General features: G+C 48.8%; 1 protein-coding gene across 4 annotated transcripts; it reads left to right on the top strand.

Moving 5' to 3' along the window:
- The first annotated feature begins 20,411 nt into the window (after positions 1 to 20,411).
- Positions 20,412 to 70,819, top strand: SCNN1B (sodium channel epithelial 1 subunit beta). 4 transcript variants are annotated; one of them, XM_069486820.1, is made up of 14 exons: positions 20,412 to 20,499; positions 35,766 to 35,912; positions 50,238 to 50,556; positions 53,110 to 53,365; positions 55,296 to 55,486; positions 62,484 to 62,587; positions 63,635 to 63,798; positions 64,093 to 64,200; positions 66,502 to 66,619; positions 67,583 to 67,658; positions 67,743 to 67,800; positions 68,510 to 68,571; positions 69,668 to 69,743; positions 69,960 to 70,819. In XM_069486820.1, the coding sequence occupies exons 3-14, from the start codon at positions 50,246 to 50,248 to the stop codon at positions 70,338 to 70,340; spliced, it is 1,905 nt and encodes a 634-aa protein (XP_069342921.1). In that variant the 5' UTR covers positions 20,412 to 20,499; positions 35,766 to 35,912; positions 50,238 to 50,245; the 3' UTR covers positions 70,341 to 70,819. The 4 variants fall into 4 exon arrangements, with proteins under 4 accessions (XP_069342921.1, XP_069342922.1, XP_069342923.1 ...); XM_069486819.1 differs by lacking the exon at positions 20,412 to 20,499 and adding an exon at positions 21,090 to 21,155; XM_069486821.1 differs by lacking the exon at positions 35,766 to 35,912.
- The last annotated feature ends 402 nt before the right edge of the window (positions 70,820 to 71,221 follow it).

Raw genomic sequence — 71,221 nt, 5'->3', positions numbered from 1 at the left:
GATCTCACCCACATGTCATTTCCTCCAGGAAGCCTTCCCTGGCCTCCCACACCAAGGTGAAATCTCCCTGTTCAAATGCTCTGTGCACTGTGAGCCCCATCCTCATAGAATTCCCACGTGGTTATAATTTTACATTTACCGGCATGATAGTTTATCAATGTCTATCTCATGCACTCATGTGGGCACTCCTGTAAAGGAGGCTTATTTTGTCTTCTTTTATGTGCTAGTCAGGTGTGGCCACAAGAAGGGGACCGAGTGAGGCTCAGGAGGCCAAAGTGTATTGTACTCACAGGTTCTAGAAACAGGTGGCAAGGTTCACCATGCAAGGCCACATGGGGGAACCTCAGGGTGATCCGGGGACAGAAAGCTAGAACTTTCATTGGGGTTTCCCCAGGGCAGGCAAGGCAGGGCCGGGTAAACAGTTCAGGACTGGCCAGTGTGAATACCTTCAGTGGGCTCTGAGTTAGAGGTGTGGTCCCTTGTTTCCTGGGGCCTGGCCCTGGGAATATTTCCTTTGGGGCCAGATAAAAGAGAAGGGCTCTGGATTGCCTTGTTTGCATATCAAAGGCATGCTCCCCACCCAGCCCTCTGCCCTCTCTAAAAAGTAGTTAGACCCTGGGAGGGGCAGTCCCTCCAGAGCCGAGAGGTTTTTAAGAGGTCAAAACATCATAATATTCAAAAAATAAAATACACAAACCATACAAAGGTGCATTTGGGTTTCCCTCCACTGATTTCCTGACACATAGGAGGTGCAATAAATATGTGTTGAATTCATGCATTTCTAAGACAGTAAAGGACTGTTTCACGTACCTTCCTTCCAATGCCTGTCCTGCAGAGAGGGTGTTTATATTATAACCCGGGTGGAGGAATGAAGCCAGAAATAAAAATATAGGAAAGACCTCAGAAGGCAGAGGGAAGAGAGTTTACAAATATTAAATGCCACTAAAGGAAGAATTGACTTTTTTCGAAATGCTTTGTTGTTATACAGGTGATAAGTTCAGATAACCCAAAGAGAGAAAATAAAAATTGTCTGTGATGTAAAAACTGGTGAAATCTGAATAATGCCTGTACCTGTGTAATAATAGTAATAGCGTGTAAGATATCACCATTGGGAGAAGCTGGAGAAGGTGTACGTGGGGTCTTCCTGTCCTCTTTCTGCAATTTCTCTTGAGTCAAAGTATTTCAAAACAAAAAGTCACAATAAAAATTTGCTTATAATCCTACCCTCTAAAGACAACTATTGTTCACATTTTGTCGTTTTTCCTTCCAGACTCTTTCTATGCATATATATTTGTGTTTTATAAATTATATTGTATACGTTGCTTTGAAATCAGTTTTTTTCCCTGATGTAGCACAATGATTCTTAACTCTAGCTATCATTTGGAATTACCTAGTTAGCCTTAAAAAAAGAAAAAAAAAATACTGTTGACTTCCACTTCCGAAAAGATGGAATAGAAATCCTTCTTCCTACTCTTCCTACTAAGTATAATTAAAAGCCCTGAATATTGTATATACTACCAACATTAGAAGACTGCCAGGTAGAGAGCAGAAAGTAGACAGGCTGGGGACATCAGAACCCAGGAAATGACACAGTGTTGAGTTTCCCGGGTTTTGTTTTGCCTCGTGTATCCCAGAACTGGACTGAAGAACCTGGAACCTCAAAATGTGAACAGACTCGGAATCCCCAACCCCCCAACCCCCCCCTCCCCCCGCCTAAAAAAAAAACCCAACAGATGCTTGCTCTCTCTAGCCAGAGGGGAAAAAAGTAGCAGCCTAGCAAGACATAAAACTTTTAGATATTTGATTTTCTCCAGCCAAACGCCACAGAAAACGCTGCAGACCCACCCATGCCCACTCCAGCAGAGGCCCAGTAGGAAGCCAGGACTTCCACTCTCACCTGGCAACACGAGGCATCCCTCTGACTTCCTACTGGGGTGGCATCAGAGGAGTTCAGTGGAAAGTCAGGACTTTTGCCATCACCCAGTGGTATCAAGGCCACCCCCTTGTGGTGTCAGTGAAGATCATGTGGAGAGCTGGAACTCATACTTCCACCACCCCTGAGCAGTGACAAGGAGCCCCCTTCCCTCAGGTATCACAGGCTGGGTGGGAACTTATGCCTGGACTTCTACCCTCACCTGGCAATAACAAAGTGGTCCCTACCCTTCCCCATCAGATCACTGTCAGAGAATTTCAGCTAGAACAAAAAATTTACATAAATCCTGAATCTTATAACGTATGAAAATGTCTAGGTTTCTATTGAAAGTCACCCTTCACACCAAAACCCAGAAAGATCTCAAACTGAATCTGAGAAAAAGACAATAAAAGAAGAAATCTTGGAACGTCAGGAAGCAAGAAAAAAACACTAAATAAAAATGAGTGAATAGAATTAGCTTTCCCTCTCCTGTTAAGTTTTCTGAGTTATGTTTGACAGTGGAAGCAAAAATTCTAACACTTTCTGATGTGTTCTAAATTTGGTTCTAAATATTTAAGATAAATACATTAAACAAGAGGAGGATAAAGAGAAGTAAAGGGAGGCAAGGTTTCTATATTTCACTCAAACTGGTAAAAATTTTATACACGTAGACTATGTTATGTATACATAAAGTAGTACCTAGAACAACTACTAAAAAAGCAGTACATAGGGATACATTCAAATATACTATAGATAAATCAAAATGGAATTCCAAAAAATGTTCAAGTAATTCACAGGAAAATAGGAAAAAGAAAACAGAGAAATGAAAATTGGAAAGAAGAAATAGAAAACAAAAATAAATAAATAAAATAAAATGGCAGTTTTAGGCCCTGATATATTAATAATTATAATATTAAATATAAATGGGTCTAGAGACATCAATTAAAAGCAAAACATGACCCAGGTATATGCTGTCTATCAAAAACTCTCTTTAAACATAATCATATAGGTAGGTTGCAAGTAAAAAGATAGAAAAAAATATCATTCAAACACTAATCAAAAGAAACGAAGAGTGGCTAGACTAATATCAGATAAAGTAGATCACAGAGCATAGAAAATTATCAGAGACAGAGCAGGACATTTCATAATGATGATGAGGTCAATCCACCAAAGGGACATAGCAATCCTAAATGTATATGCCTGAAACAATAGAATTGCAAAATATGTGGAGCAAAATCTGTTAGAAATGAAAGAAGAAATAGACACATCCACAATGGTAGTTGGAGACTTCAACATCCCTCTCTCAATTTATTCTATCTAATTCTACCAACTAGACAGACATTCAGAAAGCATATAGAAGAGCTCAACAACACAACCACCGAACAGGTTCTAACTGACATTTACAAAATACTGCACCCAACAACAGCAGAACACATCCTTTTTAAGTGCCCATGGAACATAGTCCAAAACAGATCATATCCTGAGCCACAAAACAAACCTCAACAAATTAAAATAATTGAAATAAGGCAGAGTGTGTTATCTGACCACAGTGGACTCAAACTAGAAATCAATAACAGAAAGACAACAGGGAAATATCCAAATACTGTAAATTAAACAACACATTTCTAAATAATCCATGGTTCAAAGAGGAGGTCTCAAGGAAAATTTTAAAGCACATTGAACTGAGCGAAGATAAAAATATATCAAAATTTGCAGAACTGCTAAAGCATTACTGAGAGGGGAATTTATACCACTCAATGTTTAATTAGAAAAGAAGAAAAGTTCCAAGTTAATAATCGAAGTTCCCACCTCAAAATAAAAAAAAAAAAAGGAGTGCATAATAAACTCAAAGCAAGCAGAAAGAAGTAATAAAGATAAGAGCAGAAATCAGTGACATTGAAAACAGAAAAATAATAGAGAAAATAAATGAAACAAAGAGCTTTGAAAATTGACAAACCTATAGCAAAACTGACACAAAAAAGGAGAGAAGACATAAATTACTAATATCACGAATGAAATAGAAGATATCAGTCCAGATCCTGTAGACATCAAAAGCATGATAGGGAATGCCGCAAAAAACTCTACACACATAAATTTAACCAATTCCTTGAAAAAGTACAAACTACGACAACCGAATATGAAACAGATAATTTGAATGACCCTACAACCATTAAGGAACTAGAATTCATAATTTGAAAACATCAAACAAATGAATCTCCAGGCCCAGGCGGTTTCACTGGAGAGTTCTATCAAATGTTTAAAGGAGAAAACTGCATAACATTGATGAAAGAAATCAAAGCTACAGACTGGGAGAAAACATTTGCAAACCATATATCCAAAAAAGAACTCATATCTAGACTACTTAGAAGAAAGTAAGTTAGAATCTTACCTTGTACCTTCTTCTAAAATAAATTCCAGATAGAATAAATATAACAAATAAGACCAAAAAATAGCTTTTTTTAAAAGTATAGGAAAATATATATCTGATATCAAGTTGGGGAAAGCCTTTCTAAGTACTTCAGCAATGGAAACAAATAAACTCATATACACATGTGCTAATTATAGTATTTCCATAAAAAATAACTGGAAATAATCTAAATAAAAAGAAATTATTAAAATACTTTATTATATATCATTTCCATAGGATAATTGGAAACCATTAAAAATTATGTATTAGAACATTTCACAACATGAAGAATGCTCTGACTGTTGAGATTTTGGATGACAAAAAATCAATACAGATTTGTAAAGAAAAGTATGTATACAGAAAAAAAGAAAGATTGGAATATATACCAAAATGTTAATAACAATTTTCTCTGGAAACTGGGATGACACATGGTTTTCATATTCCTCTTTGAGGTTTTCCATGTTTGTAATTGTCTACAATAAAGGTGTTTATGATCATAAAATACATCTTTTTTAAGGCTGAATATGCATAGCAATAAAGACTAGAAATATATTTGTCAACGGATGATGTGATTTTTTTTTATAATTACTTCTTTTTATATGTTTCCAAATATTCTGATTTTGTAACAATGTATCATTACTATATACAGAAAATGCGAGTGTTATTTAAAAATAAAAGAACCTCTCTCCCAAATACAGATGAATTTCTGGGCTGGTTTCAGTGTTTCCCTGACTTGGGTGTGGGTTTCAGCTGATCCAGGCTCAGTTGGGAAATCCATTTCCCAGTTTGGGAAATCTGAAGAGTCATAAAGCAGCTTGTGTGAGAGTTGACGTCTAAGCATGAGGCATCTTGGAACCAGCATCTTGGAACTGCTCAGGCCCTGGACCTATAACTGGGGGTTGACTCAACTATAGAATAGTGACAAGTGGTGCCTGTCATAATACTGCATAGTAGCAGTTAATAGTTAATAAACACTGCTACGTGCCAGCTCTGTGCTAAGCACCTTATATGCAGTTGATCCTTATAGCAGCTATAGGAGGTAGTGGCTACGATTATCCCTTTTTATAGGTGAGGAATCTGAGACTCAAAGTCTGGCACCTGTCCAATTTCCCATGGATTGGTGGAGCAATTTTGTCCCAGAGTCTACATCTCATACTGCAGGAGATCTTGCTGAGGCTGTCAGGTTCCTCTTCATTGGGACAAGTCTGGGCCACTGCTCCTGTCCAGGCTATGAAGCCTGGAAGAACTAAGACCAACAGAGATTAAGATGGAAATCCATTTGCACGGATCAAGCCAACACAGGATGGGGATGACAGAAATCTGGCTGAAGGTGGGAGACGGGGTAGCTTCACACCCAGAGACCCTGACCATGGCTGTCCCACGCTTCTGGTTTTACAAGGTCATGATCATGTCACTCTGTCTCAAGTCTTGAAGTTAGTATAAAAATACAGTTGGCATAGTTGAGTGGCTATGCGTATGAGCCATAGAGCCAAACTCTCTAGATTCAAATTCTGGCTCCACACTTATCCTGTGAACATTCTTTCATGCCGTTAACTCCTCTGACCCTCAGTTTTCTCACCTATAAAATGGCAGTAGTAATAGTACCTAATTTATGGGGTCATTTTAGGAATGAATGCAAAGTATCATGGAAAGTAAATGTAAAATGCCTGGTGAATAATAAGCTCTTAATAAATCTTAGTTTGAAAAATCTGTTATAAGTGTAAGGTTGGCTGGGCATGGTGGCTCACACCCGTAAAATTTAAAAAAGAAGTTCTGTTTCTCTAGAGGTCAAATGGTGGTGGCAGATCAACTGCAGGGGCTGGATCAGGCAGAGTAGTATAAGCTGGGTGAAGGAATGTACCCCAAGAGTAATCAAAGTCATGGAAGGTTTTGAAATTCAGGATCAAATTTGTATTCTAGAAAAATTTCTCTGGCTTTTGTGTGGAGAGTAGATTGGAAAGGAATCAGAGAAGATGCCAAAAGACTAGCTGCTAAGGTGAAAAAAGATGACAGTCTGTACTACAGGAGTGGCTACAGAGAGGAGAGTGTTGTAGACATCAAGATATGGGATTTATAGGATTTGTGATGGATTAGATATGCAACTAAGCAAAAGATGAGGACTGGGTTTCCGATTCCATTTGTCAAGGAGGACGGCACGCCGGCTGTTTGGTGGTGGGGTGAGTCTCACTTTGGACTTGTAGAGTTTGTGGTGCCTGTGGAACATTTAGAGAGAGAAGCTCTGTAGTCGATTAGACAAAGATTTAGGGTGAGAGTTAATGAGCTCACTCCAGGGAGAGGAGAAAGGAGAGAAGAGAGTGTGGCCTGGAATGAACCCCTGTGGGACACCAACATTTAAGGGGTGAGCAGAGAAAGTGGAGCTCACATGGGCGTCCGATGGGAAACAGCCCAGTACGTAGGGACACAAGAGAAAGAGACCATGGCATCACTAAAAGCAAGGAAAAACACAATTTCACAAAGGCACGTGTAGTCAACAGCATAAAACTCGCAGAGAGGCAAAGTAAATTCAGGACTGAAAACCATCCATCCATTTTGGCATCAAGGAAGTTGATGATGTTGGCGGGAGTCAGACGGCCCAGGATTGACCGGAGGGAGCAGGAGAGACAGAGGCACAACAGTAGGCAGCTCAATCAGAGACTTTGGCTATCAGGGAACGAAGGAATTTGGGACGATATCGGAGGGGGAACTGGTGTGCCAGCGGAAAGTGTTCTTCATTTTAAGATAGAAGATGCCTTTCTTGGCATCTTGGCACTTTGTAAGCCCTTGGGAACTTAGACACCATCCTAGAGAAAAAATCCTAAGAATTTGGAGAACTCCCACATTCATTCATTTAACAAATGCTTATTAAGCACTTACTAGGCGACGGGCAAGCACGTGCTGTGGTTGAAGGAAGTGGGAATACCACAGGGCCCGCACATCCCCGGGCCCTGCCCCTGCTGAGCTTGCGTCCGCAAAATAATAAAACAATAAGCATGTGCCGTAGTGATGACTGCTGTTGTGCAGAAAACTAAATCAGAGAACGGGGATTGAGCGGGCTGGGAGAGGGAACATTTTAGAAGATTGTCAGGGAAACCCTCCCTGGGGGGACATGTGGACAAAGGCCCGAAGGAAATGAGGAGGAAACCACTGAGCTATATCTGGGGGAGGAACATTCCAGAAAGATCATGTGTACAAAGGGCCTGAGGTAGGAGAGAAATGGTCACGGGTACTGAGAACAAGAATGCCAGCCCGAGTGGCCAGAAAACACACAGTGAAGAGACACTGGCAGAGATGAAGTCAGAGAAGTTTGCACAGGCCAGATATGGGGCCGTGTAGGACACTGTCAGGACTTGAGCTTTGACTGTGAGTGAGAGGGAGCGGGGAGCCCTGGAGAGCTTTGAGCAGAGAAGGGACATGCCATGACTTGGGTTTTAACAGAATCACTCTGCATTCTGTGTGGAGAGAAGATTGGACCAGGAGGGATGGGGAGGAGCAGCATGAAGGATGGAAGTAAGAAAACACAATAACCCAGGTGACAGGTGATGGTGGGAGGGGACCAGATGCTAGCAGTGGAGATGGTGAGAAGTGAATCCAGTCTAGAAACATCTATTTATTTATTTGCAGAGACAGGGTCTCACTCTGCCACCCAGGCTAGAGTGCAGTGGTGTTATGATAGCTCACTGCAACCTCCAACTGCTGGGCTCAAGCGATCCTTCTGCCTCAGCCTCCTGAGTAGCTGGGACTGCAGGCATGCGCCACCACACCTGGCTAATTTTTCTTATTTTTGTACAGATGGGGTGTCACTACATTGCCCAGGCTGGAGTGCAGTGGCATGATCAGAGCTCCCTGTAACCTTTAACTCCTGGCCTTAAGTGATCCTCCCATCTCAGCCTCCCAAAAAGCTGGGATCACAGGTGTGAGCCACTGCGCCTGACCCATTCTAGAAATATTTTGAAGGTAGAGCCAGCTGGATTAGCTGACTGGTTGGTTGCACAACATTGTGAGTGCACTAAATGCCACTGAAGTGTTCGCTTCAAAGTGGTTCATTTTATGTTCTGTGAATTTCACCTCAATTTAAAAAATGGTAAAAAAAATAAAATAAAATAAAATAAAGCTTCCAATGTCTTTGCTCTGAAAACTTGAAGAATGGAGTTGCCATTTACTGAGATGCAGAAACCTATGGGAGAAGCAGGTTGGAGGAGAAATTTCCAGCGTTCAGTTCCAGACGATTCTTAATTTGGAGATGTCTATTAGACACCCAAGTGAAAGCGCCAAATATACGGATAGATGTATTTGGATTTCAGGAAAAATGCTGGAGATACTGGGAAGTCTTGAGCATATAGCTTATCTTTAGACTTGGAAATTGGCTGGTATTTAAGTTTCTGCTTTCTGTAAGAACAGAAATAGAAATGACGATGTTATAGAAAAGTAAACACTTTTATGTGTCGCACGTCTGAGTTTACGGACTGAGATTCAGACCTTCTGCATTAGAATGGGCTGCGGCTCTTTAAACCCATCCAGGCATGACTGATCTGGAGCCAGGCAGGGCTGGGCTTGCTGAGAGGGTGGAGGGAGGCTGCGGGCTTTGGGCTTTCTCCAGTGCTTGGAGTCCCTGGAAAACAATAAAGATTTATCTGTTCTGCCTATTAGCATTGTTTTGGTCCTGCTGAGACTTGTCAGTTGAAGAGCCAGAAGGAACCCATCTGGTTTGTTAGCACCACCAAAACCTTGCCAAACTCAAGGATGCAGTATTTAGAGCAACAAGCTTCCATTGCTAGTGGTCACGGGCAGTTAACAACCAACTGTCACCAACAAATGGTAGTAACAACTGATTTTTAAGCCCTTCCTGTGTGGCCCAGCACTCAGCTAAAAGCTTTGCATTCATCATTTCATTCTGCCCTTACATGAAGCCTGTGAGGTAGGTATTATTATTATGAGCCCCAGTTTTCCATTTATAAACAAGCACAGAGAGGTTAAGTGATTTGCCCAAGGTCACACAGCAAGTAAATGAAGAAGCAGGAGGCAAACTCAAATATGTCCAACTCTAAAGCCCTGTGCTCTGGAGGAATAAAAACAGGAAATGGGGCCAGACGCAGTGGCTCACGCCTATAATCCTAGCACTCTGGGAGGCCAAGGCAGGAGGATTGCTTGAGCTGAGGAGTTTGAGGTTGCAGTGAGCTATGATGTCACCACTGCACTCTACCCAGGGTGATGGAGTGAGACTGTTTCAAAAAAAAAAAAACACAGGAAATGTCCAAAGTTTCCTCTTTCATCACTATACACTCAGGGGCTAGAGAAGGTGTGGTCTGAGTCCCCCAGGTGACCATGAGCCTCCTCACCAGCCCTCACAAAGGGATTGGCAGATAATTGGTGTCCAGAGCTTCCTGGATGGATGAATGAATGAATGAACAAGCACACAAAAGAATGATTAGCATGTACCACATTGCATTTGGCGTAGTAATTAATGAGCCTGTTTCTGCAGCTAGGCTGTGAGCTGCTTGAAGGGAGAGACCCTTTCTTATGTACTGTAACAGTGAAGTCCCACATGTCAGGGAGGTTTAGAGTGCAAGATAAAATGCATGGATCCAGGAGTCAGACTGCTCGGGTTCACACTGCACCTCCTCTTCTGTATTAGCTGTGCGGCCTTGAGCAAATCATACAACCTCTCTGTGCTTTGATTTTCTCATCTGGAAAATGGGGAGAATAGTAATACTTACTTCTTAAAGATATTTATCAAGATTAAGTAACTTAAACCTTGGTATAGAGTAGGTGCTAAATAAACATTAGCTATGTGTCTATGGAGGCACAGAGAAAGAAATCCCTGGCTGTTCCCTGGTGGGGTCAGGTACAGTTTATACCCTGTAGCCTAGAGTAAGAATAGATAAGGTTTTTTTGTTTGTTTGTTTTTGTTTTTTTTTTTTTTGAGACAGCGTCTCACTTTGTTGCTCAGGCTAGAGTGAGTGCCGTGGCGTTAGCCTAGCTCACAGCAACCTCAAACTCCTGGGCTTAAGCGATCCTATCACCTCAGCCTCCCGAGTAGCTGGGACTACAGGCATGTGCCACCATGCCTGGCTATTTTTTTCTATATATATTTTAGTTGGCCAGATAATTTCTTTCTATATTTAGTAGAGACGAGGTCTCGCTCTTGCTCAGGCTGGTCTCGAACTCCTGACCTTGAGCAATCCACCCGCCTCGGCCTCCCAGAGTGCTAGGATTACAGGCGTGAGCCACCGCGCCCAGCCTTAGATAAGGTTTTTGAACATTTATTAGGTGCCAAGAACTGACCTAAGCACCTAATATGCATCATTGCATTTAATCTTCCCAACAATAACATGAGATGGATACCATTATTATCCTATTTTCCTGATGGGAAGACTGAGGCTAAGAGAGATTAAGTAATTTGCCAAGAGTCACAAAGCAAATAAGTACAGATAGAGAAAAGGAATCAATACAGATGCTCCTCCTTGACCTACAATGGGGTTATGTCCTGGTAAACCCATCATAAGTTGAAAATATTCTAAGTCGAAATGCATTTAATACACTTAACCTATTGAACATCATAGCTCAGCCTAGCCTACCTTAAATGTGCCCAGAACACTTACATTAGCCTACAGTTGGGTAAAATCATCTAACACAAAGCCTATTTTATAAGAAAGTGTTGAATATCTCTTGTCATTTATTAACAATTATACTGAAAGTGAAAAATAGAATGGTTGTATAGGTACTCCAAGTATGGTTTCTACTGAATAAATGATTACTTTTGCACCATCGTAAAGTCAAAAATCTCGAGTCAAACCACTGTAAGGTGGGGACCATCTGTGTATGTTCTATGAGGTCAGGGGCCAAGTCTGTTCTATCAGAAAAATGAAACCATTCCAGGCAATTCAAACAGAGGGAACTGGGTATAAGAAATGGATTATGCAAATGATTCAACAGCTGGGCTTACAACTGCAGGAAGCTGCTCTCACAGCTAGGACTGGAGGGTCACAGGGAGGAGGTAGTGTTACTGAGCCCAGAGCTGAGGCCACCCAGGAGGAGCTAGAACCACAGCAGGGACTGCCCAGTGAGAACCTAACTATGGAGGAGACGCCACCTCTGTTGCAAATTGTTCAATGAAGTTGGGTCATGGGGACTGCCCTGACTCCTCCCTCTGTCCCACCATCCAATCTGCTGCCAGGGCCTCTTTTTGCCTCAGTGTAGCTAGAAGCCAATTGGCCAGTGGGCAATAGAGCCTGGGAAATGCAGTTTGCAGAAAAATGGCAGGGAATGGATCTAAGATCAATAACCCACATGTTGGTCTTGTTTGAACCCCAGCACCTCACATGGTGTGTGGCACACAGAAGGCATCTCATAAATAGAAAGGAAAGACGGCAGGAGGTAGGGTGGGCAGACACCCGAGTCTGTGTTCTTAACCCGGAGGGAGCCTACAGCAGCCAGGAAGATTGTACAAAGACATGAGGTAAACTGGTTATAGGGAGTGGTGAGGACTGTGTCAAACTAGGGAGTATACACGGCCCTACTAAGCCGCAGCCAGTTTCTGCCAAGCAGGAACATGGGTTCAGTGTTGCCAGATCTGCTGAATTAACACGAGAAATGGAAACTTCTGATATTTAAGTTAATTCTACCGATTTTTAAATGTTAGCAAAGAAATCAAATCCAGATGAGCCTGGGACATCTTGTTGGGCCAGAAAGCAGAGAAGCTTATCAAAGACTACTTAGGGTCATTGTCACATCAAGAGAACATGGATGGCCAAGCACAGTGGCTCATGCCTATAATTTCAGCACTTTGGGAGGCCAAGATGAGAGAATCACTTGAGGCCAGGAGTTTAAGACCAGCCTAGGCAACATAGCGAAACCCAGTCTCTAGAAAAGAATTTAAAAATGAGCCAAGCACGTTGGTTTGAGACTGTAGTCCTGGCTACTTGGAAGGCTGAGGCAGGAGGATTGCTTGAGGCCAGGAGTTCAAGGCTGCAGTGAGCTATGATTGTGCCACTGCACTCCAGCCTGTGCAACAGAACAAGACTCCGTCTTTAAAAAAAGAAAGAGAGAAAAAAAAAAAAAACAGAAGACATGGAGGCAGCCTGGCAGGACTCCCACATGCTCAAGTTGGGCCATTTTTGAGTATTAAAAAGAAGGAATGAATGAATGATCCTGGAACAGCAACGGAACACTCAGGGAGAAACTGGTAAAATTTAAATAACTTCTGGAGTTTGGTTAATAGTAATGTATCGATGTTGGCCTTCTCAGTTTTATCAAAGGTACCGTGGTGATGAAAGAAGTTAACATTGGGGCAACTGGATAAAGGCATCCAGGAACTCTCTGGACCATCTTTGCAAATCTTTTTTGTAAATCTAAAATTATTCCAAAATAAAAAGTTTATTTAAAAGAATAATAAATGCCATCGAATGAAACACCTTAAATCTATTTTTAAAGACCAATGAGTTCATGATGATATTTTTAAAAAAGAGGAAGAGGAAACGAAAAAGAAAGAACACATTTGTCACCATTGGAGGAAGCTATTGCATCAAATACTCTAAAACTAGTAGTAATAATTTATTACTGCCTGAATAAAGGGAAATAATTTATTCTGCCTGAGTCAATGAGGGGAAGAAGTTCTTCTTTATTGAGGAATGCCAGCTCATAAATATTGAGGAATGAGAACCTTAGAATTCTGCAACTCTGAAAAAAATAGTTGACTCAGGCAATGCTCATCAATGGGTGCTGAAACCACAAGATGAAAGGTTCCAGGGAAGCCGGATATTCACAAGAAGCCAAGTCATCAATGCACAGAGAACTTACTGGTTATAGGAGAAAAAACAACTTTACAATGGAGGAATCATGATGTCACCACCCGAACCCACGGATCAATCTGCGCTTCACTAACATGACAACCTGTCATTCTGAGATTTCTGGTGTGGTGTAATAGTATGCTTACGACACCACCTGGAAAGAATTCTTAAAAATAACATTTAGCCAAAATCTGATCAAACCATAGATCTGGCTTCCAGTTTACAGGAAATACAGGAGGTAGCAGGAAACACCACAAGAAAGCAATCAGACAAAGCCAAGAAGGTAGGTCATTCTGCCATCTAGACAATGGATCTAGTTGCTTCAACAAATCAATAACTTGGAGAAAAGGGAGGAGGAGTGAGAGGAGAGGCTACTCTAGACTTTAAAAGACTTAAGAGATAAGATCAAACGCAGTTTGCAACCCTTGATTGGGTTCTGGTTTGAACCGATGACAAAAGACATTTTGGGGGCAATTGGGGACATGGGAATATGGAGGAATTAGATCTTAATAAAGATTTGGGGTGCGTTTTCTTAGGTGTTATAATGATATTGTGACTAAGTAAAGAAGTGTCTCCTTTTTTTGAGGATGCATACTGAAGTATTTAGGGATGAAATGTCATGCTGACTATAAATACTTTAAAATACTTCAGGAAAAAAAAATGAAGCTAATTTGGCAAAATGTTCATAATTGTTGTATCTAAGTGATGTATGCATATCTGGGTGTTCATCATATAATTCTCTCTACTTTTTGGTATGTTTGAAATTATTCATAATAAAGAATAAAAAACCAGTATAGACTAAACATATTCATCTATTATACAAATATTTACTGAGTATCTACTATGTGCCAGGCACTGATCTAGGCATTGGGGTTTTAGCAATTAAATTTTTTTTTTCTGAGACAGGGCTTCCTCTGCCACCCAGGCTAGAGTGCAGTGGTGTCATCATAGCTCACTGCAACCTCAAACTCCTGGGCTCAAGTGATCCTCCCACCGTGGCCTCCAAAAGTGCTAGGATTACAGGCGTGAGCCATCACGCCCAGCCTCATTCAGTTTTTCTATTGCAGAAACTGGGTCATTTGGGTTTTGCGGGTTACATCCCATGGTGTCATTTAACATGTTCCTCTGCCTCTGGATTTCTTGTAAATTGGCAGTTGTATCTAGAGACCTGATCAGATTCAGTTTCACTTTTTTTCTTTTTGCCAAGAATACTTCATAGATGATGCTATTCACTTCCACCAAGAAATGCATAGTATCTGGTTGTCCCTCATCTCATGATATTAGCAGCCACAAATAATCATTGTCTGTATCCATTAAGTCATTAGAAGCTGCAAAGTGATGATAATTTTTCCTTTTTTATTAGCTGGGATATAGCTATAAAACTTCTCCCACATCAGCTACATGATTACCCTGAGATTCCATTGACTCGCTCCCTTCATCTACAAGTTTTCAAAATAATGAATCGATTCCCTAGTATATTAGCTGACTATTGCCACATAGCAATTGTCACACTTAGTGGCTTAAAACAATTACACATCTATTATATCACAGTTTCTATGGGGCAGGATCCCAGCAAAGCTTAGCTGTGTCCTTTGTGTTTGTCATGAGGCTGTGGTCAAGGTGTTAGCCAGGAGTTGGGTCTCAATTAAAAGGCTCAACCAGCCAGGCACGCCTGTAATCCCAGCACTTTGGGAGGCCGAGGCTGGAGGATTGCTCAAGGCCAAGAGTTCAAGACCAGCCCAGCAACATAGCAAGAGACTGTCTCTACAAAAAAAATTTTAAATTAGCCAGCTGTGGTGGTACATGCCTGTAGTCCTAGCTACTTGGGAGGCTTAGGTGGGAGGGTAGCTAGAGCCCAGGAGTTCAAGGTTGCAGCAAGCTATGATGGCACCATTGTACTGCAGCCTGGGTGACAGAGTGAGACCCTGTCTCTAAAAAAATAAATACATAAAGGCTTGACCAGGGAAAGATGGTTGTTGGCAGAATTCAGTTCCTCAAGGGTTATTGGACTAAGGGGCTCAGTTCCTCCCTAGTTGTCACCTAGAAACCACTCTCAGTTGTGAGCCTCCCAACAAGGCAACTTGCTTCATCAAAGCCAGCAAGGGAGAGAGTGTTGGCAAGACAGCAATCATAGTCTCACATAGCCCAATTACAGGAATGACATCCTTCACCTTTGCTGACTTGGATGATTGGGAGCGAGCCCCTAGGTCAGCCTAGCCCAAAGGGAGTGGACCACACAGCGTGTTAACACTAGCAGGTGCAATTGCTACAGTCTGCCTGCCACACCTAGCATCCTTCAGAGATGACTGCAGAGTGTCATTTCTTGTTTAATAGGACTCGGGTCATAAAAGGATTATTCTGGCTCCTGTGTGGAGACCCTAAGCCCAAGGAGCCAGGATGAAAGCAAACAGACCTGCTGTAAGAAAGCACTCCCACGCCTTTGCTATTTGTTGCTTCTATAGTAAACATTTCAGTACGACCAAAACCTCACAAATAAAGTCAAAAAGCAAGAAACAGGCTGGGAGAAAACCACAGGCAATGGATTTGACCTCTGGAACATGCAACCAGTAGAAATCTCTGTGTCTCCATTTCCACCCCTATAAAATGAAGATAATAGTACCTATCTCACTGGGATAAGGTGAGAATTAAATGAGGTAGTATATATAAAATGTTTAGAACAGTGGCCAGCAAGGTAAGTGGTATATAAGTGTGAGCAGTTGCCGCTACTATTGTTGTTGAAATTATTATTAGCAATATTTATGTTTTGATTTAACTCTAGTTTTTAAGGCTCCATAATTGTTGACTTCTTTAAGACTGCCTGGCCCGTTGTCGGTTGTGTGCCCACACTGGCTAGAGAGGTTTTATCTTTCAGAAGACCAAGCCCAAATGAAGTCTCCTATTTTCCTTTCCAGCACGAACCAGTGATTTCAGGCCATTTAAGTAGCAATTAAATAGCTTCAAAAGTGAATCTGACTCATTAAACACCCAATTGTCTGGGAGGACTTGGTCCTAAATGCAAGCAAGCCCTTCCTATTCTTTTTAAAAGCATAAACGCTGTTTATTAGGGTTTTAATTTTTTTAATTGCATTTTTTAATTTTTTAAGTGCATAAGAGATAGTGAATATACTTCTTTAAAAAAAGCCATATACCTAAAGATAAAATTCTTCTTGATTATACCCCACACCCTTGTTCGTTCCCTTTCTCTCCAGAGGTAACTGCTGTTAGCAATTCGATATGCATCTACTAGAACTTTGTGTCTGCATTTATATATCTACCTACATATATGTGCTTCTGTGTGTGTATATACCCATTAAATATTTGGTATTTAGCCTTCTAAAACTCAGTCTCTGCATTTATATAAATATATATAACCATTAAAATGTATTCTATAGTTTTATGAAGTTTTTGTGTAGATACTGTAATGTTCTATCACAGGCATTATTCTGCAACTTGTGTTTTTCTCTCACAGTCCACATCCCATTCCTCAGCAAATTATGTCAGCTCTTCCTGAAAACTATTAATATGTCCAGAATCTGACAACTTGCTTGCCAGTGTATCTCTACTGCCTAGAACACAGAACAGATACTCGGTAAAATCTGTTGAATGAATGAAATGTGTGTTTCGTGGATCTTTCTGCTTTGGTCCATTTTGGGCCTGTTTGATTCTTTTTCACTGCCTCAGACTGTTCAGTAGTTTGAAAACAACAGAATATATACTATCATTCATGTCACCCCCACCTGCTTAGGAGGTTCTCAGTGCAATACACTGTCGGAGCCTTTTAAAATCTTTAAACTTTTCTCAAGGTTTCCGGATGCAACTGGAAACCTCCAGGGCGAAGTTGCAAAGTTGGTTCCCAGATCATCCTCTTCCCTAGGTCAAGGCCCCAGAAGCTGATTAAATTTTTCGTCTGGGCCAGTAGGAAGAGAAAAATGGAAAGGTATGTGCTCTGAGTGCCCAGGTGAGTCCGTAGCGCCAGCCTGGCTGTACCTTGTGTGATCTGGGGCTCTGTGGTTGGATTTCTGGTAACAATGTCAAAATTGCCAGGCTTGGCAGGGGCCGGAGGCTTTCCCGGCCGACTGGACGGGTTGCGGGAAAAGTCATGCGGAGGTGACCCGGATGTGCTGGCCGCAGAGGACCCCTGCACTCAAATGCCCATGGGGCAGAAACAAGAGGCGCAGGCTGGGTGAGGACACGGGGGTGGGGTGGGCGGGGGGCAGTGAGGACCACGTGGACCCGGATAACCCAGGCCACCCAAGCCAAGCAGGAATAGAAGCCCCGTGTTGCCAGATCTCCAGACTGCTTATTTTCCAGAGAATCAGGAAATTGACTTTTCTGTGATATTTCCTAATTTTTAAATATTGCTCCAAAAATTTAAAGAAATACCAGGTGATCGGACAAAACATGTTTGAAAACAGGATCTCGCCCATCTCCTACACCCCCCCCCCCCCCACACACACACACACTCACTCCTGGGCTACCGATTTACAACGCTGCGGTTTTAGCAAAATGTTTCAGAACATGGACTTTGGTCCTGTTCTTTGGCCTTTGCTGCCGTTTGGGCGAGTTCCTTGACATCTCCAGGTCTGTTTATCTATAAAATGGGAACAAAAATTAAAACTATCTCATATGTTTGGTATGCTAAAAGAGACTTAGCAAATAGTACTGCAATTTGATAGTAGTAGTATTGCGGGGGAATGGGCAAAGGGCTGGAGAATATTGTGGAAAGAAAGAGGGATAATAAAAAGGACGTGCATAGTGACATGCATGCTGGTGTGTGTGGTAAGAGGCCGGGGAGCTCCAGGGCTTGCAGTGGCCTGGAGAATGAGACTTTGATTAAGAAGTGAGATAAGGCTTCCGCCAGCCAAGCCAGAGACCCATCGCCTGGGGCCTCCGGACCTGCAGGTGGCGGTGCATGTCTGGGCGGCTCCTTACTCTCTATCTTAGGGGGCACATGACCCTGGCCAGTGCTTCCCTTTCTGTGCCTAGGCAGGGAGTCGCCTGTCCTAGCCTAGTTGTTGGACTTTATATTTGTGCTTGTTGTAGTTTATATTCTTAGTTTGGGGCCAGACATTCCGGTCTGTCAAGATTCTGTAAATAGATGTATTAGCTGTCCCTCCTGACTTCCTTCTTTTGCAGCCTAGATAAAATTTTCACCAGAATCAGCTAGGAGTCTTTTGGTTGCAAGCAACAGAAACCCCAAGATGGCTTAGCAAAAAGGAAGTTTATAGCCTCATGCACCTGAAATGTCCAGGTATGGCCCTGGTGGGTCAAATGATGATATCAGGACCTAGGTTCCTCTTTGTTATTTTTCTGGGTAGGATCTGTTCTTATATGGCCTCTTCCCAGCTAAAGCTCCCTACCTGAACAACTCCCAAACCAGTGGCGCTTCCTGAGAGCTCAAAGAAAAAGTCCTTGTATAGAGTTTCATTGACCATGGTTAACCTGACTAGGGCCATGTTCCCTCTCGGGAACAAATCTCTATCTCAAGAGGAATACAATGTGCTGACTGCTAGGCGTGGGCCACATCCACCCTGAATGAAATCAACACCCCCAAGATCAAACTATAGACTAGTGGTGAAAAGGGGTGGTGACCCCAGAGCTAAATCACTAAATCAGATACAGTTATCTGAAGTAGAATGAATGGATGCTTGGTGTCCCCCAACACCTGAAAAAAAAAAGGATATTCACCTTCTATGCAAAATATTATTTAAATGATTGTTATAAAGGGCAATATGGCTTCATCATCTAACACTCCACTGATCACCAGAGCTTGTTAAGCTGCTCTTCGATCTCCTTTCATATCTCATACTCCCCTGGAATTGCACTAGCTTGATTAAAGAAAGCAGGAGAACTATTTTTCACAGTAGTATAAAAATATTCAGTAGAACATTTTGGGGGCACATAGAGACCTCTCAAACAAGTCATAAATCCATTCAGATCTGAATTCATCTGACTCCACCACGTTCAACATATCTTCAGCTAGAAAAAGATTTTTTTTTTTTTTTTTAACTTTGGCCAAATGATCCATAGCTCTAAACAGCCGGGTAAAGTCCATGTGGACACTCTCTGATGCCTTCAGACTGGAGTCCCTAACAAAAAAGGGGAAAGAAGCTAATTTGCTCTCCAGGAAGCCAACCCAACCATGGGAACACAACACTTTTCATTCACAATGCCTTAAAATTTGTCAGCCTAACATCAGCCAGTTTGGAGTTCCTAGACACTCCAAAACTCCAACTCCCATACACTAGAAATTACAACACAAAAGGAGGATGTCATTTGCACAAAGCTGCTCACAGCAACACAATCCTACAGGGGACTCACTCTGAACATGTTCAACAACAGGGCCTGGCCAGGAAAACACTGTGTGATCCAAAATGAAAACCCTCAAAAATAACATGTATTGGGTCGAACCATATGAAACTGCTATTTCTGTAGGCCAATAACAGTCAAATATCAACAATTGTATATGGTCAAAAGTGACTATCTTAGGGCAGCGGCAGTTTTCAAAGTGTGGTCCACAGACTCCCGGGAGGTCCCCAAGATGCTTTCAAGAGGAACAGGAGGTCAAAATAATTTTTGTAATAACACTAAAATGTTAGTTTGCCTTTTTCATCATGCCGATGTTTACACTGAAAGTGCAAAAGCAATGGGGGAACAAATTATACTAAGTTGGATTTCATTCATTTATTTCAACTAAAATAACATATTGCAACACACTGAATGCAGGAGCAGATACGAGAATCCAGCTATCTTTCATTAAGCCGGGCATTAAAGAGATTTGCAAAAATGCTAAACAGTGCCCTTCTTCTCACTGATATTTTTGTTTCGGGAAATGTTTTTCATAAAAGTATTTTATTTATGTCAACATGGCATGGGTTTATTGGTGTTACAATGTAATGAATTAAGAAATGTTTTTCAAACGTAAGTTTTAATTTCTCCTATGGAAAGTAGCAATAGCTATAATCCACATAAATAAAAACTCTGGGGTCTTCAATAATTTTTAAACGTGCAAAAGATTCCTATAACTAAAAACTTGGAGATCTCCTGTATCAGGACGATCTATGGAGAAACATACATGAAATGAAGTGTTAAGGATATTGGCAAGAAAGAGGCTGAAATGATGGTCAGTAGAACCTTGACATGAGGCGGTAGAGAAGGTTGGCATGGAAGGAAAGGAAGGAAAGGAAGATTAGAGAAAGGGGGTGGGGGAGGGGAGGACGGAGCCCAGGTTTCCTGTGGTCACCTGGGTGGAGCCAGAGGCCCAAACCTGGAGGTGGGCTGTTTGAATTTCTTTTGGGAAGGTCGGACCGATAGGAATTGACAGCGATCTGGGAGTGATCTTAGAAGTGGATGGCTGAGACCGAGGGAAGGAGAAGGTCACTCGGAAATCGGGGGTGAGCTATTCATAATTCAGGGGTTGGGATGGGGTGCAAGAACGTTCCTGGGGAAATCACCTGCACAGGTCCCCCTACAATCCCCAACGTGCCAGAGGACACGGTGCTTCCGGGGCTGTGGATGTGATCCGGGCGCGGTTACACAGGTGTGTGTGATGTGTTTCTCGGAGGAGCGGGACAGGTACGTGCGTTGGGCAGGATGGAATGGTCACATACGTGGCACGCGATGTGTAGTGGGGGGACGCGGGGGACAGTGTGTCTGTGTGAAGGACACGCGGAGAGGGGTCTATGTGGACATATTGTGGCGCTGTGGGTATTGCAGGTGTCCTGATGAGCGGAGGGAGAAGGGGAGTGTGTGCACGTGGGTGTCCGGGGACAGGGCTGCGGCGTCCCGGGGACGAATGAGGGTGCGGGCTGGCGCTTGTCCGAAGGTAAGGGAGGCGGCGGGGGAGCCCGGCAGTGCGGTGGCCGGGTTGCAAGCTCCGCCCGCGGGCGCTCCCGGGGCTTCCCCGCCCCTGCGCCTGCTCCCTCCGCCTCCCTCTGGCCGCGCTGGGTTGTCGCGGTGCCACCTCCACTCGCCGCTGCCTTCCCGGCGCGGCCGCCGCACTCGCCGCCCGCAGCGCGCATCCCAGCCGTCCCGATCGTCGCCGGAGCAGGTACCACGGGGCCCCCGGCCCGTCTTGCCCCCGTGGGCGCGCACCCGGCTGTCCCGGCCTCAGTTTCCCACCGGAGGGCGCTCGGGTGCCCAGCCCGGGGGGCTGACCCCGTGGGGAGAGCGGGCGGGGCTGGAGGGTGAAAGAAGCCCCCGATGTGCGGCGTGGGCGCGGGACTTGGGTGCCGCGAGGGTCGGGGATGGCGGAGAGGGCGGGGTGAGATGTCGTTTGAGAGGTGACAGCAGCGAAACTTGCGCGCGTGCGACGTGCCGGGTGCTGCGGAACAGAACGCTTTACTCTAATGAGTAAGTGATCAGATTTCAACCACACGGCATCCTGTGCGGTGGGCTCTCTTGGTGTCCCCATTTTACAGAGGGGAAAACTAAGGGTCAGAGAGAGGACGAAGCTTCCCTAGGTCCCAGTGACAAGTTGCTGAGTGAGCTCAGATTTGAACCCCTGCAGTCTGATCCTGGAGCCTACCTCTGTCAGCCCGCCTCCTCTGAGGAACAGGAGTTTATTCTCCAAGTGTCCCCTTTGGGGCGGTGCTGGGGAGGAGGCCGGATCCAACCCCTGCCGTCTACCCGCCTGAGGATTCTGCAGCGCTGAGTTTATGTCGGGAGAATGTCATGTCGCTTAGGTGTGCTGGGGGGAGTAGGGGACACAAAGGGTGTGGGTACAGAGTGAAGACCTTCCCCCTCCAACGTGGACGGAGAAACTGAGGCTGAGTTTAGGGAGGAAGCAGCTGAGGTTCTCCCATCCACAAGAGACACAACGGCTCCCACCCCCCCTCCACCAGGGAGTGGGGGCAGAACAACCAAGGCTGCCAATTGCCCCTGGCGGCCCCGCCCTCAGAGAGTCCCTGGAGGACCTGTCTGAACATTCCCAGAGGCCTGTAAATTCCTGTGGCCCCGACACCCCTGAGCGACCCAACTTGCCTGCCCACTGAACTGTGTAACTCCACGAGGAATACACAGATCCACTCTCCCTCCTATGTCGCCTTCCAACCCCTGCCCTCCTGCTCCCCACAGGTAATTGGGGATGTTCCTTCTAGTCCTTTCCCTACACCTGTACAGTCATATATACGTAGCCATAGAAAATACGTAAAATACTTAGCAATGTTGTGGGCAGATAGTGAATAGAAATGCTATAAGCCACTTATGTCAGTTATATATTGAGTTATCATTTCTTTGAGAGTTATTCATGTTGGTGCATATAAATCTAGCTTATTTATTTCAACTGTGGCATAGTTGTCCACCATGGGCATGCCTACTGATGAGCACTGAGGTGACAAAAATGTTTGGACTGGTTTTTATTTCAGCCTCTTCTATAAATTGATATCTCTGGGTTAAGTTCAATTTCCTGTTCTTTGTCCTAACAGACACACACACAGGTGTACACACACACCTCTATTCTGTCTGTCCGTGGCCAAGGACAAACACCACGCTTCCTCTAGCCGCAGTCTCCACTGAGCCCTGTGGGCTGTGTGCAGAGGTCCCATGGTGGGCCAGCTCCAGGGGTTCTCTCTAGATGTCCCCAATGCCACCCCATCCTCCAATAGGAGACAAAAGGACTTAGGAACCACAGGCTGACAGAGTGGAGTGTCAGGGTCCTATTTGTGTTTCACAAACTTTCCAGGCTCGAGTTGTGGCATAAAGAGAGTGTTTGCCCTGGAATTCATGACAGAACCATCACAAGTTTGGTGGAATGCCCTGATAACAGGGTGATGAAACGCCAGAATCAGAGATGCTTGCATTACAATTGCAACTTCAGCACTGCCTAACTCGGGAAGTTCCCTTCCCTTCTCTGAACCACAGTTTTCTCATCTGTAAAATGGGCATGATGATAATGGCAGCATCTCCAAACTGTTGAGTGAATCCATGGGGTGATGCAAACAAAACACTTACTGCATTGTCAGCATCAGGAAACAGAAAGTCTTGTCCTGGACAGGGGAGAACCAGAGATGGCCCTGGGGGGTGGGGATGATGCTCAGAGCCACCATTTGGGACTTCATCCACTTCCCAAATGCAAACCAGAAAGTCCTGAGCACCGAGTGGGAGTCAAAAATGAGATTTCCACTTGTTGAGAGCCAAGCCCAGCTCACCATGGAGTCCAAAAGTGTCACAGCGTTTACAAAGGGCTTAATGTGTACCTGGTCCTGAGCTGGGACACAACACCGATGTGAGCTGAGGTGCCCGCCTTTGGAATACAAGAGACAGCAGAAGTCACAAAGAGGGCCTGCAGGTAGCTTTTGTGAAGCCCATGCTCCTTTTTAACATTTTCGATTATCCTCAAGATTTTAAAAAGTGGGAGATGTCACGTAAAACGTCATATTTCTGGATCCTCTTGAGAAATCAGAAAAGTTGGCAACCAGGGGCCCAATATTCAGCTGCCCCTTTAAATGGGGCAGGCACCTCGCAGGGCACCACAGTCCCCCCCTGGCTGAGCCTCAGTCACTAAGAGCAGCATAGGGTAAAAGTTAACAACACAGACTCCACAGCCGGTCCCTGTCCCTAGCTGAGCCACGGATTAGTTGAATGGTTTCAGGCAAATCGTTTAGCATTTTTGTGACTCCATTTCCTTATGTGTAAAATGGGGATGTGTAAAACCCTCAAAGGGTTATTTTTAGGCATTAAATGAGGCAACACACATGAACCTCTTAGAATAGTGCCTGGGTCGCAGGAAACACTAGCTGAATATTGGTGATGGTGTTGCTGATAATGGTGGTGTTAACTGCCGGCCCGAGCCCTGTAACAGTGCATTTGAACTCCAAATCGTACTCCGTATAAAATGCTGTGGAAGCATGGCGGGGGGAGGAGGTAACACTTTGAGCCCCTTCTCCAAATAAGATGCTACAATCCTAGACACTTTTTCTGCCTAAGGACAGGAAGGGAACAACATTTCAAGGAAAGATACAAAGAGGAGGGGATATCTAAGATGGGTTTTAAAGGATGAATAGGAGTTCTTCTGGAGCAGTGGGGTGAGAAAGGCATTCCACACAGAGGAAACAACCTTTACAAAAGCCTGGAGGCGTGACCAAGCAAAGTATGTTTAGGAAGTGATGCAGTCTGATGTCACTTTGCAATAAGGTGAGTAGGAAGAACAGCAGGAAGATGAGTCTGGGGTGACAGAAAAGGAACATGAGGCCATGATGGGGCTCGAAGCAGAAATAAGGGTGAGCATTCCTGAGTAACTACCGTGTTCAGGTGCTCTTATAATCACTACCCCTGCAATTGCCTGGCAAGCAGGTTTTGTGATCTCCATTTCACCGTTGAGGGAGACAGAGGCTTAGGAAAGGTAAGCCACTTGTCCCCGATCTCACAGTGGATCAGTGGTAGAGCTGGGGCCAGACGCCAGATCTGTCTGGTCTAAAGCCCGTGCACCCTCTCTCAGCCTTGGTTTTCTCATTGTAAAGTGGCAAGAGTACTAATAAAACCTACTGCCCAGATGTGTTGGGTTCGATGAGTGAATGAATGCACAGGACCCGCCACATAGCAACGATTGTTATTTTCACTGGATTGAGTTCCCCCAGCCCTCTGGGCCACACTCACACCCCTACCTAGCCTCAGACGGCGGAGCTCAGGGAGTGAGTGACCCAGGCCAGTGGGTCTCAGAGTATAGTCCTCCAGCCAGCAGCATGGAGCATCGCTGCCTGGAGCATTGTCAGAAATGCAGATTCTTGGCTGGGCGCAGTGGCTCACACCTGTAATCCTAGCACTCTGGGAGGCCAAGGCAGGAGGATCACTTGAGGCCAGGAGTTCAAGACCAGCCTGAGCAAGAGTGAGACCCTTTTCTACAAAAAATCGAAAAATTAGCTGGGCATCAGTGGTGCGCACCTGTAGTCCCAGCTACTTGGGAGGCTGAGGCAGGAGGATCGCTTGAGGCCAGGAGTTTGACGTTGCAGTGAACTACGATGACGCCACTGCACTGTAGCCTGGATGACAGAGCAGGACTCTGTCTCAAATAAAAAAAAAAAATACCCTTCTAGTGATTTGGTATCGCAAGACAAGGCTCCTCCGCAAGACAAAGGCTCCTCCCTCCCTCCCAGCCCTAGCGCCATACCTTTCCAGAGAGGAAAGTTACTGAGGGCCCTAGTAGAGTTCCTGGGATAATTATTCTTTGAAACTTGCTGTCCTTCCTAGTCTTACAGCTTCCAGGGGGACTGGGGCAAAATTTGACTTTGAGAGGAGCTGTTTCCTGGCGAGGAATGCCCCAGGCGGCTGAGGACCTGCTCCTACTCCACCAGCTTATAGAAAGCCTGTTCTTAGAGACCCCTCTGTGCCTGTCAGCCTCTGCGGGGTCTCCTCTGGCCCCCAAGAGAATGTGTGTCCAGGCACAAGTCCTGAGCAGTGGGAAATGACCCCATGACCGTGCAAGAGGACCATTAAGAAGTCCCCAGGTCAAGTGACAAGGCGATAAGCCCAGGTGGGGGATGGTCACGTCCTGCTGAGGACCACCAATCGAAAAGCAGGCCCCCTCCCCCTCTGCACACCCTCTTGGAAACCTAAGTATCAGTAAAGGAGGCAGGACAGGCTAAAGTGAGGAAGCACAGGCCTTGCCTTAAAGATTACCGGGTCTTTAAGTGAATATGTTCTGAATAACCAAAAACAAAAACCAAAACAACCCCATAAACCCAGGCATTCCAAACTAGTAAAAATATTTGCCACTGTTATGACAAAGAGTTAATTTCATGGATCAAGAGCTCTTGCAAATCGAAGTAGGGGCTTTGATCACAAAAGGACAAATATTATATGATCCCACTTGTATGAAGTACCTAGAATAGGCCAGTTCACAGAGCCAGAACATAGAACAGAGGTTGCCAGGGGCTGGGGGTGGGGAAAGGGGGAGATGTTGCTTAATGGGTGCGAAGTTTCATTGTGTTTGGGAGGATGGAGAAGTTCTGGAAATGGATAGTGGTGATGATTGCTTGACATTGTGAATGTCCTTAATGCCACTGAACTGTATGCTTAAAAATGGCTAGAATGATACATTTTCTGTTGTGTATTATGCTGCAATAAAAAAAATTTAGGGATGAATCAAAAATTTAAAAATAGGGCTTTGACATCAGCTTGGTTGGGTTCTAGTGCTTGGTTCTACCATTGCTCAGCGGTATATACTCGATCAAGTGACTCTATCTTTTTAAGCCTCAGTTTTCCCATCTGCAAAATGGGGGCTGTCAAAGAGTGCTGACCTCACAGGAATCCCACAAGGGTGAAATTACTTTATCCATACAAAGTGCTCTCTCTGCATGCCTGAGACTATTGTAAAAGATCAACATTAGGAGGGTACAGAGGCCAGCATCAGCAATTGGACCAAATACTAAGACCAGCAGGTACCTAGGGAGTTTGTAAAAGCATCAAGTCTAGACTTTTATATCACTTTGTATTTGCAAAATTATAAAGAAATTATGTTTCCATAATGTAAATTGCAAAATGTAGATTCAAACCAAATCTTGCTTGATGGGGATACATAAAAGATGCAACAATTCATTACCTGGGGCCTGCTAACCTACAGATATTTGAGTCTTGGCTCAGCTACTTAATAGCTGTGTGACCTCAGGCAAGTTACCTACCCTCTCTTGTGCTTCAGTGTTCCGGTCTTTAAAGTGGAGATGATAAAAATTCTCACCTCATTAGGGATGTCATAAGGACTAAATCTGTCCAATGCTTTGAACAGTGCCCAGTACACAGAAATAAATGTGTGTTAAGTAAATAAACTTGAAATAAGCCTGAAAGTCTTAGCATTTTTGTTTTTAAAAGGAGAATTTTTTTTTTTTTTTTTTTTTTTTTTACATGAAGGAAACACTGTCCTAGCCAAAATGTAGTCGGGGGGCTAAGCTGAACTGGGAGGGGTTTGCTGGGAGGTGGCTTGGGGTGCCCAGCTGATGAAGGTGGGGTTCTAAGACACTGAGGCTCAGAGAGGTTCAGAGACCTGCCAAGGGGCCACACAGCAATAACGGAACCCAAGTTCAACCCCAGCTTTCTCCTTCCCAGTCCCTGCCTAACTACGAAGGTCGTGAGGATTGGGGGCTAGCGGTCCCTTGGCAAATTTGCATGGCCCTTTCCTTGCAGACTCCCAGGACAAATCCAGGCAGCCTTGTTTCTCCTCCATGTGCCAGGGAGCTCATTCCCAAGCCGAGCTCTGGAAGGAGGCCCAAGATCTGGGAAGTCTGGTGCACCCTCTCTCAGGAGCTACTCCTGATTTCACTCAACTGAGCACCTTAAGCAGGGACTGGATCGCAACCTTCTCAAACTAGCTTCTGCTCACCCGGCAGCTGATTCTTGAAATTCCTCTGCAGGTGTCTCACCTATGGTGCGGAGGTTGTTGACTCTCTGATTTAGCTTAAGGCTTTGAATCCTGGTTGAAAGGCACCCCTCCCCACCCTACCCCTGCTCCAGGAGGGATCACCTTTGTCCCTTCTCAGGGACAAAGTTTGCACCCCAGTGAGCAGGAGCTGGATAGAGGCTTGCCGTGGTGGGTTTGGCTAGTGGGAGAGACACAGGGAACCTTTGGGGGCTGAGGCTGTGGACTTCAAGGCAGCATTTGAAAGATGGTTTTAGAGATGAGGGGAAATGTGAAATGTTTAGAAACATGCGTGGCACGTGGTAGGCGCTCACTAATGGGGCTGGGGCTGGGACTGGAAAGGAGATAAGGAAGAGAGGGAGATTAAGGGAGAGATCAAAGCCACAAGAGACAGCCACGAGCCTGTCCAGGGCAGAGACCCCTGCTTCCTGCGTGCAACGCCCACCCTCCCTCCCTCCCCGGTTGCATGGAGGGGGGTACGGGGCGGGGGCAGAAGCGGGCCTCAGGGAGGAGAAGGACTTCATTATGCCACTGCCCTGGAGGCAGGGTCTTTGCCCACCATGAAGGGGCCAGGGGCGTCCTAGTTACCCCAGCCTGCTCGGGGGCCCGATTCCTGTCCTTAGAGCATTAATACTGAGGTTAGGGATTAAAGGCTCCCAGGCTTCTTAATGCTACGTCAGACAGGCAGTTGGTTTAATGGTTAAGAGTTTGGGAATCAGACAGGCTGGAGTTGGGATACTAGTATCCAGTGGCCGCCTGGCCCCCCCGTCGCCGGCTGCACCCTGGTTACTACTCTGATCAACTCCAGAAACGCGTTGCTCGCTGTTGGGAGAAGGGATTAGGGTGCAGCGGGAGGGAGAGGCCTGGGCTGAAAAGCCAGAAACACCTTTATCTGTAGAATTCAGGGAAAGCTGAGAGATCGGAATGGGGGCCCGCGTGTGTGTGTGGACGGAGGGCTGGTGTTCGTGGGGGCAGACTCGCTGGCTGTTGGAACGAGGCCTGCCTGGGCCTCGCCCCTCCCGGACCCCTTGGCACGGGTGACAGAGAGTGGTCAGCCCGGCCAAAGGATGATGGGCACGCCGGACAGATCCCCTCCCCGCCTGCCCCCAGAAGGCAGAACCGGGGACGGGAGAAGCGGAGAGATCTGGAGGGAGGCTGAGCATTTGGTGGAAGAGAGAAGGTGCCTTTTTTTCTAGTGCAAAGCATATTCTCTTTGCACTTCATTCATTCAATCAACAAATATTTAGAGAGCGTTTCCTGAGAGCTCTAACACTAGTTCACAGGAATCTAAACATCTAGAAAGCAAGGTTTTGCGTGTTTTGTTTGCTGTTGTCACCCAGCTCCCGGTAGGTGCTCAGTGAATGTTTGTTGAATGAATGAATGATGGTGGATGCGGTCTAGCATTGGGCTGGATGCTGAAAACACGGTGGGGGGCAAACCATATGTCTCAGCCCCCAGACTCCTCGGACCCCCATCTCACGATCCTCTCCCCAGCCTCACTCCGATCCTGAATTCCCAGTGGGGCTGTGTTCCTACTGGATCTTATGATGGAGTTGGCTAAACCCCACCCTACGATCCCTCTGGAAAGCATCTCACTCACTGGAGGAGGTGTGGCCACCTTGTCTGGGCACCCTGTTGTTTTGTTTGCCTTACACACGGGGATGAACTTGCCTCAGTGAATCTTCCAACACATGTTAAGGTTTGTCAAATAAATGCTGATGGGGCCCTACAGTCATCATAATACAAATAGGCAGCATTTTTTAAGGTTATACGACATGCCGGGCATGTGCAATATTTCACTGAAATCTTTCAGCAACCATAGGTACAATTATCATCCTTGTTTGACACATGAAGAAACTGAACTCTCTTCCTACCTGATTTCCTGGTGTCCTTACAACAGTCCAGTGAAACAGATGATGTAATGGTCTGCATTTTGCAGATAAGAAAACAGGTTCAGAGAGGTTAAGTAACTTGCTCAAGCTCACACAGAGCTAGGAAATGGTGGATTCAAGCCCAAGCAGTTTGACGGCAGAATCCACTCCGTTCACCCCACCCTGCCTCTCCTAGGCTTCCTGGTGTCATCTGAGAGGTGAGTGTGGAGGAGGAGTGGAAATTTTTTCTCTGTGACATGGCTCTCGAAGGCTTTGGTTCACCTGCAGCCAAGTAAGTGTAAGGTTTCGGCTTTTCACTCTGCCGGGAATCACCCTGGGTCACCGTGTGGGTGAAGATCCTAATCTCCCCCGACAAAGAGGGCCGGCCGGTGCCCAGCTTGCGCACGGCTGGGATTCTCAGCACCTCGCCTTGGAGTCACCGTGTTCTCAGCCTCCAAATCTCCCTGGAGGCCGGACCTGCCTCCCATGGTCTCGATTCCAAGGTTGGCTACTCTGCCAGCCCCATCCTGGCACCAGGCAGGGAACACGTGGTTGGCAGGAAATGGAGACAGAGCAGGAAACTGAGGGACAAGGGAGAAAAATATCACCCTTCTTTCTCTTTCTTGTCTCCGATTCATGCCTTTCATGCAATGTTTGGGGAGGATAGTGTTTATTTAATAAGCTCCAATGCGGTGGAAGCCACTCCGGAGGTCTAGGGCCGGGGGAGCCCAGGTGACCCGGCCGTGACAGGGCGCCTACTGCAGAACAGACCTGGACAGCAATGATTTGCCTGGGTTCCCTCATTTAACCTGCACGCAGCAACCCGATCGAGTGGGTCCATCATCACCATTGCCATCCCCATCCCCACCATCCCCACCAGCATTTTGGTCACCTACATGGCGTCCCAGACCCAAGGCCCAGCCCGCAGATAGGGAAACAGACCCTGAGGACATGAAGCACCTGTCCCCTAGAAACATGGTTAAGGGCTGGAAGAGGTGGCTCATACCTGCAATCCCAGTGCTTTGGGAGGCTGAAGCTGGAGGATCACTGGAGGCCAGGAGTTCGAGGCTACAGTGAGCTATAATTTCACCACTTCACTCCAGCCTTGGCAAGAGAATGAGACCCTGTCTCTAAAAATAAAAGAAAGAAAGATGGTTAAGAATGTGGGCCCTAAAGCCTGAAAGACCCAAATTTGATTCCTAGCCCTGTCACTTTCCAGCTGTGTGACTTCAGGCAATTGACCTAACCTCTCTGAGCCTCAGAGGCCTCATCTATAAAACAGGGGTGATCACAGTTCCTGCCTCACAGGGCTGTGGAGAGGGACACCTGCGCTATTGCCTGTGAAACACTGGCACAGGGCCGGGCTCAAATCATAAAAGCAAAACAAACACAGGAACACATTCTGGCGAGGGAACAGCAGTTAAGGGAACAGCTCGGGGCATCTGGCTGGGAGTTCCCAGCAGGCCTGGATTGCAAGAAATAGGTGTCACCCAGCGTGGGAACAGGACTGGAGAGACCACTCAAGGGCCCTTCTTTCTTTGCGAGGAGCCAGGGTGTGGAGGGGCGGGAGGGGAGCCTTTGCCTGGCGCAGAGCTGAGAGTTCAGAGCTGGAGCTGCACTCAGTCTAGTCTGAGAAAGATCAGGAAACAGGATGCTTTTCTGGGCTGGATGGACGAGGTCCCAACGTTCTGCTCCTGACCCAAAGGGAACCTCCCCAAGCACAACGGCATTTCCTTCTGGGTCCTTCTCCCTTTTGGATGATTTGCTTCTGAACAGCAATAAAGGTGGGTACCCAAAGTCAGTGCCATGCCAGGGAGCCCTGAAGGTCTTGCCTTCAGCCTCCAGGACTGCCATGAACAGCTAGGGTGGGGGGTAGGGGTTGTGTGCTTTGCAACTCCAGAGTTGTCATCGTCATTCAGACAGACTACATTATGAATCATGGCCCCTAGAGTTGTGAGTTGTATGATGTCCAACCTGCACAGCTGTACAGGGCTGGTCTGCCAGCCTCTTGCTTCCTGGAGAGGGTGCAGAACTATCTTGGGCACCCCAGCTCAAGGCAGAGAAAGGTTGAGTGGCTTCTAGATGCCAATCAAGATACAAAGAGCCCGGTTTTGCTGCCCAAAGCTTGTCCTGGAGAAGACTGTGCTGGGCATTGTGGTGACTGGTGATGGTAGTGGATTATCGACTGTCCTTTATATAGATTATCAGGAGACAATATAGCAAAGCGGTTTGAGAGCAGGCTCTGGAGCCAAACATTGTTTCAATCTTGCTCTCACTGTGTGACTTTGGGCAAATCACCTGACCTCTCTGTGCTTCTGTTTGCTCGACTAAAAAATGGATATATGCTAATACACACACATGAGTATATACATACACACACTAGCTTGCTCTGTCTTGCAGAGTTGCCATGAGAAGGAAACGAGATGATATGGGCAAAGCACTAACCACGGTGCCAGCTGCATGGTAAACAGTCACTACATGTTAAGGGTCAATGAAATCACCAGGCAGGGAGGTGAGGCTCAGGGTCACCTATTGGAAAGCAGCGCCCTGAAATCCTGCCAGGGCGATGGAGGATGTGGGACCCAACCCGAAGTCTTAGGCCCAGAGCCAGATCGAGTCAATATTTAATTGGGCCTTGTCAATAGAACCTTTTCGTAATCGAGTGCTACTAAGATTTCTGGGGTTGCGTAGGGGCAACTGCACAGGCAAATACCGGGAAAGAGAAAGCGGCCAACAATCTGGGCCCCAGTACCCTCAGCCATTTGCTAGCCCAGGAGTCTGCAAACTATGGCCTCAGGGCCAAGTTCAGGCCGCCAGGTTTTCGTGTAGCCTGTGAGCTAAGCATGGTTTTGAGACGGTTGAAAAAAATCAAGAGAAAAATAATATTTCACGACGCATGCAAATTATATGAAATTCAAAATGCACAGTTCTCAAATAAGGTGTTGTTGAAACACGGCCACGCTCAGTCACTTACGTGCTATCTGTGGCGGCTTCCCCACTACGATGGCAGCGTTGAGTCGCCGTGTCCGAGACCGTACGGTGCACAAAGCCCAAGATATGACTGTTTGGCCCTTTCCTGAAAGTCTTGCCGACGCTTGCTCTAGCTCAGTGGCTCCCAAACTCTGCTGCATGTTCGAATCACCTGGGGAACCTTTTAAATGCTTGAAGCTCAGCTCACAGCCCAGACTAAGTAAATCAGAACACCTGGGGTGGGAGCCAGGCATCCGCATTGTTTAAAGATCTGCAGGTGACTCCGTTATACAACCGAGTCTGGAAGCTTCTGCTCCAGCCCTCCTGGAGTCTCTACAATGTGCCTCGTGCCAAGCACAGCTGTGACAAATCCCTCTCATAGCTCAGAAAGCTGGCTCAGTGTTGAAAGCATCTTTCCCACCCCGAGGCCTGTGGGCAGGGCTGTAAGCAGGCGCCCCACGGGCCTTATTTTGTGTGACCCACGGGGTCATTTTTACATCGGGAAATTTCACTGTGGCATCCGGGTCTCCAGATTTCTTTTGAATAACAGGGAGCGCTAGCCGTCCTCAGCCTGTGTTTCCAAATGGCAATAATCAGCTAGCTCTGACTCGGCTTCATTTATTTGCTGTCCCAGCTGGGCCCCTGCCGTAATGGAAAGGAACAGCAGTAGACCAGCACGTCTCAAATTGGAACGTGCACACGAGTCACTTGGGGTCTTGTTAAGATGCAGATTCTAACTCAGTACGTCTAGTGGGGCCCGAATTTTGTGTCTCTAATGAGATGATGCTGCTGGCACTGCATGTCCTGGTGTCATACTTGGAGGAGGAAGGCGGTGGGCCAGTGGTCTCAAACCGTAGCATGGCCTGGAATCTCCTGGATGGCTGATTAGCCCAGACTGCTTATTAAAACCCAGAGTTTCTGATCTGGGAGGCCTGGGGTGGGGCCTTTCTGGCAAGTTCCCAGGTGATGCTGCTATAGCCAATCTGGGGACCAGACTCTGAGAACCACTGCTCTTAGCTCTGCACTGACCCTGTTGACTCTCACTTGGGACAGGGGTGCCCCGAGGTCCCCCAGATGGCGAGACTTTCATTCTCTCTGAAGACAGACTCCTTGACACCCCGTTCTCACAGAGTGAATCAGGTCTTGGTTGGCTTCTTCAGCCAACTGTCCCTTTGACCAGACCCAAGCCGTTTCCTCAAGTTCCAACTCACAATTTAAAGACATAATTGGAGCCCAGCGACCGCAGAAGTTTTTGCCTGTTCCTTGCAAACCTCTTCCCCATTCCAGGGGGTTCTGATCCTTGCTGTTTATAGCAAACGCCCCTTCCAAGGAGGTCTCACATGGGATACCACAGGGGGTCCTGCTCAAATAGATTTCAGCCCCAGATTTGGGGGCTTGCGTGGGCCCAGGCGTTCAGCTTCGGGCCTACGCCACAGGGTTGGGAAGCCACACCCCACAGATAGCTGCCGCTGCTGCGGCCTCAGAGACCTGGGCAGGGCCCTCTCCCGGGTCAGGCTGGGCCCAGAGCCATCCGCCACAGCTGCCTTGAACAAGAATGACCACCCGGGCCCTAACCGGTTCTCCGCAGTCCTTGAACTTGAGAGGGCTGGCAACCGGATCTGGGTGGGTGAGCTTAAGGAGATCGGAGATTGTGAATTACTGAAGTCTCTTCCTGCACCCTTGCGAGCAGGGACTGGCTGCCTCGCTGGGGCTCCTTGTTGGTCTGGAAGCCAGAGCCCCTTTGGCTTGTGGGGGAACAGAACCCCCGCCCGTGGGTGGGGGTGTGTGCAGGGCCGGGGTCCGCTGTCCACCCCAGGCAGGGCTGTCAGGTGCCACGTGACAGCAGGGCCATGGGAGAGGCAGGTGGGGAAGCTCGGACGGCCCCGTGCAAACCCTGGCCCTCCACTCGCCAGCGCAGTGACCTTGGGCAGCCACCCGTGCTGCGGAAGCAATGATTCCTTGCGGGACTGACTCAACGATGACATGGGATGATGTGTGTGAACCGCCGTGACAGTTCCTGGCAATGTTAGGTGCTCAACAAACGGTGGCTGCTGTTATCAGCATAATACTGGATGTTAACTATGATCATTTAGTCGCATAGAACTGCCCTGACACAGCCTCCCTCCCCACTCCCTTGGAGCCTTCCAGACACAGTAGTTTGCTTACACTCAAAAAACACCTAGTTGGCAGCAACTGTATTCATTCTTATATTCAACCCATATTTAAGTGTCTACTGTATGCCAGCCGTGGCTCTAGCTCAGCGCTGTCCAACATAAATATGTGGCACAAGCCACAAATTCAAACCATATAAGCGGTGTAAAATGTTTTAATAACCACATTTTAAAAAGTAAACACACACTGCTGAATTTGACTAGCTTAAAAAATGTAAAAATAAGCAGGTAAAATTAAATTTAATAATATGTTTCCTTAAACTCATATCTAAAATATTATCGCTCAGCATATAATCAATATTAGAAGTTACGAATGAGTTTTCTTATGTTCAATATGTCTTTTGTTATTTTTAATTGTGGAAAAATACACGTAACATAAAATTTACCACTTAACCATTTTTAAATGTACCCATCTCCAGAACTCTTGTCATCTTGAAAAATATTAAAGAGATATTTTGCATCTCTTGCTTTCACACTATTGCTCCAAAATCTGAATTGTGTTTTGCACGTACAGCACATCTCAGTTCGCCTGTGGGTGTTTCTGGCACCCAGCTGTTACCACGCGTGGCTAGTGGCTGCTGTAACAGACAGCAACTGGGTACTCTCAGACAGCGATAGCTTCTCCGGAGAACAGAAATAGGGCTGTGGGCTCTGGGTGGTGGAGCATCAGGGAGGGCCTCTCTGAGAGGTGGCATTTGAGCTGAGGTTTAAAAAACAAAGCCAGCCCTAAAAATGGGGCGATGGTCCTCAACCCTGAGGAAATGCTATGGGGCTATGGAGGAGGGAAGATGACTTCCATTCATTGAGGACTTCTTGGAGGAGGAGGCATTAGAGCTGGGCCTGGAATTGTGTAGGGGATCTGTAGGGGAAAGGCACCCCAGGACGGAGAAACAGCATGAAGGAAAGCGCGGTGGTGGGAATTCCCAGATACCCTGGGATTTGGCGTGCGGTCGGGTGGGTGAGGGAAGCGAAAGAGCAGCTGCTCGTGGGCGCTGATCTCTCTCTGTGCCAGACACTGTGGTAGGCGCTCCCTGTTCGCAGTTTAATCTTTGTACCCGACCCAATGAAGCCGGTACTAGTTCCCTCTCATTTCACAGAGGGAGAAACCAGGGCACAGAGAGGGTAAGCAAATTCCACAGGGTCACACAGTGAATTAGTGACTCACATGGGATTCGAACCCAAATGCTTAACCACCGCTCCGTGGTGAAGGGAAGTGCAGGGAATAAAAGGAGACACATAGGTTGGGGCCAGGTTGTAAGGTGTCTTGAACGCCAGCTAAGGGTTTGGCCTTTATTCTGCAGACACGAGGAAGCACTGAAAATTTCTGACAGGACCGTGACACAGTGACAGCTAAGCCCCTGGGAAGTGCAGGCCAAAAACCGAATCTCTCGTTTATCGAGCTCGTAAACTCCCCCTCCAGAACCGTCCTTTCTAAGACAGCCTTGCAAGTAAGTATTCGTACTTAGCAGCCACTTACACATTTTTATCTTTCTTTCTCCTTAATAATTATAGTAGCCAGCATTTATTCAACAGAATGTCAACTGTGTTACGTACATTATCTCATTTCAATCCTCACTGAAAACAAAACAAAATAAAATAAAAACCCAGGGAAGGAGGTACTATTGCTGGCCCCATTTACAGATGAGACAACTGAGGCTTAGAGAGGTGATGTGATTTTGCCAAGTCACCTAGCCAGGAAGAGGTGGGGTGAAGAGCCCACCCATGTCTGTCTGATTCCAAAGCTCACGTTTTTAATCATAACAGAGTCATTCCTATTTCCCAGTGGGAAACAGAGAGACTCTAGAGCTGTCCCTCAAAATGTTACCAGATTGCCCTTACTTTGCTGACTATAGTCAGGGACACTGCGTTTTATTCCCAGTGGAACAACCACCTCCCTTTTACCTCTGCCCATCCCATGAGCGCCCCGCCACGCACACAGGCATGCCTGGTATCTTCCAAGTCTTGGCAGACACTCTCCAAGTTGCCTCCAGCCTTGGCAGGGAGGGAGGGAGGGAGCAAAGGAAACTCACCACATTCTTCCTTGCTAGCTGTCAACACGCACCACCCACGCCGGGCAAGTGGCCACTTCCAACTGGGTAAAGGCAGGGCCGTGGGCTCAGGTGCTCACTATTGGCACCCCCAAGTCATCTGTCCGTTAGGACACGATGACATGGCTCCTGGCACGGGGCCTGGTGGGCGAGGTGTTTTCCCATGTAATTGTAATCGTGCAGGATAAAGCCTGGTGTCGCTGAGCAGTCGGGCAATAAGGAAAGCAAACACAGCGTTAAGACTCTGTCAACACGGGTTTGGAAGAGAGAGGCCGTCCAGGAAACACAAGTTCTGATGCAGCCACCTCCTCTGAAACCCATCTCTGGCTCACCTTGTCCCTGAGGGAACAGGAGAGGTTCTGCCCCAGAAGTCGTAGAAAGAATCGTCAGGCTGCTAGAAACCCGAGGCAGATTTTCCTAGCTGATTGAACACCTCTCCCTTCTGGTTTCTTTTTGAATTTTTTTAAAAAACTATAAAAGGAACAGAAATTTTTGGAGAACAGATACAAATGTTAGAACACAAGCTGAAGTGTGCCTCCAGTCTTAACTTCTTTTACAAACCCCCGTTCTGCCAAAGAATAGAAACTTAACTCTATCAATCCAACATTTCCCCAGCCCTGTTCCCCAGACTCACATCTAAATTCCAGGAAGCTTAACTTTTTTTTAAAGTCTATATTTGCTGCTGTTCTACAACCATTTTTCCTAACCATCAATTTTTCCGTATATTTCTCCTCTCACTTTTTTCAAGTAGCATTCTATCATAAGCTTTTTTCCATTTTGCTACAAAAAATCATCTTTTCACTTATTATTTTTTATGATACGAGCAATATATTCATTGTAAGAACATTACAAAATACAAATAAAACAGCTTTTAATAACCTGAGATCCTGCAACCCAGAAATAATCACTACAAACGTTCTGATTAATGGCATCTGAATGTTTTTCCTATGCATAGATACGTATAAATCCACAAGTTTCTTTTAAGCAAAAATAATTAACTATTCTTTCTGATGGCTCCCCCAATATTTCATTTTGTGCCTGCGTCACGGTTTGTCAAATCCTTCTGCTCTTACTGTATATTGAAGGTTTCTGCCATCCGTGTCTATGCAGAGAAGCCAGGCAGAGATGTGATCACCTCTCAAACCCACCTGTGGCTCTTGGCCAGTGGGTGAACAAAGAAATGACAAACCAGGTGCATTCTGGTCTCATGACAAGACAGGTCCCCCAAGGCTCAGCCTGCTGGCCTAAGGCCAGACGTATGTTTATTTCTCCTTTAAAAGGACATTCAAAAAGAAAAAATAAGTGAGAAGGTCTTTCTCCTGGCTATGGCCACATCTGCTGTCTTAGAGTTTGGGGTCTTCTGGCTGGGTTGGCAGGGCCTATGTCGGGCTGCTTCTGGGAGGGAGGCCCATATAATCCTAGACGCAGCAGTGGAGAAACCTACAGAACAGGTTTTGTAAGGAGGCCACCAGGCATGGCGGCTGGGGCTGAGGGGTCAGTGGGCGAGTTATCTTTGAGTCACAAGTGGTAGAGTGTTTAATCTGGTGAGTTTACAAGACAAGGGAGGATCTTTGCTGAATCTGTCTCCCTGTGCAGCGTGGCACGTGGAGATGGCTTTTAGATAGTGCACAGACAATTATTTTTCATCTCGTTAGCAATTGTTTATGTTGAGGCATATTAGAAAACATATATAATTAGTAACATCAAACCTGTGATTTTGCAGACATTCTTGCTTAGGACAAAACTAAAGCAAGTATTTAAGTAAAAACAAGAGGGAGTCAACTTAAAGAAAGATAATAAGTAAACGATAGTATCATTGGTTCCCAGATGCAGCCCAGATCAAGATAGTGGTACTCGAAGTCGGCCCTTGTACATTAAGCACTTGGTCCCCGGGAATAGAAAAACAGGGAGCAATCTTTAGCTCCAATCCTTGACTAACCTTTGCTACAAGAAGCCTCTATCTTCAGAGACAGCTTCTCTGTCTCTGTGAAGAGCTTCTTAACCCTTCCGGTGTGAGCTGGACTCAAGAACCCAGAAGGTACTAGAACCACGCAGTTAGCACGGACTCATCATCTGAGTTCCCAAACTCCGGAAGCTGGTCTGGTCAATTTTGAACATGGAAGTCCCGTCCTGCAACATTTTGGTAAATGCCTCCGAATTGTGGGCAGTGGTTTCGCTACCCATGCTGTAACTTGAGCGTTCATTTTTAAAGCGAGATACTTAAGTGGATCAGTGTATTTGAGATTTTCTTTAGACTTTCGACTATTTCGTTGGCCTAAGAAAAAGTCCAAGTGGTCTCCCAGCTATCCCTGGGCATCCTGTTTATGTATGTGTGAGTCTCTACAAAAATAATGGTTCCGGGCTTTTGACTCTAAGCCCTTGGCTGGAGCTGGTGAAAGTGACACAGGAAGCGAGTGTTGTTGAATTGTCATCAGAATGGGCGTTCCCGAGTCTGTGGCACCCTCAGGAGGTCCCAAAGTTTAAGACAAGTGCACACTGAGGTTCCTCATAATTGTGCTCATTTTCTTTTGTGACCTTTTTTATTTCCACTATTGAAAAAATGAGTTGCCATTATATTTCACACTGTTAGGTGCTGTTGTAATTATGAAAGAAAATGTTCTTTTTTAGAACTACATCTGAAAGGATCTAGGGGTGAAATAATATGGAGATTATTTAACAAGGAATTTGCTTTAAAAAAGGGACAGAAGAAGAGAGAAAGGAGGAAGAAAAAGAGAAAGAAAAGTAGGAAGAAATGGAGTAGAGCTAGATGGAGCAACCGTGGACAATGAATATATGCGGAGTTATTTTTGTATATGTTGGGAAAACCACAATGGAAGGTAGTGCATTTAAAAAAAAAAAAAAAGTTTTCAAAAATTTAGAATCAAAGCTCTGGTCCCAATCTGGTACTGGGATGAAAAATTTATGAAAGCCTGTACCTGTTTTGTAAGTCAGGAAAAAGTTATAGTTGCATTGCTTTTAAATTCCACCACCCCTCCCTTCATGATACATCTTGGTACCAACCAAATGACAGGCCACACGGGTCACGCCATGCAATTCCTTGACAAGGGCCCTGACATTTGCACCTGGAGGCCACACCTCACACCCTATCAAACATATTAAAATTCACCCTCATCGCACACTAAAAAGCATTTACGTATCACCACCCAAGAGTCACATTTGTCCAGTCAGCATGACGTTGCAGACATTTAGCTAACTGTTCTGTTCACTTGGATGCTGCAGTTCTCCTTTTATCTCTGGGAGACAATATTTTTTCACCTGCATAGACCCTTGAAAGAATAAAAGCTTATAAGAGCTGATGCACACACCATGCTGTGAACTAGGCATTGTTCTAAGTATCCGCAGAGGTAGGTTTAATATGGTCCCCGTTATGCAGATGAGGAAACAGAGGCACAGAGACAGCACACAGCGTGCCCAAGGTTGCACAGCAAACCTGGATTCACACTCAAAGCCTGGCCCCAGCACCCCATCCCTGCCCCACTCCGCCGTGAGGGGAAGAATCACCAGCGAGCCTGTCCCGTGAACTGTATCTTTATTGCATCTTTTTCCGTATTGGGGGAAATTCACCCCCACACTCCGGCCAAGCGATGGGAAACTTTCTTCTTTTGAAAATACAGCCCAGCTCAGACAAACATTATTGACGGCGGCTCCAGGCAGAAGCTGAAGTTTGGCAGGACCGCCCCTGCCACCCACGTGGCACCTTTAAGGGAGTTAAGAAAAGTTACCTCTCTGAGTGGCTGCAACCCCTGGGGGCCCACGACTAGTCAAGTGGAGCATGGGCTGGACTTCCGCTTCTGTCCCCATCTCCCCACGTGGACGGGTCCAGCCTGAACAATCGCCTTGTGCCCTTGCCGGTTAGAGAGAAAAGCAGGTCCCAGCAGCTGCTCTTGAGGCCACAGAGGCTCTGCCCATGTTACTACCAAGAGCGTTGGCACATCGTGTGGGGCTGACAGTACCAGGCTGCGAACATCAGGAGGCTGCAGGAGATGCTGAAGTGTGTTTCCCACAGGGCCCCTGCTTTGGCTCCTGCGACCTGCTTCCCCTGCGGGACCTGCGGGGCAGGGGCACACGGTGTGCTGAGCTCTGAGAAATGGGTAGTCAAGGTTTCCACGGAGCTGCTGCAGGAGAGGGCGCTAACCTGAGTTACGGCCTCGCACCTGGAGACCAGACAGGGTTTTCCGAGGACCCTGGTACATGCTCCACGAGGTGTGGCCAGTGTTCTTTTCCTGGTAGGGTGCAGTGGCATCATCGTAGCTCACTACAACCTCAAACTCCTGGGCTCAAGCGATCCTCCTGCCTCAGCCTCCCGAGTAGCTGGGACTACAGGGGTGTGCCACCACACCTGGTTGATTTTTCTAGTTTTGGTAGAGATGGGGTCTCACTTTTGCTCAGGCTGATCTCGAACTCCTGACCTCAAGTGATCCTCCTGCCTCAGCCTCCCAGAGTGCTAGGATTACACGCGTGAACCACCGCGCCCAGCCACGTGGGCAGTGTTCTTTACCACCTCCCAGCGGCTTTCCTCTGAGCTCTTATCTGATACTCACCCATTACTCATCTTTCCTTCCAGGACCAGCCGGACGGGCACAGCAGGGCTGCACTGAGCTGGCAGGAGGGTTGGGGTGAAGATAGCAGCAGGTCTCTGCCCCGTGGGGGTGGCACGTGGCCCAGCCCTCGTGCTGGCTTCTGTTAGGGTCACTACCTTCCTTCTCAGCCCTCCTGAGTCACGTTCGGCACCTGTCACTTGGACCTAACCAGCCCTCTTTTCCCCCAACACTGCACATTACAAAGTTCATGTCATAATTGGCCTCTGCAGGAAAAATGGTTTCATTTTACTTGGGGACAAAGAGAAAGTGTTGACACCTGAGTCATCTGCAGAATGTCCTGGGTTTTAAAGAGGTACAGAGAGGAGAGTACACAGGGTGGGGTCCCCTGCTCCTCAGCTTATTGCAACTGGCCTTTTTTTTTTTTTTTTGAGACAAAGTCTCACTCTGTTGCCCGGGCTAGAGTGCCGTGGCGTCAGCCTAGCTCACAGCAACCTCAAACTCCTGGGCTCAAGCAATCCTTCTGCCTCAGCCTCCTGAGTAGCTGGGACTACAGGGCACGTGCCACCATGCCAGGCTAAATTTTTTTTTCTATATATATTTTTAGTTGGCCAGATAATTTCTTTCTATTTTTAGTAGAGACGGGGTCTCGCTCTTGCTCAGGCTGGTCTCAAACTCCTGACCTCTAGCTATCCACCCGCCTCGGCCTCCCAGAGTGCTAGGATTACAGGCGTGAGCCACCGCGCCCGGCCACAACTGGCCTTTTATAGGAAACACACACCACTGTCCTCAGCCTGCCATACCAAAATACCATCAACTGGGTAGCGTATAAACACCAGACATTTATTTCATGCAGCTCTGGAGCTGAGGAAGTCCAAGATCAAGGTACTGGCAGATTTGGTGTCTGGGGAGGGTCCACTTTCTGGGTCACAGATGGCACCTTCTTGCTGTGTCCTCACCTGGTGGAAGGGCGAGGGAGCTTTTTCTGGCCACTTTTATAAGGGCATTAATCCCACCTGTGAAGCCTCTGCCGTTGTGATCTAATCACCTCCCAAAGGCCTCAGCTCCTGACAACATCACCTTGACAGTTAAGATTTTAACATATGAATTTGTGCAGGGGGGAGGGTGGGACACAAAGATTCAGACCACACCACCAACATAGCTTAGAGTCAGCACAGGAGGAAGAGCGTGTGCGTTCCAGGTATGGGTTCTGCCTCACCAGGTGCTCACCGGTAGGGCGGACACTGGCCATGCAAAGGCCAGGTGGCGGGGGGGATGAATTTACACCACCAAGAGGTATGAGTGAAGGACAGGGCTTTATAGGGAGCCCACAAGGCCAAGGTCAGCAACGCAGACAAGCTTTTGATGTCCCTGCAATCCCACAGACAGGCAATGGCCGGGCCAGGGCCTCTCCCGTGATGGTGACCTCCAGCCTCGTGGTCTTCCCGCACATGGGACAGGCGTACAAAGGGGCCTGGTCAGTGCGAGCACACACAGGCTGCACGCGCAGCTGCTGGTGCCGCACAGGCCGGGTTAGGTGCACTGTTTGCAGGAGTCGTCCGGGGAAGCCGGTTACCAGCCTTTGGGGAAGGACTCACTCCCACAGCAAGTGAAGCCTGGGGGCCCCTTTTCCGGCTGGCCATTTTCCCGTGAATGGCAGTCCCAGCAACCCAGGGCTAACACCCAGGATCATTTTGAATAATTCTGCTCTTTCCATAAAATGTTAATAACAAGAATAATTTTTCAAAAAATAATAATAGCTACCATTTACCAAGATAGACTGTGTGACAGGCACTGTGCAAAATGCTTCCCACGTAGTATATCACTGACCACAACCTAGAAGGCACAGGTAGTATTATGCCCATTTTGCAGATGAGAAAATTAAGACTCAGAGAGGCCAACCTATTTTTGTCATGAATTGAGCCCCTTCCTTAAGGAGACGGCAGAACCAGACCCTAACTGGGGTCTGACTGTCAAATCCTACACCGTCTGCCCTGGGGTGGGAACGTCAGTCACCTCCGGGTCCTTAACACCATGGGGCATGCTTGTCTGGGCTGTGGTTGAGAATAAGTCATTACCGTTTGAGGGTGCTCCCTGCCTCAGAAAATGAAAGCGTGACTCCGTGTGCCCACCATGGAGTGAAAAGGTGTGACAGCCACCGACGTGCCCCCCTGGGGTGCAAGGCAACATCCCCCAAATACCACCCCAACATGCGGAGCAGTGACCCCAAAAGACATCTCCACATGGCACGGGAGTGTGGCCACCACCTCTACAATACCAGAGAGGAGAGTGACCCGGCCGTGACCCTCCGCAGAGATCTTAGGTGACATCAGCATGACATTGCTGTAAATTCTTAGCATTTCAGGGTTGGAATGGACGTTAAAGTGCTTCCCGCCCAGTGCTTTCCAGCCTTGGTTGCGTCACGGTGGACCAGGAATGAGCACATCTGGATCATGCCCTGTGGAAAAGAGAGAGGGTGGGTGAGGCTGACGGCCGTGGGGGCGGAGGTGCTCCAGCCGCCCAGAGGCCCTGAGCGTCAACACCTTGGCTCACCTGACGCACTCGAGGCACACCTGTCAGGACTGTGTTGGTCCCGCCTTTACCTGCAGCAGCTGCCCTGCCTCGCTTTGCTGCCACGGCCCTCGTGGTGCAGCTATTTCTCCCCATTCACCCCCCGCAACCTTTTCACTCTGGGAGATCAAGCTGATTCCCGTCTGAGTGCATCACAGTGTTTCAGTCAACACCCTCAAACTGTGCACACACGCACCCATGCACGCACACGCATGTACACATGCACACAAGACGTGGAACTGTGGGATCTTGGGCTGTCCCATTTTGAACGTAATAGAGATTGCCAGATTGCTCTCCAAGCGATTGCACCAACCTAAACCCCATCAGCACGTAAAGATGTTCTCCCCAAAGCTCGGCCAATCCTTAGTGTTACGAAATGTTTTAATCTTTGCAAATCTAATGACTGCCGTACAGATGTTTCTAACCAAATTTTGATCGTCGTAAATTCAAAAATTCTTTTAATTCTTTCTTTTCTTAGTTCTTTCAGTCGATTTTATTCAGCGGCCAGTTATTGGACATAAATTTTAAAATTTAATTGCTCTTTTTAATATTTTTTTCCAGGGATTTATTTCTTTACTGTTTTGTTCACTGATGGATGCTGGTCAGCTAGAACAGTGTGGAGCACACAGTGAATGTTTGATAAATATTTGCGGACTGAATGAAGGGATAGATTAAACATTGATATGGTTCAAAATTCAAAAGGTGCAGAAGGAGTAACTAGCTGTTTTTAAAAGTCTCCTTCTCTCTCTGTCCCCCGTAGCCACCCGGCTCCCCTCTTAAAAGCAACTCATATCACCACTTTCTCGTATAATCCCTCCGAGATAGACTAAACAGTCCAAGTGAATATCTCTATAGTTCTGTATTTCTTTCTTTTTTTTTTTACACAAATGCATGCAAGCTTTATACACTACTCTGCGTTCTTTTCTCTTGCTTAACTATACACCTTGATAACATTCTCTATCTTTGATCAGCTCAAATGAGACCATTGTGTCTCCCCTGCTAGAGGACTGTGGAGGAAGCCACCTTTTCCTGTGGCTCCACCAATCACACTGAGTTTGGCTTTAGGGGAGGACCCCTAGATGTCGGCGAGCCGGAGCCTTGGCGGAAGGAGGTGCACGTGTGCACACGTAGGAGGCGGCCAGCCCCGTTGCTGCACTTCAGATTTCCCCAACGCCCACCAGAACAGGTGCAAGAGATCAGGTGTCCCATTCAGGCAAATTGGTGAGAGGTGGCTGGAAGCCAGGTGACCTGGTTTCTATTTCCAGACCTGCCTTTGACTCACCATGACCGTGGGTAAGTCCCCTGCATTCTAGTTACCTTCTCTGTGAAATGGACGTCATTTATGCCTACGCCAACTTACTTAAAACGATGGCATGAAGATCGTATGTCCTTGGCCCAGCGTGTTTCAAAAAAGACAATTAATAGGAAATTTCCTAAAGGGTGGTAAGCAATATGATTTTTTTCTTTTTTGAGACAGGGTCTTGCTCTGTTGCCTGGGCTAGAGTGCAGTAGCCTCATCATAGCCCACTGCAACCTCAAACTCCTGGGCTCAAGTGATCCTCCTGCCTCAGCCTCCCAAGTAGCTGGGACTCCAAGCCTATGCCGCCATGCCCAGCTAATTTTTTCCCTACTTTTTGTAGAGACAGGGGTCTGGCTATTGCCAAGGTTGGTCTCGAACTCCTGGCCTCAAGCAATCCTCCCGCCTTGGCCTCTGAAAGTGCTAGAATTACAGGCATGAGCCACCGTGCCTAGCCAACAAGGTGATTTTTTTTAAGTGCTCCACAGAGGAACACTTTTTTAAATAGTTAAGAAATCACTTTAATGTAATTAGGGGGGAAAATGGTTTAGCACGTCAAACCTGTTATTTCACAGATATAATATTGCTTATTATTTATAATAGTGCTTAGGATGAGGCTGAATTTAACTTAGCAAAAAAAGAGTGAGTTGATGTGATGTTATATTAATGTATTAAGTAAATAATGTTACAAGTGCTACAGGGATTTAGCAAAAATCGTGAAGGTATATACAAATGATTGCTCTTTGGGAAAACATTGGATTAGCAAATATTTGGGGGGCAATAACAAAATCAAGCCAACAAATAGTTATAAGAAAAACCCATTTTAAATACTTCTATTTATTTAATGCAAACATATAGAACACAGTAAGCCAGGGGTCAGCAAACTTTTTCTGTAAAGAGCCACATAATTAAAATGTTAGGTTTTGCAGGCCCCATGCATCTTTTTTTTTTTTTTTTTTTTTTTTTTTTTATTTTGCAGCAGGTCTGGACTGAATGCCATGCATCTTGATCATGTCTTCTTCTTCTTCTTCTTTTTTTTTTTTTAACAATCTTTTAAAAATGTAAACCACTTTTAGCCCAAGGGCAGTACAAAAACAGACCTTGAACTAGATTTTGAGCTGTAATTTTCAGACTATTGCAGAATAATTAAGGAGTTTACTAAATGTGCTAGCTGCTAGTATCCCAAAACCAGGTAATGGGGCCCATTTATTAAGGGCATTTATTTATTAATAACATTAATGTTTTACTTACTCCTCTTTTTAAGTATCATTGTGAACTCATGGGTTTTTTTTTTTAAAAGGCATTTAGTATATTTCAATTCATTGCAAGTTTTTGCCAAGATGCTCAAAGTGTCCCATCTTTGCCAATGAGAACCCTTCCAAGGAGTCCTTTTGACCGACCCCGGTAGTCTTTGATACCTTCCCTTGTTTCTGGTATGATAAGATAGCCTAGGCTTGCCTTATACATTTCCTGCATCAAAGCTGGTACCAGGTATTTTTCTAAGAGCTCTGGTTCTTTTAATCAGGAATGGTATTTAGAGACCAAAATCTGGGTGCTGGGAATGCATATAATATTTGAATTTATAAATGGAAATATGTCCAAGGTATATCCTGGCCCTTGGAGAGATCCTAACTGCCCCCGTAAAACTCTCCTTCACCTTCCTAGCCTGGTACAGTACATCCCACCTGTGGCTCTCACACCTGGCTAGGTGCCTGAGAACAAAGAGTCAGTCATGTTCTACGGCTGCCCCAGCAGAGGCAGAAACATGAAAGATTTTTCAATAACCAGAGTGAAATCCATTTTCAGGTTAACCTTCAATTAACTATAAAAATCCAGCTACCCAGAGCCCATATTCTCTGATAATCTTGGATAATTGAGGTTGTGCTGCAAAAATAAATATAGGGGGTTTTAATGAAAGCATCTGGCCTACAATTTTCAGGGGTCACAAAGTCAGAAGCCCACATAAGCCAAAGTAGCTAACAAAGAAAATGAATGTCCAGGAGCGGTGGCTCACGCCTGTAATCCTAGCACTCTGGGAGGCCAAGGCGGGAGGATTGCTTAAGGTCAGGAGTTCGAGATCAGCCCGAGCAAAAGTGAGACCCCCCATCTCTACCAAAAATAGAAACATCAACCAGGCGTGGTGGCGTGTGCCTGTAGTCCCAGCTACTCGGGAGGCTGAGGCAGTTGGATTGCTTGAGCCCAGGCGTTTGAGGTTGATCCCAGATAACACAGCGAGACTCTGTCTCAAAAAAAAGAAAAAAAAAAAAAACCCAGAATAAGATACCATTTCATACCCACTAGGATACTAGGATAACTATCATATTAATAGTTTTTTAAAAAAACAGATTAATGTTGGAGAGGATGTAGAGAAATTGAAATCCTCATACACTGGGTGAAATTGTAAAAATCATGCAGCTTTTTTTTTTTTTTTTTTTTTTTTTTCTGGGAGAAAGAGTCCCTCTCTGTTGCCCAGGCTAGAATCCAATGGCATCATCATAGCTTATTGCAACCTTGAACTCCTGGGCTCAAGCCATCCTCCTCTTGGCTCATCCTCCCAAGTAGCTGGGACTATAGGCATGTGCTACCACGCCTGACTAATTTATTTTTTGTAGAGACAGTGTCTCACTGTGTTGCCCAGGCTGATCTCGAACTCCTGGCCTCAAGTGATCCTCCCAGCTCAGCCTCCCAAAGTGGTAGGGTTACTGGTGTGAGCCGCCGCACCTGGCCAAGTGCAGCCATTTTAGAAAACAGTCTGGCAGTTCTTCAAAGGGTTAAACATAGAATTATCATATGACTCAGTGAGTATCTCCACTCCTAGATATCTATTTAGGATAGATAGAATATGTATAGAAATATGAAAACATATTTCTTCACAAACACTTGTACATAATTATTCATAGCAGTATTATCATAACAGCCAAAAAGTAAAAACAATCCAAATGTCCATAAACTGATGGATGGATAAATAAAATGTTCATAATATCCATAAATCAAAGGTCCATATTATGGAATATTATTTGGCAATAAAAATAAATGAAGTATAATACATGCTACAACATAGATGAGCCTTAAAAACATGCTAAGTGAAAGAAGCCAGTCAGAAAAAACACATACTGTATTAAATATGATTCCATTTATATGAAATCTCCAGAATAGGCAAATCTATAGAGACAAAAAATAGGTTAATGGTTTCGGGAGAAGGAGGAGGGTGGAGAGAGGAAGAAAGAGTAACAGCTAGTGGGTATGGGGTTTCCTTTGGGGGAGATAAAAACGTTTTAAAATTGATTGTGGTGATGGTTGAACAATGTGATTATACTGAAATCCACTGAATCCTATACTTTAAGTGGATGAATTATATGATATGTGAATTACATCTCATTGAAGCTGTTATTTAAAAAAGTGAATTATAAAAAACAAAAAACAATACTTTGCTAACAACAAAAAAAGACTCTTGCAAACCCGACATAGTTGATGGGTCAGACATTTGCAATCTCTCATTCAGAAGGGGGATGCAAGAATTGGCTACTGAACATGGATAGCTTTTATGTGTCTTTTGTGAAAATAATAGAGGGACACGCTGGGCTTCCAAATATCTTTCCACAAGGACTCTGGGCTGTGTGAGTCAGATCTCAGGAAAAAATTATCCCGAAAGTGAGCAGATGTTTTTCTCCCGTAAGAAAACTGAAACAGTTGTACAAAACATTCACTGTTTTTGCCCTTGCTGCTAGGAACGTTTCCCAGGCATTCAGGGCCAAGGCATAGACAGCAATCTGTGACTCTCTGAAGCATGACAGTCGGTGACTGCTCTTCCTGCGTGCACACATGGACTCAATCTCCACTTTGTTTGGGTTGGTTTAAGCTCTAAACTGATTCAAACCCTTCTACGCAGGCTTCGAATCCATTCCAGACACAGATCATCTATTGCCTTGGAGGTGAAATCTGACCAGAACAACATAAAGTTGTTGACAGCATTTATTGATTTTTACTTGACTGATGACCCAAGGGACCCAACTAGTTAGGAGCTCAGCCAGGACTCCACGAACTTCTGTTATTTGCCTACTACTGTAACAACTTCTGCTACATGTAACACTGTTGTTTACTTAATATTTTCTTAAATCGATTTCCCTTTCTTTGAACTTCAGCATATTTAGGAACACAAAGCAAAAGACAGTATCTCTTGCCGTAGTAGGTCCCTCTTGACAATAAGCCCAGTGAAAACAGAATACTAGATACTGTTGCCTGACAAGGTTCTGAGCCCGAGGCTTCATTGTTAAACTTCGAGATTAGCAAGAGTTACAGGGATGTTAAGGACCTGTTAGTACCAAGCTGAGACTTTCTCCTTGACTCAATCAGAGTGATTAACTGAGAATAAGAAAAGGTAGACGTTATAGAGGCCCTTTGTTTATTTCCTCCATAACTGCTTATTAGAACCTAATGTGCTGCTCACCTGTTTGGTGTTGAGGTGCTAGACTGTACAAGGCAGATGAAGCCCTGGTTCTTCCCACGTGCCTGGATCATGGCAAACACTTAGTACTTTGATGTTGTGCTTGTAGTTATTATACTAATTATTATTACTTTATTATTTCACAGCAGGGAGTGAGCCATCTGGGGAAAGTTGAGGGTTGGGTTAGTCTGAGGACATCCTCTTACAACAGGCACACGGAGCTTAATTTCCATCGAAGGACAGACGCGGCGGATTTGGAGGGGAAAGTGCTTAATGCCTGGGTCAGGATCCTTTCTGGGCAAGGAAGGTGAGGGATGTTACCGTGTCAGAAAATTAGGTCAGGCGTGAACGTGCTTGGTCAAGTTTACAATCTCTGTCTGGATATGAAGGTCTGACATTATACATTTGGATATCCGGTGCAGTGCCGAATTGATTTCCACCTCCCCCATCAACATTACAATGAAACAACATCACAATTGAACAAAATGACATTATTCGAGGACCTGCAGTACCACGTTTACACATGGGGAACCTGGGGGGTTGAGAGTTTAAGTAACTTGTCCGCTAGGATGTGAATTCCCAGGAGGCAACAAACCTTGTCCATTTTGTTCATCCTCGAGTCCAGAGGGACCGTTTCAGCGCCTGGCATACAGCCGGCGCTCAATAAGTGCTCTTTTGTTGGTGGGACGGATGGAGGGATGGATGGATAGATGACAGACAGCAAGAAGGAAGAAAAGAAGGAAAAAGGAAGAGAGGGAGAGAGGGCTGGGATATGCCGTCTGGTCTCTGGCCACAACCGGGGACATCCTCAGAGGCAAAGGCTGGTGTCCCATCTGATGTGACTTCCTCTGCAGGTGCCACGATGCACGTGAAGAAGTACCTGCTGAAGTGCCTGCACCGGCTGCAGAAGGGCCCCGGCTACACCTACAAGGAGCTGCTGGTGTGGTACTGCGACAACACCAACACCCACGGCCCCAAGCGCATCATCTGCGAGGGGCCCAAGAAGAAGGCCATGTGGTTCCTGATCACGCTGCTCTTTGCCTCCCTCGTCTGCTGGCAGTGGGGCGTCTTCATCAACACCTACCTGAGCTGGGAGGTCAGCGTGTCCCTCTCCGTAGGCTTCAAGGCCATGGACTTCCCCGCGGTCACCATCTGCAACGCCAGCCCCTTCAAGTAGGTGGTCCCTGGAGCGTACAGACTGCTTTTTCTTTTTCTCTCTTTTCCTTCCTTCCAATTTTCCTTTCCTTCCTTCCCCTTTCTCTTCCTTTCTCTCCTCTTTCTTCCCTTCTTTCTGTATTTTTTTCCTTTCCTTCTTTTTTCTTTCTTCCTCCTTTCTTTTCTTCCTTCCTTCCTTCTCTCTTTCTTTCTCCACCTCTCTTTCTTTCCCTTGTTGTTGCCTTCATCCTTTAGCAGCATGTAAGATTCATAATTCATAAGCTTCCTAGGCTTAAAGAGAACCTCAGAGCTAGACACAATGGCTCACACCTGTAATCCTAGCACTTTGGGAGGTTGAGGCAGGAGGATTGTTTAAGCCCTGGGGTTCGAGGCCAGCCTGGGCAACATAGCAAGACCCTCATCTCTACAAAAAAAAAAAAATTTAAAAATTAGCCCAGCGTGGTGGCACATGCCTGTAGTCCCAGCTACTCAGGAGGCTAAAGTGGGAGGATCACTTGAGTGCAGAAATTTGAGGCTGCAGTGAGCTATAATTGAGCCACTGTACTCCAGCCTGGGCAACACAGTGAGACCCTGTTTCTAAAAAAAAAAAAAGAAAGAAAGAAAGACAAAAAGAGAGAGAACATCAGGGTAGTCCTATCTTCAGGCACACTAGTGCCTATCTATATATACCAAACATGTTTATTGAGCATGTACTATGTGCCAGGCATCGTTCTAGGCACCGGATAGTGAACAAAACAGAGTCCCTGCCCTCTTCACAGCCTACTGGAGAAAACAGGGCATTAAAGTTTTTTCCACAAATATTGAATTCATTATAATGATGATGATAAAAAAATATAAAAACTGTACATCAAATGCTTATGATATGCCAGGCATTGGGTTCAGTGTTCTTTGGGTAATTGGTGTCATTCTAATCCACACAGCCACCCTAAGGGTGGGCACTGCTGTGCCAGCACCAATTTATAGGCGAGGAAATGGGGTTCAGAGAGGTAAGTGAACTTGCCCAGAGACACACAGTGGACAACTTTGGGACTTGAACCCAGGACTGATCCAACTTTAGAGCTGCTGCTTTTTAGCCATTCTGCCATGTTGCCCCTCCCGCATTTGATGGCAAGGCGTCAAAGGAGGGGACACACGAGCAGACCCAACCCAGTCAGGGTTGAGGAGAGACAGGGGGTCAGTCAGGGAAAAATGCCCCAAGGGATGAGTAGAAGTTAGCCAGGTGGAATGAAGAGAGTGCCCGAGTGGGAGACACAGCACGTGCAAAGGCCCTCGATGAGACAGAGCTTGGTGCATTCAAGAAATTGACAGAAGGGCCAGTGTGGCTAAGTCACAGAGAACATTCTTGTCCAAAAGGAAGTTCCGGAAGGGAATTCACACCTCATGATTACACTTCCAGTTACCAGAAAGTCCCTTCTTTCTGGTAATAGGGCTCTTCCTACTTAGATGGGTCCTTGGAGCTCCTCAAGAGAATCTTAATAACAATAGGGACGGCACACTCTGTCCAGGCACTGTTCCACGGGCTTTGAAAGCGTCACCTCATTGAATCTTCCCAACGACTCTCTGAGTGCATATTTTTATTTCTCTGTCTTGTAGATGAGAGAACAGAGATTCAGAGAGGTTGAGTTGCCCGTGACATTATTAATAAGTGGCATGCCAGAATCTGGAGCCCACACAGTGAGCCACCACGCTCAACAGCAGCTGTGGACACCTAGAAGGCCACCCTTGTGGATCCTCCTCTTCCTATGTGCACACAGGTGGCTTGTTTATTGGTCAGGGGACAGATGGTGTCAACGTCCAAAACTGATGTTAGCTCTGGCTGCTGTACACCTTTGTACCAGGACCTTGGCCCCTGTCCAGGGTTTAATGCCCCCTCTTGCAGGAAGTCCTTCAGCCAGAACCGGTACATATGGCCTGGTGACCATGCTCTGAGGCAGGGTCTGGGGTGAACTGGATATGAAGTGGCTGGAGTGCACCATCTATCTCCTGAAATTGCCTCCTGTTCCCAAAATCGCTCCCTCGTGGGAGGGAGGTATCAGAACCCTGTGCACAAACAGAATGCCCTTGCAGCCCACCAAACCCAGGTTCTGATCTCAGCTCTACCCATTATTGGTGGGGTGAGCTTGGGAAATCACAGCAATTCCCAGAGCCTCAGTTTCCTGATCTATATGTGGGGGTGATAATAGAATTGTGGCAACAAGAAAATAAAATAAGATGTAGGAAGCACCAAGCACCTGGCACATGGTAAGTGATCAATAACCATAAGCCATTATGATTCTTCCTGGATAGAATGTGAATTTCATCAGGAAAGAGACTGAGTCTGTCTTGTTTGTTACTGTATCATCTGTGCCTTGCCCAGTGCCTGGCACGTAGTAGGTGCTCATGAAATACTTGTGAATGAATGAGTGAATGGGCAGTGGGAGGACACGTGGATGCATGGGTGGGTGCTTAGATGCCATTCTTCTCATATGTGGTGGCAGCCACACTGGAGTGAGAGGACCTCAGATGCCAGTCGCTCTCCTTGCCCACCTGCCTGGCTCTCTCCCCACCCAGGTATTCCAAAGTCAAGCATTTGCTGAAGGACCTGGATGAGCTGATGGAAGCTGTCCTGGAGAGGATCCTGGCTCCTGAGTCCAGCCATGCCAATGCCACCGGGGCCCTGAACTTCACCATCTGGAACTACACACCCATCTTCCTCATCGATGAGCGGAACCCCCACCACCCAGTGGTCCTCGACCTCTTTGCAGATAACCACAATGACTCAGCAATCATCTGTAATGACCCGGGGTGCAAAATGGCCATGCGACTAGTAAGTGGTCCCTGAGTACATGTCAAGCAATGGGCCCTCCCCAGTGGGGCTGGTGGGAGTTTCTTTTCTTTAGTATTAATAACTTGAGTCTTGCTGGGGGAAAGACAGGCTGGAAGCCAATGCCTGTTTTGTCTGCAGAGCTTTTTAAAAAATAGAAATAGGCCGGGCGTGGTGGCTCATGCCTGTAATCCTAGCACTCTGGGAGGCTGAGGCGGGTGGATCACTCGAGGTCAGGAGTTTGAGACCAGCCTGAGCAAGAGCGAGACCCCGTCTCTACTAAAAATAGAAAGAAATTATCTGGCCAACTAAAAATATATATAGAAAAAATTAGCCAGGCATGGTGGCGCATGCCTGTAGTCCCAGCTACTTGGGAGGCTGAGGCAGGAGGATTGCTCGAGCCCAGGAGTTTGGGGTTGCTGTGAGCTAGGCTGATGCCACGGCACTCTAGCCTGGGCAACAGAGTGAGACTCTGTCTCAAAAAAAATTAATAATAATAGAAATAGCTGGTATGTTAGTCAAGATTCTTTTGGATGTAAGTGACCCAGCTCAAACTAGCTTAAAGCAAGACGTGGGGGGAGTTCATTGGCTCACATAACCAAGAAGTTCAGGGGTATGTTGCATTCAGGTATGGCTGGATCCAGGTGTTCAAATGCTGTCATCAGGACTCTCTCTCCTTATTGGTTCAACTTTTCTCTTGGTTGACTTCACTCTCTGGCAAGCTCTTTCCACATGGAGGGCCCTGTCAGTGCCAGGCTTATATCCCCCTAGCTCAGCAGTCTTCCCAGAAAGAGCTCCTCTTGCCCGATAGTCCCAGTGAAAGTCCTGGGACTGACTCACCAGGTCACATGCTCACCCCTGAACTGATCACTGTGGGCTAGGGGATGGGCTCTCGTGATTGGCCAGTCCTGGGTCATGTGCCCTCGAGCTGGGGGGCGCTGTGAGCCTCTGTCAGACCACATGGACTGAGTGAGGGGAAAGGGTGTCTCCCTGAAGTAGGAACCAAGTCTTGTCATCAAAAGACAGAGACATAGACACTGGGCAGTGAAAATCCACAGCTGTGTGTTACGGTCAGATGCCAAGAAGTAGCTGCCCTGTCCTGGGAGGCTGGGACACCGTCAGTTCTTAGAGTCTACACGTGGGAGGAAGGTCCCCCGTCTATGTCTCAGGACCCCCTCGGGAGCTCAGCCACAGTGCAGACCCCCAGGCCCCACTGCTGGAGAATCTGAGCGGGCAGTTCTGGGCCCAGACCCAGGAATCTGTATTGTCAACAGGCTCCCTGGTGATTCTCATGATCAGCCTTGGATGGGGACCCAGGCTGGGGCCACTGCCTCCCCTGCTCGTTCATGGGGTCACGACTGCTGCAGCCCCTACCCCACCCCGACTTCTCCACCCCGGCCAGCCCGTGGCATGAGGCTTCTGGGTCTAGCGCCAGCTCTAGGACTTTCTGGTGTGGTTACCCGGCCACCAGCTCATCCCTGCTGGCTGCACCTCTGTCGGGGTTAGCTGTGTGTGTGTGTGTGTGTGTGGCCACGCAAGTGTAAGTGTGGAGGCCACTTGTGTGAATGCAGGTATACAGGGTCGGGGGCAGAATGCACGTGTGTGTGCAGTTTGTCCCCCGTGGCGGTCAGAGAGTGGGCGTCTGTCCGTGCTGCCACGTGACTGTGTGTGCGTTTTTGCTCATACCTAACAGTACAAGTGCGGGTGAGGCTGGTGGCTGTGCATGGGGTCCCTGTGACCAACACGCAGCTGTGTGTGAGTGGCGGTCCCTGAGCATGCGTGAGCGTGGGTGTGGACACATTCGCCACCACCAGGTGCGGCGGGAAGAGCGCCGGCACATCGCTGCACTGCCCTTGTCCTGCCGGGGCCCCTGGGCAGTGGCGGGGGCTCTGCCAGCTCCCCCGCCCATGGAAACCCCTCTTGGCCTCCACAGTGCAGGCTCAACGGGACTGAGTGCACCTTCCAGAACTTCACCAGCGCCACCCAGGCCGTGACGGAGTGGTACGTCCTGCAGGCCACCAACATCTTCGCACAGGTGCCCTCCCAGGAGCTGGTGCAGATGGGCTACCCCGCGGAGCAGGTGATCCTGTCCTGCCTGTTCGGGGCGGAGCCCTGCAACTACCGGTGAGAGTCGCCTGCGCCCACCTGGCCGCGGCCCTGCTCCGAGAGGTGGCGGGTGCTGCAGTTAGGGTCCTAATCCCGCTCGGCCACTCACCGTCCGTCTACACCACAGTTTCCTGTGCTCTTGTGTGTTAGGCTGGGTTTAGGGTTAGAGACGGGGATGCTCTGAAGGACTCAGGGTGCGTTGAAGGAACCACTGTAGGAAAAGTCTGCAAGGAAAGCGGGATAAGGAAGGAGGGGATGACTACAAGGAAGTGGTCTCAGCCTCGGCCCCGTAGAAGGAGGCACCATGGAGTCGCCCCCCTTGGAGGAGGGGGCCGCCTTTGCGCACGCCCCGCCATCGGTCACGGCTGCGGGCCCCCAGGAGGAAGGTGCGGGGTCTGCTGACTTCCGGGGCTGTTGGCCTCACAGCCGGCAGCAGGGGCTGGGGACACCTGGGCGGGCAACCCGGCACCTGCCACCCTCAGTTTTCTTGTCTCTGAAACAAGGACAACAACCTCACCTTCCTGGTGGAGTCACCGTGAGCAGTGAATGAGCAGGCTCGCGCAGCGCGTGGGGCAAGGCTATGGAAGCGATTGCTGCAAATATTCTTTTCCGTCTTAGCCCTAACGTTGAGAGACTGGCAGAGTGAGGTCATTGTCAACCCAGCTCCTGACAAAACAAACCCTGCACCTAAGCGCCAAGCTTAGTCCCGTCTCTGGTGGCACCTCCGGAGGGCTGCGGGCTCTGCTGGCTCTGCTGGCTCAGCTGGTGGGAGCACGTGGGACAGGGACAGGGACACGGCTCAGGCGTGAGAACTTCTGAGGCCCTAGGGCCCCTCCCCGGCCGCATGGCCGCACCTCCAGGTGCGCAGGGCGCCACACCCGCCTTGGCCCGGCCCCAGGCTTCAGCCGGTCCTGTTGAGATTTGCTGGCGTACTCCTCGTCTGGGGACAAATTCTCACACTTCAGGCCTCTGGAGACAGGGGCTTTATGCTGAGTCTCGCTGCCGGGGCGTGAGACAGGCTTCCGGGCTCGTCCTCCCAGGGACTGTGGCTTCAGGCCAGCTCTCTCAACTCAGGAACCTTCAAGAACCTCCCTGGAGAATCTGCTGAAAGCCACACACCCCCAAAATGCACAGGCACACACAGGCAAGAATTTTGCACATAATGTCAGATAATTCAAGGCCCCCCACCCCCAAGCAGGGCAGAGCAACACACAGGGCCCGTCGTGCAAATGAGAAAGGTGGTCCCGACAGGAGGCGGCACAGCAAGATGGCACCCGGCTGGGCGGACACGCCCTGCCTTTGGGCCTCTCCTCGGCTAGCTGGTTGCAGGCTGTGTTTGAACCCCACTGTCTTGGCCAGGGGCCTTTGCTCAGGGCACAGGTGCCAAAATGGACTAGTGTGATGTCCACAAGCAAACCCACAGTTGACAAGGAATTCAAATTCAGTAATTAGACCAGTATTTATTGGGCCCTTCTTGTGTGCAGGGCAGTATTCTAAGCACTCTATGTGTATAAAATTACTTTAACCCTGGCAACAAGCCCACGAGAAAGATACTTTATTCCTCCCCCCCCCCCGCCATTTTATAGATGATGAAATGGAGGCCCAGAGAGGTTAGGTAACATCTCTGAGGTCACACAGCTGGTAAGTGGCAGAGCCAGCAGTCTGGGCCAGGCCCACCCCACATCACTCCGTCACCTCATGAGAGGTGATCTGCCCTCCCCGCCCGCCTCTTCCAAGCCTCCTCCTCCCGCCCTCAGCGTGTCTGAGGGAAAGGCACCACCCAGGCACCTTGGCACAGAAATCTCAGTCCACCTGTCTCTGAGCTGGCCCTCACTCCCACAGCCTCGGGTCACCTGCCTTCCTGAGTCAGCCCGGGACACGGCTGCCAGCATGTGCCTCTCTGCCCTCCCTGGTGCTGTGGCCCTGCTTCCCCTCTGTCCCCATTCTCTGTCTCTCATGACGTGGTAAATGCTCAAGCAACAGCTGCTGCAGCGTTAAGACAGTCTGAGTCACACTGGGACCCCGACACCAAGCTGCCTGGCTGTGATTGCCCCCTCTGTATGTGGTCAGGCACGTTACAAAGCCTCCCTGTGCCTCGGTTTCCTCATCTGAAAAATGGGCACAGCAAAATGACCCCCCCCATAGCACTATCAGGGGGATTAAATGAGTTAAAATATGTAAAGAACTTAGCACAGTGCCTGGCACATGGTGAGCATTATAGGAGCATTTTCAAAAATAGACTTTTTATTGTGGAGTAATTTTAGGTTTACAGCAAAGCCGCAAAGACAGTACGCAGAGTTCCCTTAGACTCCTCACCCAGGCTCCTCTGTGGTTAACGTCTTGCATCACCGCGGGCATCTGTCAAAACCAAGAATCCAGCATGGGCACGTTACTACGAAGCAAACTAAACACCTCGTTCACATTTTGCTTGCTTTTCCCAGTGACCTTTTCCTGGTCCAGGGTCCCATCCAGGGGACCACGTTGCATTTAGCTATCATGTCTCCTTAGTCCCTGTGACAATGTCTCAGACTTCCTCGTTTTGGATGAACTCGACAGTTTGGGAGGACGGGCCAGGTGTTTTACAGAAAGTCCTCAGTGTGGGTCTATCTGTATTTCTCCATTGGGGTTATGGGTTGGGGGGGGGGGGCAGGGAAAGCATTGAGCACACAGCAGGGGTCCTCCTCACACCGCATCGGGCTACATCATGGCCAGGTGACATCGTCCGTGATGTTGACCTTCCTCACCTGGTCGGGCCAGGCTTCTCCGTTGTAAAACAGCAACCACCTTCCCCTCCCCGGTGTGTACTTGGGAAGTGAGTCACCAAGTCCAGTGCAGGAACGGCTCTGATTTACAATTCTTCCGTGAGGAATATTTCTCTCTCCTCCATTGATTCATTTATGCAACCACTTACTTACACAGCACGGGCTCCTGTATATCTGGGTTATAATCCAACACCACGGTATTTATTCTCTTGCTCCAGTTCTTCCCATTTTGGTCACTGGGAGCTCTTTCAGTTAGCTCCTGTGTCTCTGTGACATGTCCCCATCTGTTTGTTTTTTTTTTTTAATTGACTATTTCCTTACTTTCTGGCACTGTAAGAAGCTGCAGCCCTAGACTCAGCCTTTCTACAAAGACCCTTTTTTGAAAATTTTTTATTAGAGAATGGTATTTAGAAACCAAGATCTGGGCATATATGAGCATCATCATCATCATTAGGACTGTTGCTCCAGGGATTGGCCAGCTGGCTTCTGCCCTGGGAAGCCTTCCCTGACCCCTACTGCTCAGCTCCGCTGTTGGTATGTCGCTTCCTGCTCGGATGCTCTGCTTGAGTCTTTCCTGCACCTTGCAGGTCTCTGTCTGCAGGCCTGGGCCCTGCCCCGGGAGAGGTTTTATAGGGAACACCAGCTCTGGGGCCGGAGTGCCCGGTGCTGGGAGCAGCCTCTCTGGGTAAAGAGCATGATCAACAAGCAAATAGTTGGCATGTCCCAGAGACCAGAGTGCTGCCCTGGCAGGAGGGGGTTGGGCCACACCTTGAGCAGCCTCCTGGGCTGCATCTGTCTGGACAGCTTCTTGGGAACACTGTGTCCCCGCACCCTGGGGCGAGGTCTCTCCCTTGAGAGGCGTGCCTCCCGGCTTCAGCTGGTTTGCCCCGCTCTGTTCTTTCCCGGAGGCCACAGCCCTGATCTCACCGCGTGAGTCGATGCCACAGCGCCCGCTCAGCGCTGCCTCTTCCCTCCAGCCCTTCGCCCGTGCTGTGTCCCCTGCCTGGTGCGCCTTTCCTGCTCCCCACCTTCCAGGCCCAGCTCCCTCCGCCTCCTCCTCTGAGCCTCAGCTCTGGCCTCACCTCCTCCAAAAAACCTTCCCTGACCCCTCCCCACCCACCACGGGGGAAATCGGTGTCACCGCTCCACGCTTATCTCTGCTGATGCCCTTATCACAGACTATGATTTATTCAACAAATATTTACTGAGTGTCTGTGTACTGTGTGGCACTCTGGGGACAGAGCCGTGAACAGCAGCAGCCAGGGTTGTTTGAGCGTCACAGTACGCCAGGCACCTAACCCTCACCTGCAGGGCGGCGGCTGTTACTGTCCTGGCGACACAGATGGAGAAAGTGAGGCACGGGCAGGTGAAGTAACATCCCCAAGCTCACCAGCTCCTGAGTGACAGAGCCGGGACTCAGATCAGGCAGGCTGGCTCTGCAGCCTGCACTCTTGACCTCTGAGCTCTTCTTCTAGACAGACAAGGTCACGTGCCCTCGCCGGGCTTACGTTCTAAGCAGCTGATAAGAAAGCCATCAAACCCAGAGGGTGATTCCTGATTCTGATGCACGCGATACGGAGAATAAACCAGTGGAAATGACACGGACTAGCTGGGTAGGGGAGTCTATCACTATCAGTAATGGTTAAAGCACTATTAACTAATAGTTAAAGTCGATCGCTTTGCATAAGGGCTCACGGAGGTCTCAGAACAGATAAAACCTGAAGGGTGAGGAGAAACCAGCTGGTTAGAGGATATTCCAGGCACAAGGGACAGCAGGTGCCACGGCCTTGAGTTTGGAAACATCTAGAGTGTTGCTGGAGTGTAGTGAGCAAGAGATAGAAGGCCGGCGTGGGGAGTTTGCATTTTATTCCGGGAGCAATAGGAGCCTTTGGAGAGGTCTGAGCAATATCATTCTCTCACTTGAAAAAAATTAACAATAATTCCTTAATATCTTCAACGATCCAGTCATGTTCACACTCATAAATGTCATAATTTTTTTTGTTTGTTTGAATCAGGATTCAATTAAAGTCCACCCATTGTGATTTTAACCCAAGTCTTTTAAGTTTTTTTAATCTATAGGTTGCCCCGCCCCATTCTCTCTCTCACAGTTTACTCCTTCAAGACTCGGGGTTATTCACCCTGTCGAGTTACCCAGTCTGATTTTGCCGACTGACTTTCTGTGGTGTCTTTTTTGTTTTTTAGAGATGGGGTCTTGCTGTGTTGCCCAGGCTGGTCTTGAACTCCTGGCCTCACGCCATCCTCCCTCCTTTGCCTCCCAAAGTGCTGGGATTACAGGAATGGGCCACCGCACCCCAACTCTGTGGTGTCTTTTAACATGTTCCTCTGTCTCCAGTGTTTCCTAACAGGAGTTAGAGACAGTCTCCATCCCATTCTGGTCTGATTTTAGGGGCAAGGTCACGTCCTTGGTGGCCTGTGCTCTTCCATTAGGGGATACATCACTGGGCACCCCTGATGTTCATTGCCCAAAGCCCTGAATTCATCAATGGTTGCAAAATGATGATGTTCTAACTGTATCATTCCTTTTCAGTTATTAGCTGAATCAAACCAGAACTCTTTTTAGCAGCTATATTGCATTAAAAAAAAAAAGTTGGAGGGAGCCATAGATTAAAAGAAACTTAAAAGACTTACCAACCAATGACATGTTAAAATTATTTGGATCTCGATTTAAACAAATAAATTATAACAAACAAAATTGATATTTATGGGACAATTGGAAATTTGAACTGAATACTTCATAATCCTCTAGCAAGGAATTTTGTTAACTATTTTAAGCATGGGTATAGTATTATTTTTAAGAGTTCTTACAGCCAGATGCAGTGGCTAATGCCTGTAATCCCAACACTTTGGGAGGCCGAGGCGGGAGGATCACTTGAGGCCAGGAGTTCCAGATCAGCCTGGGAAACATAGTAAGACCCCGTCTCTACAAAAAGAAAAAGAAAAAAATTATCCATGTGTAATGCTGCACGCCTATAGTCCTAGCTACTTGGGAGGCTCACTTGAGCCCAGGACTTTGAGGTTGCAGTGAGCTATGATTGCACCACTGCACTCTAGCCTGGGTGATGGCTCGAGACCCTGTCTCAAAAACAAAACAAAACAAAAGGAATTCTTACTTTTAGAGGTACACGTGGAGTTGTTTACAAATGAAAGATAACAATTATTAATTTAAGAATCATGAATTACTATGGGGTGAGGGGCAGAGATGACTGGCTGTGGGGTGATGATGTTCACTGAAGCCAGTGGGGGCTTCGTTCTCTCTACTTTTTTATGCTTGAAATGTTCCATGACCAAAAAAAATTTTTTTTCACTAAATTTTCTGAAACTACCTTATACTCTTACTACTTCAGAGAGCATTTGTTGTTGTTGAATTATTTCCTCAGGACACATTTCCATGACACAAGACAGCGACTTACCCTCCCTCTTGAAGTTCGTCCTTTCTCCTTGAAGTCACACCCTGCATCTCATTTCCTCTCTCCCGCTGAGGTCCCAGGTGGCCTTCATCCGCCTCTCTGACCCCGTGGGCTCCTTTGAGCAAACTCTCTGACACAGCCTTTTACTCTTACAGCTCGTATTAGCGTCTGCTGTAACAAATTATCCAAAACCGAGTGGCTTAAAACAACAGACATTTATTCTCTCTTAGAAGAGGCCAGAAGCCCAGAATCCAGGCGCCGGCAGGACGGGGCTCCCCTGGAAGGCTCTAGGGGGAATCCTTCTTTGCCGCTTCCAGCACCTGGTGGCCCAGGTGCTCCTTGGCTTGTGTCTGTATCACTCTGGCTCCGGCTTCCCACGGGCTGCTCTGTAACTGCGTCTTCTCCTCCGCGGTCTCTTCTAAGGACACTTGTCTTTGGATTTAGGGCCCACCTGGGTAATCCAAGATGATGTCATCTCGAGATCCTTGGTTACGTCTGCAAAGACCCTTTTTCCCAATAAGGTCACATTCACAGGTTCCTGGGCTGAGGACACGGGTATGTCTTCTTTGGGGTGTATATGCGACACAGGAAAACGTCTAAGAAAGTTCTTTTTCATGACTCATGGCTACACCAGAGAGCCTGAGCCTCGACCCCAGAGAGACTCCCTTCCTCCCTCGTTCCCGAGGGGGTCTGGGAATCTCCTCGCTGGCTCCTACAGGGGGTGGACAGAAGGACCTGTTGCTCTGTGAAGGGCTGGCCGCGGACGGTCGGGGGACGCGCCAGCGGGGGCGGGCCCTGCCCTTCAGCTCCTGCTGTTTCTTTTAGGAACTTCACGTCCATCTTCTACCCTCCTTACGGCAACTGTTACATCTTCAACTGGGGCATGACGGAGAAGGCGCTGCCTTCCGCCAACCCCGGAACTGAATTCGGTGAGTCCTGGTTCCTCCTGGGCCAGAGCCATGAGGCTTTAAACCCGCTATGAGGGGGCTGAACAACCATCAGCTGCTGGGGGTGGGACTTGGGAGGGCTGAGACCAGCACAAAGAGGGTGGCCAGTATTGGGGCTCTATCAGGTGCCAAGGGGGCCGGGCCAGGGGCTTCCGTTCCCTCCTCCAGTGCTCACACCCCCCGGGGTAGGCACTGCTGGCCCATTCTGCAGAGGGGCAAAGTGAGGCATTGGAAGCAGCACAGCTTTGTGGTCAAGCGCTCACTCTCCCGTGCCCGGGTCAAATCCCAGCTCCACCACTCACTCCCTGGTGATCCTGAGCTCAAGACTTACCTTCTCAAAGCCTCAGTTTCCCCATTCAGAGAATAGCATACAGTAGCAGAGTACAGCGCAGCATTTGGTCTAGCGTGTAGGCTATGCCTCGTGAGTCGTTATGACGTAATGCGGGCGAACTGCTTGGCTGTGAAGAAAAATCACACAAGTGAGGCAAGTACTCGGAAGGAAAGTTCTGGAGCTAGGAGAGTATGAAACAAAGACCCTGAGACCTAGTCTGGGCAGTCAGGGAAGGCTTCTGGAGGAAGTGACCCTTGGCTGAAATCTGAAGGAAAAGCAGGAGTTTCTAGGGGAAGGGTGAGAGAGGAGACAGCACTGTGGAGCGAGGGAACAGCATTTGCAGAGGCACAGCCACAGGAAGGAGCGTGGATGCTCAGGGGGGCTGAATGGGGAGAACGGGGTCCCCCGTGTGAGGTGGGGTGGCGTGGGTGGGCCGGGCTGTGCTGTGCCTCCCAGATCTACCTGCCGAACAGACAAGAGCTCATAGCGGGGTGAGGGAAGCCCAAGTCGGAGACGATGGGGGCTCTGGAGAAGGCAAGCAGGACTGGGAGCTTGTGTTTTTGCAAAGTGGAGCCAGCTTCCTTGGCAGGCCCTGGAGGTGCCTGTGGCTGGAGGGAGCTTAGACAAGTGGGTGGTGGGTCCCCGCTCAGCCTTGGGGAGCGAGTTCAGGCGGCCCCTTCACCCCACCTTCCGTACAGGCCTGAAGCTGATCCTGGACATAGGCCAGGAAGACTACGTGCCCTTCCTCGCGTCCACGGCCGGGGTCCGGCTGCTGCTTCACGAGCAGAGGTCGTACCCCTTCATCAGAGAGGAGGGCATCTACGCCATGTCGGCGACGGAGACATCCATCGGGGTGCTGGTGGTACGGCTGGGGCCCAAGGGCAGCCCGAGGGGGTGGGGGGTGGAAGCCCCCCTGTGTCCAGGGACAACCTCCCTTGGCCTGAGAGGAGGGGGTCTGGCCTCAGCCCCCGCCCTCCCTCTGCCCACCCCTGCCTGGCCTTCTGGCCGGAAGCTCCCAGGGTGCCGCTCCGGGGGCGATAAGCCCCCTGGCTCCTTCTGGGGCCTGCGGCTCTCCATCCCCTCAGCACCCCCAGTCCCCACGTGCTTGACGGGAGGGAGGGACCGGGCCCCCCCTGAGCAAGCTCTCTGGACACAGGACAAGCTGCAGCGCAAGGGCAAGCCCTACAGCCCATGCACCATGAACGGCTCCGACGTCCCCATCCAGAACCTCTACAGCAACTACAACACGACCTACTCCATCCAGGTGGGAAGACGGTGCGGGCCTCGTGACCCTGGGGCCCCGTCCACACCTGCAGGGGCCGAGGCCTCAGGTCCCTGGGGGAGCCACCCCGGCAAGGCTGGCTCTGCCGGAGTTTTGTAGGTGGCCATGGGGCACCCTTGGGGCTATGGGACCAGTGTGGTTCCTGGGTCCTCACCGGGCCCAGGGCTGGCCACCTGTCATCCCCACTTGGGCAGATATGTCCTTGGGTATGCTCAAGATTATAGGGATCTCACTCTGGGATCTCCCAAGAGGAAAACAAAAAACAGAATGTCACGCTATGGAGCTCTCATCGTGTGAGATGCTGTGCCCAGGGTGTGCATTCACTACGCCATCACTGGATCCCTTCGACAGCCCCATGGGGCAATAATATGCTAATAACAGCAACATTTATTGATGTACCAATACTAGCAGGCACATCGCGTGCTAGGCAGGCACTGTTGTAAGTACGTACACAGATGAAATCACTTAATCCTCACGACAACCCTCAGATGTGGCTACTATTATCATTCCCACTTTAGGAATAAGGAAATTAGGATAATAGACCCCGGTCCAAATGCCCCATCAGTTTATCTGGGGAAGTCCCTCTTTGTATCTGCCTGCAATCCCCCTTGCTGCAGCTGAGGGCTTCCCTCCTGTCCTGATCTCCAGGGTCAGCCCAGACGTGCCCCTAGACCTGGCCCCCCGAGAACCTTGCAAAGATGACAGCAGTGACCACTCACTGACGCTTCCCTTCCCAGCCCAGTCTGCCTTGGCAGATGCGGAAACTGAGGCATAACAAGGGGGCCGCCTGGCACCTGCCTCCACACCTGGGAGCCCCGAGCATGGCATGGTTTTCCCTTTTGCTTTCGTCACAGGAATTGACCTTCCTGGTGCCCGCCTGCCCACCCACTCACGGGCTGGTCTGGCCACCTCCTGTCCGGAGGGGCTTCTGTCTGGCCCAGAGAAGTCTGGGAATCTTCTGGGCCTCTGGAGGGATGACAGACAGACAGGGCGGCACGGGGAGATGGGGAACGTGCAGAAAGAGGCCCCAGCCCCAGGGACCCCTGTGGTTCCTCCCAGCGGAACCACAGCTCTTGCTTCTCCCAGAGCAGTAACACTCAGGCTGGGAGCTTCAGCAGAGACCCAAGCCCCGGTCAGGAGCTCTGCGCACCCCCACGCCCACCCCCGGCCACAGGACAGGCCAGGGCCCAGGGAGGACTCCCACCCTCCGGATGAGACAGCGAGGTCTGGACGAGTGTAAGACACTTGCCCAAGGTCAGAGCCTCCCCTAGCCCCAGCTCTGGCTCCCCGCTGCTGTGCCATGTAACCTGCCAGCCTGCCCCCATCTCCTGCCCTGGGGGGCCCAGACTCAGCTAGGAGAATAGAAGGTCTGGCACGGAGGAGAGGGGCAGAGCGGGGAGAGGCAGAGTGGAGTCTGCAAGGGCCGGAACGAGGAGCGAGGAGTCCATGGTGGTCAGGACTTCAGACCTGGACAGGCGGAGAAGCCTGGGCGACAGCCGCTTCCCTCCGCCCAGCGCCTACCGGGTGCCTGATACTTTGGGAGGCGGGTGTGATGAGCACCTGTTTCACCCCTGAGCAAAGCCAGGCTCACAGGCTAATGACCTGCCCTAGGACACATAGCTGGTGTCTGAGTGGATGAAAACAGGTCAGAGTGGCCTGAGCGCCCCGTATGGTGGGCCAGGTGAGTGGGGTTCATCACATCCAGCCCCCGGGGCTGCTGGAGCCCCTTCTCCCTGCCCCGCCAGGGGACATTCTGCAGACCAGCAGGCTGCTCACTTACCCTGTCGTCAGTGTTGGTCAGGATGGTCAAAGGTCATCCTTCTACTGGCTTTCCCTGGGCGTGTCCCTCCAGGAGGAAGGACGCGGGCCGGCTCGCCTGTCTTCCTCGGGCTGTCTCTCTGGGCGCATTTATGGCAAGAGCTCGGGAAGTGCTGGCCTCCTACTGAGCCTGCCTAAGCCTTGGCTGTATTGTCTGGGGCGAGCCAACCCTCCCGTGGTGAGCCGTGGGGGCCCAGCTCAGGGTGGTGAGACCTGGGCTGCTGGGGTCTGGCCAGAGTCCCTCTGTGGGGTCCAGGGACCTGCCACAAGGCCCAACGCGAAAGGACAGCCACACCCTGACTGCAGGGGCCCCGACATCTCAGCCCAGCTTCTCAGCCCAAGGGGCCCCACTCCTGGCTCCCCCAGCCCCATGGCTGGAGCATCACCTCCCTGGGCACCTTCCCCTGGCGCTGGGGTGGGGACTTCATCAGCTGAGCCTCTGTTCTCTCCCCACACCGCCCCCAGGCCTGTCTCCACTCCTGCTTCCAAGACCACATGATCCGTAACTGCGGCTGTGGCCACTACCTCTACCCACTGCCCCCCGGGGAGAAGTACTGCAACAACTGGGACTTCCCGGACTGGGGTGAGTGGGGCCACAGAGGAGGGGGCACAGGGATGTGCCCTGGCAGCTTCTCCATGGTCCACGATTCCCCCCCAAACCCCCTCCCAGGACTCCTTGCGGCAGGAGCCTTGGCTCCCCTGTACTCAATTCCGTGAAGCGTGGGCTTGAAACATGTAGGCGTGGGAGCACATTTGTCCTCACGGGCCTGTGTCTGTGTGCCACGTGAGCCTGGCCGTGTGGCTGTTTCCAAATGCACGTGTGAAAAGGCGCTTCTGTGCTCGTGTCTCAACGCACAGGGGCCCTCGGTGACTGCGGTGCACGGTTACACACAGGCACAAATTGCTCCAGAGTCTGTATGTACACACTCCGGCTTTTGTGCACGTGTATGTGTGTGCATGCACGCACAGGCTGTGTCCACCTCAGCGCGTGTCTGTGTCTGTGTCTGTGTGGACTCACCAGTGTCTCTCTGCAGGGTGCTGGATGGGAGGGGAAGGGGAGGAGGCCGCTGTCATGCCGGTGGCCTCCCAGGGCTTGAAACCTGGAGTGATAGGAGGAAGGGCCCCCCGCGGGTGGTCCGGAGTCCAAACGCTGATGAATGTTGCCAGCAGTAGACCCACCTGTTAAAACCAACACCACGGAAAGCAAAACGGGAAAACTTTATTCCTTCCACCCGCCCATCGCTTCATACGTGACCCCATAACCCGGTCCCCTGGGCAGGGATGGGAACAGCAGGCACAGGGGAAACTGTGAGCTGGTCCAGGATGTTTGGGGCAAGCGTCCCCCAGGCCAGGCAGGGGCGAAATGGCTGGAGATGGGGGCTGGCTGGGGAGCACTGCTTCTCCATGACACCTTCTGCCACTAACCACGGGCCTCAGGTGGCCCAGGGCCAGGGGAGCAGAGCTGCCGGCCAGAGAGGCTCAGCGGGAGAGGGGCTCTAGAAACCCCCCTCATGGTCTCTTGGCCACCGCCCTCTCTCCTGCTCAGCGCGTTGCTACTCGGATCTGCAGACGAGCCTGGCCCAGAGGGAGGCCTGCATTGGCCTGTGCAAGGAGTCCTGCAAGTGAGTGCGGCCGTGAGGGCGGGGGGCAGGGCACGGAGGGGCGGTTCCGGCAGGGACAGCCACAGGGCTGGCTTTCTCTTTCAGTGACACCCAGTACAAGATGACCATCTCCATGGCCAACTGGCCTTCTGAGGCTTCTGAGGTGAGATGGTGGGTGGCTAAGCTCCTGGTCCCACATCTTTGGGCAGGGGACACGTCTGGGCATAGGATGCAGGCTGCTTGGAACTTCAGAGGGAGTGGCTCCTGCCTTCCCTCCTTCCCTCCCTCCTTTCTTCCTTCCCTCCTTCCCTCCCTCCTTCTATCCTTCCCTCCTTCTCTCCCTCCCTCCCTCTTCTCCCTCCTTTATTCCCTCACTCCTTCCCTCCGTCCTTCTATCCTTCCTTTCCTCCCTCCTTCCCTCCTTCCCTCTGACAGGAATCCCCGGGTGCTGTGCTAAGGACACAGCAGTGAGAGACAGACGTAGCCCTTGTCCTCCCGGAGAGAGATGTTACACACACGCAGAAGTAAGACAGGATGATGGAGAAGGGACCGGGGAGACCACTGTAGACACAGTGCTCAGGGGAGGCCTCTCTAAAAGGTGACACTTGAGCTGAAACCTGGAGGCAGAGGCCAGCAGTGGGCAGAGCTGGGCAGGACGCTGGGCCTGGAGGGAGCCTGTGAGCTGCGTCCCTTCTCCCCCAAACAGCAGCCACAGCTGCCACAGTGACCTTCCTCCTGCTCCTGTCCCACCCATGGTCCTGGGGTGTCAGGAGGGCACAGGGCTGCCATCTCCCTCCCCATAGGGAGGAGGGGCCGTGCTGGGAGGGGACGCTGCAGGCGACATTTTTTTCAGCTGCCTTCTTGGGTTCCAGGACTGGATTTTCCACGTCTTGTCGCAGGAGCGGGACCAAAGCACCAATATCACCTTGAGCAAGTGAGCCTGGAGCCTGGGCTGGGCTGGGGAAGGCACGAAAGCAGGGAACCAGAGCCTCAGCGCAGGGGTTTGGGCACAGGGTAGCTGCTCAGGCCTCTTCTGAGAGCGGTCAGACCAAGAGTGAGTGTAGAGGAGGGAGCACCTCAAGTGAGGGACAGAAAAGTCAGTCTCGGGCATGCCAGGGCCACCACCCCAAAGGGAGGAGCCTGGTCTTCTCTGTGCCACCCGGCCATCCACCCAGCTGTCCATCCATCCCTCCGTCCATCCTCCCACCCGTCCCACACTCCTCCCACCCCTCCCCTCCCCTCCATCTCCCATACACCCACCCCCCATCCTCCACCCTGCCACCCACCCACCATCCTTTCAACACAAATGCATTGAGCACGAGAGAGACCTATCAGGAAGCTATCGGAGCCTAGAGGACAGATCTGTGCAAACATGCCTGGTGGTAAGGAGGGAGCACAGCAGGGAAGGATCCTCAGGCTGCCTGAGACAGGGAGGGCTATGCAGGGAGGTGACAGTTGGACTCTCCAAGGAGGAGAAGGAACTGTTCAAATAAGAGGGATCGAAGATGCCCAGGCAGAAGACAAGCTTGGGCAAGAGCATGGAGCTCGGAGACAGCACGGCTTTTCTGAGGACTGTCCGGTGTGGGTGGAAGCCCACTCGGCCACCCTTCTCTGTCCCAGGGGCCTGACAATGGTGCCAGGCTCAGGAGCTCTGTGCAGGGTCCCTGCCCATGGGCTGGGCCACCTAGGGGTGGGGAGAGGGGAGCTCAGGGCAGATCTTTGGGGCTGTCTCGGGTCAGAGTACCCTTTAGGGAACTGGCAGGGATGTGGTGGAGAAAGTGGGCTACAGGCGGGTGCTGGGCAGAGAAGCCCTGAGAGACGCTCGGGCCAGAGGAGGGCTGGGGCGGCCCTGTGGCTGCATTTCCTTTGTGCATGTGTATGCACATGTGTGCGTGAGCGTGCATGTGTATGTGTAAGCATGTGTGCTTTCATGTATGCGTGTGCATGTGCGTGTGTGTGTGCACGTGTGTATGTGTATGTGCATCGGGGAGGAGTTTCCACAGTCCCAGCCCTTCCGCTGCCTCCTGCAGGAAGGGGATTGTCAAGCTCAACATCTACTTCCAAGAATTCAACTACCGCACCATTGAGGAATCAGCAGCCAATAACGTGAGTCTGGGGGGCAGCAGACACCCCAGTCCCACCCTGCTCCACGCCTTGCACTCTGAGGGTGGGCAGGGCCCTGAGCCCAACGGGGGGCCTTAGGAAGGTCCCTAAGCTGGGCTGAGATGGCCTCCCTTCTCCCCTTTTGTGAGGCTGAGCCTGAGGCGGGAACTGTGGCCCGACGCCACCCCGACCCAGGCTCCCACTCCCCTCCGCCCACAGATCGTCTGGCTGCTCTCAAACCTGGGCGGCCAGTTTGGCTTCTGGATGGGGGGCTCGGTGCTGTGCCTCATCGAGTTTGCGGAGATCATCATTGACTTCGTGTGGATCACCATCATCAAGCTGGTGGCCTTTGCCAAGAGCTCACGGCAGCGCCCAGCCTCAGCTCGCTACGCCAGCCCGCCGCCCACCGTGGCCGAGCTGGTGGAGGCCCACACCAACTTCGGCTTCCAGCCAGACACGGCCAACCACGGCCCCGGCGCCGAGGCCTACCCTGACGAGCAGGCCCTGCCCATCCCGGGCACCCCACCCCCCAACTATGACTCCCTGCGTCTGCAGCCCCTGGATGTCATCGAGTCTGACAGTGAGGGTGACGCCATCTAACCCTGCCCCTGCCCACGCGGGGCAGCTCAGGAACTTGAAGCTGAGAAGCAGATGCCGTTAGCCAAGGCCTCGTTTTATGGTGCCCTCTCCAAAGGGCCAGACAGTAGGTGTCCAAGCCTGGAGCTTGTGTCCCTCAACACAGAGGCAGGCAGCAAGCGGCCAGTCCCAGGCCCAGGGCTCTGCAGGGCCACAGCGCCATATGGGACGTGGGAATTGTGTTCTCCCCTGGGTCCTGCCCACATCCTCACCTGTCCTGGGTATCCCCAGCCAGACCCCAGGGACCCCCATAACACCAGCCACTGTCTCCCCCAGAGAGGAACAGGTGGGTCCGCTGTGTGGCCTCTTCCTTCCTGGCCTGGGCTGACCTCTGGGAACAGGCTCAGGGAGGGGGAGGGTGGTGGGAGGAGGAAGAGCATCACGTGGGGGCCCTGCCGGGTGGCACATACTCTGTCCTAGAAAATAAAAGTAGAAAACACTGAGTTGAGCTTTGTCCTTTGTCCAACCGGGCAGCTGGGGTGCCCCGTGGCCCCTCTGGGGTGGGAGGACACCCATACTCGGCAAAGGCCGCCGAAGGAAGGTCTCTTCAGCCCGTCAAGGGGCAGCTCTCTCTTGTAGTCTGTACGTTCCCTTTAAGTTGTCCCTGATGCAGTGGCCTAATGCCTTTTCAGTGCCGCCCAGCCTACCTCTTTGGGCTGCAAGGACAGACAGAATGAGAGAGAGAGACCTGAAGCCAGTTTGGCCCCCCGAAGAACCACATGGTCCAAGGGTTCGGGGTTGGTGGGGCAGTGCATGGCTCCTGGGGTTACCAGATAAAATTCAGGCTGCTCAGTTAAATGTGAATTTCAAATAGACAACAAAATTAATTTTTTAGTGTAAGTATT

This window comes from Eulemur rufifrons, chromosome 14, assembly GCF_041146395.1.
Source record: "Eulemur rufifrons isolate Redbay chromosome 14, OSU_ERuf_1, whole genome shotgun sequence".
In the NCBI taxonomy this organism is placed as follows: domain Eukaryota; kingdom Metazoa; phylum Chordata; class Mammalia; order Primates; family Lemuridae; genus Eulemur; species Eulemur rufifrons.
This window is presented reverse-complemented; position numbering and strand designations above follow the sequence as displayed.

What these genes read in the sequence shown, in the direction of transcription:
- SCNN1B (XM_069486821.1), top strand. Translation starts at nt 50,246, where the DNA reads ATGCACGTGAAGAAGTACCTGCTGAAGTGCCTGCACCGGCTGCAGAAG. An exon ending in GCAAAATGGCCATGCGACTA is followed by an intron (nt 53,366 to 55,295) that starts GTAAGTGGTCCC and finishes TGGCCTCCACAG; the next exon opens with TGCAGGCTCAACGGGACTGA. An exon ending in CTGGGACTTCCCGGACTGGG is followed by an intron (nt 66,620 to 67,582) that starts GTGAGTGGGGCC and finishes TCTCCTGCTCAG; the next exon opens with CGCGTTGCTACTCGGATCTG.